Source organism: Coffea arabica, chromosome 2c (assembly GCF_036785885.1).
Source record: "Coffea arabica cultivar ET-39 chromosome 2c, Coffea Arabica ET-39 HiFi, whole genome shotgun sequence".
Lineage (NCBI taxonomy): Eukaryota > Viridiplantae > Streptophyta > Magnoliopsida > Gentianales > Rubiaceae > Coffea > Coffea arabica.
This window is the reverse complement of record NC_092312.1, coordinates 30019919-30080866: the sequence shown is the minus strand read 5'-3', so window position 1 is coordinate 30080866 and position 60948 is coordinate 30019919. Positions and strand designations below refer to the sequence as shown.

Below are 60948 nucleotides of genomic sequence, written 5' to 3'. Positions count from 1 at the left end.
CTTTCTTATATTAGAACATTTGTGAAAGTTAATGTCTACTACATGACATTTAATTTTCAAACTTTTGGTGTGTCAAGTCTCCAAGTTTATCCCTTTTCATTTTCCCCCAAAATATGTGTAAAGCCCAAGTGGAATCCACACTTATAATGACCATAGAATATTAAAATAAAAAAGAGGTCAATTTCTATATTAACCTTATATAACTTTCTATTACATAAACGATTTTTGTGATGAGTGTCCAACACATTTAAATCGCACCCAAACTGTCATGTATATATGTACACTAATAATTAATATTCTCTTTTATATTTATATATTTTCTCTAATTAGCTTTATCTTTCCAAATGTCTCACTTCTAAATTAGATCGAGTGTCCAATGAAAACATTTTTCTTTAAGTGATAAATTTTAAATTCAGGATCCTTTATCTAAATCCTTTCTTTCTTACCATCTAACCCAATCCTCCCCTTTCTAATGGGTATCTTGTAAACCCATTAGATAGACCCATACTGAAATAGAATTTCTTACCCAAATTGATTCCTAGTAAAACTACACATCCACAGAGTTTGACCACCTACTTTCGCAAATCAATATAAAATCCATCCATCCATATTTCCATAGTGTAAAAAAAAAGGAAAAAGGAAAAACCAAGTGGGACCCCACATCAAGTCTCCCAACCAAATGCGAAGCTATCCCAATTGTGGCAACCAAATAGATGGATGGTTGACACAGCAGTCATGCACTGCATAGAAGAGTACCAAAACCATGCAACCAAAGAGTTAAAGAGCTTTGCCCCTTTCTATAAATTCGCCATTTGGATGCAGCGTTTGGTCTCACTTTCACAAATACAAATGCAAAAACAGTCCTTCACGCCTCTTTATCTCCCTCTCTTCATCATCTTCTCTCTCTATATTTAGCAAGCCATTAGTTGTTAATACTAATAATCTCTTGTTTATCATTTTTAGCAGTTCCTCTCCTCCTTTTTACTCAGGCAAAAACCCCCCAAAAACCCCCTGGAAAAACCACATGCATGCACATGTATAGGGTCAGGAGAGAGAGTAAACTAGTCAAGAATCAAGATTACTTGCTTTTTATCTGCTTTTTCGTTTTTAGTTTTTCTGTTTTTGATCGATTGGCAGGAGGTATATCTGCAGAATCACCACCAATGGGTCGTGGAAAAATCGAAATCAAGAAAATTGAGAATGCTAACAGCAGGCAAGTCACATTTTCCAAGAGGCGTAATGGGCTATTGAAGAAAGCTTATGAACTGGGCGTTCTTTGCGATGCTGAGGTTGCTGTCATCATTTTTTCAAACACTGGAAAGTTGTTCGAGTTCGCAAGTTCCAGGTATGTCTGTGAATGCTCATGCACACCTTGGATTCCTCCTTTTTCCTTAATATCTGTGTATTCACTGTTTTATGGTTTTTTTTCCTTTTGTTTTTGAGTAGCTGCACGGTTTCTTGATTTTATCGATTTTTTGGTAACTCACCTGTTCTATTTTTTTTTTTTTCACTTTTAGTTCTTCAATTTCTATGGTTATGCTGCATATCTTTCCTTTCATGGCCTGTGGGACTTATGGTTATAACGGTTTATTAGTCTTACAACAATGTTCTGATCGTTTATATGCCTTATTTTCAATTTTTCCCCTTATCTGGAGCCTTGGATGTTTGATTGGAACCAAGAAGTACTTTGTGATGGAGAATTGTGCTAAATTATCAGCTTTTTTTGGTCAAGTTTTAATTTTTATTAGTTTTCACTGTCCAATTGTTTGTTCTCAGCCTCATTTTCTCAAAATCTTTATTCAAAACCGGTGCAAAAATTGGAATTTGAATATAAAAATATCTCCTTTATGTTACAGCTTCAAGGTATTCAATTTCTTTGATTTATATGACTACCACATAGGAATGCAGTTGAATGTTGCCCAAAATTTGTCTTTTGCTTTGCCACATTTTTTTTCTCTATTTTAGTCTAGGATAATTATGCATCTATTATTTGTGGGAAAGTAAAGTGCATTCGAGAAGGGTTGATTTGTCAATGCTGCTTTGATCAAGGACTGAAATGTCATCCTCAATCAGATGGTAGTAATGGTTTTGATAAGTTCAATTGCTAGATTTCAAAATGAAGAAGTAAACTGCATTTATTTAGAATCCAATTAAAGTGTAAAACAACAAATGGAGGAGATGATGTTAGATAAACGCGTAATGCCAATTGACTCTTTTGTCATAGCATAAAGCGGAAGGCAGTTCAACTGTTTTCTACTTTCACCTCAATTAGTCTACATACAGTAAACTTTTTCATTTAGATGAGATTTCATATTGTCGATTTTGTTTTCATAATTCTCATTTGGGTAACAATGAATGGTTAACGCTGAGCTCATATGTATTATCCATTCTATTCATCAGTGTTCAAAGTAAAACAGTCTTCCTCTTAGTGCAGTCAATTGATTCCTGGTCTACATGTGAGAGTTTGTGGCTATTACCGGATTCAATGACATCAATACCAACAAATCTTTATTTGTCAGCACTACACGTGTTGCTTCTCTGTTTCCGTAACGTTTTCTTGTGAGCCATACCTAAAGGGTCCACCAACTTTGCTGTCGCGCATTAATACTGATGAACTAATCCTTCTTCGCGCTTTTGTCTTTACTTAATTATGTTATTTCCTATTGCCTTGAGAAGAAACGGTTGATTATTCAATTTGCATAAAGCCAATGTGATTGTCCAAATCTAAGTGACAAGTTCTAGTGAAGTGTACTTACATGGCTTGCTGTTTTTCTGCTATACTCGTGTTGAGATGGAAAAGTTCAGCTCATGGGTAAATTTCTTCTAATAGAACCACAAAATGAGACAGATGTATTAACTGCTAGTAACCATCATGAACAGAAATCATAATTTTGCCATAGTAAGCATGGTGATAATTTATGTGTACTCATACGGCTTAATCCATTGGAGAAAAGGTTGAATTTGGCGAAGTTTAGCCCTTCACTTATGTCCAACTGTCAAAGTCAGTGTTATATTTTGTTCTCTACCTAAGGAAAGATATCTGACATATCTTTTAGCAAAGAGAAATTTTAATTGAATACTTTATTGTTTCTTAAATCTCTTGATTTAATTAACATTAGATAAGCGATTTCTCATCTTAATGTGGGGCCTTGTTAGAGAAACAAAAGTTAATCTTCAAAGAAAATATTAGTGGTTAAGTTTCAAATAGGAAGTTCTGAAATTTATCAACATTAATGCCCTTCAACTAGTTCTTGGTCTTTGAATGTTTACTCATGAAGGCATCTACTCACAAAAAGTGCTACATGAGTCAATAATCTTTTTATGTTTTTATGTATCCATTCCAACAATGTGAGTTACAGGGCAATCTCCTTAACCTGATGACAGAGTTTTGCCTAATGTCTGCAGGGGCTATGTTTTGAAAATATTTGATTTAAACAAATTCACTCAAGTGTGCAGCATAATGTGTTATTGCAGAATTGTTTTGAAGGAAGCCTTCTCAGCTTTCTTCTCTCAGGAATACACTGAGATGACTATGATCTAGCTTTGTTCAGTTTGTGTTGAATTGGTTGTTTGATGTTGGTCTTGATTTTGTTTCTGATGCTCATATAATTTATCTGGCAAACTAAAATTGCATGACTCCATTTGCGAATAATGTGATGTTATACCTTGCATAAATATGTTGGTTGGTTGCTTAACAGTTATTTAGCTTGGATGTATGCTTGTGTAGAGATATGGTAGAGATGAAGGGGAAAGTAACTCTTCTTTTCCATGGTCATACATCAACATTAAAGTACCAGAATGGTCATGATACTGTTTGGCGGTTCAAATGACCTGCATTTATACTATTTTATTCAGCATCTTTGTATGTCTGAGGCAGAAAAGGGTGAAAGAATTTCATTTATTTTCGCTAAACAATGAAAATCAGGAAACAACAATAATAATTTACTGGTCACATTAGGGTCCTGCATTTTTCCTGCATTTTTCATGATAGCTGCAACAAAATTGATGACTTAGACAATTCAGAGACTGGGAATATAGCTATGCGGCAGTTAAACTACTACATAAGTGCACATGAATGCTGCATTATGTAGAACCTATTTTATGCAGTATAGTTAGTTATGAGATCATTCTGCAGTACACTTATGTGATCTTCATTTTAGGTATCAGTATTGTCTAATTCATGTAGAACCTATTTTATGCAGCATGCCGCAGATAATTGCAAGATACAATAAATGCTTTGAACCATCCGAGTGTGCAACAGTTGAACATCAGCGTGAGGTACAATACTCACATATCACCTCAATTCTATTTTTCTTTTCATCTGTTTGAACTTTTGCCTTCTTCAAATTTTGAACTTGTCTTCCCTCCCACAGCGATTTTGACAAACAAAGAGTAGATAGGAAAATTAGGATGTATTTTCAATTTCTGGCCCACAAATAATCCTTAGCCATTCTTATTTTTCTTGGTTGCTCCCTTGAATGACCAAGAAAATCATGATTGACAGTCATCCTCCTTTTATGGGTTTTGTTGCACCATACTTGGATCTGCCCCTTCCTCAACCTGGAATTCTCAAAGACTCCATGACTTCTCAAATACAATGGGATTTCATCCCTGGTGAATCTTTGATGCTACTTCCTTGTATAATGTTATTACAAACTACAATTTTTGCCCAGAATGCAACAGATTAAGTATCATGATGGCGTCGTAACCATACTTTGTCTATACTACACATCTTTAAATTTCAAGAACAAATCTTAGTTTGCAAAAGAGAAATATCTCCTTGTTCCTCTTTTCAATAATCTAGCAGTCTTTCTATTGCGGACAAGAGGTAACATATTTGAAATCCTACATAGTGCCAAAGGTCATGGAATCTCAGACAATGACAGTGATGCATTTTGTATAGTCTCCATGGTTGTGCTTATAACTGTTAATTCGACAATAAACATTAACATCCCAGGTAATCTATTGCATCAATGATGAAATTAAACCTTTACATCCATAGATTGACATGGCATTGGTTAGCAGCCCAGTAATTGAAAATTGTGAATCTTATGTAATTACAAAAAGAAAAAGAAAAAAAAAAAAGCTTTCTGTAATTACAAATATTTTTGCTGATGTACTGTTAGACAATTCTTGTTTCATGTCATGAGATGGGGTTAGCCTTAAGTTGAAGATGGCTCCATAAGAAACCACTGGATCAATAGCTTAATATGTTCTGAGAATGGCTCTTGGATATCACTACATGTATTTGTGAGGACACATAGAAGGTCTCCACCAGGGCATACATGACACAATAGTGAATTACAGAACATGTAATGTTGCTCAAATTACATGAATCTTGTCCTGTCAGCTATTAAGGATGGATGGCTTAAAGGTTAGTATTTTAGATCTGGCAGAATTATGTGGAGTTGTGATTTAGATGAAAGAGGAATGCCAACTAGCAAACTTGTAATAGGAGTCATTGCAGATTGTTTATGTTGAGCATCTGTAGTCTTTGTTTCTGCGTACAACGAAAGATGCCGCGTACAACGAAAGATGCCGATAATTTTCTTTGGTTCCCTTAAGTTGCCTTCTAATGTGTCCAATCTTCAGCAGCAATTTAGAATTTAGGTATTATCAGAGAAAATGTTAGGACAATACACTATTAGTCAGAAATTAAACGTGTATTATGTTTATACATGCGTGGACTCAGTTCATCTGGTGCCACACCATACCTATTTGCTTATGAGAAATTTTCAGCTGTGCACAAAGCATAGAGATGATACATATTTGTATTAAGAAACAGGGAAACTAGGCCACATATAACTTTAGGTCTTGGTTGAATACTTTCTCATAAATTGCTGATTGGTGTCCAATGGGAAAACTGAACCTACAGAAGTAGAAAATCAGAACATCAATACTCAAGTTACATGCAAATGATCTTTTCTATGGTGTTAAATTATAGATCCAGAAGACAATGATGAGATCTGTCATGTAAGAAATAGCTGTATTATGGTTTTGAAATTGATGATTAGTTTTTCAGGACAGGTATGGGTTCTATGTACACTCAGAGGTACACTTTTTCATTTCTTATGTCATTTATTGGATACTTCGTCAATTGTGACCTTTTGAGCTTTTATCGTATAACATTGGAAACCTTTAAGAAAATTAAATGAGATTTTAGTTTTTCTTTTTCCACCATTAAATTTGAAGTTATGCTAGAAACTTTAAGGTTCTTGATGTCTCTCTTATTTGCAGCCTCTTCAAGGACCTAAGGAAGAAGACATTCTCAAGGAGGAAATTGAGAAGCTTAAGCTGAAACATTCGTAAGTTTTTGTCGATACCTTCTATCTGACTCATTGCCTTATAGTTTACTGAATCTAGGATTGTCACTATATGCTTTTTTTATTTTTTTATATATTTTTATAACTTATAGGCAGATGTTGGGAAAGGATCTTGATGGTTTAGGTCTGAAAGAACTACAGGAGGTTGAACAGCAACTGAATGAGGGCCTATCTTCAATAAAGGCGAGAAAGGTTGGCAGTTCTCATTTGTCTGCAATTTGATATGAAACTAAATGCTGTGGTAGAAAGTGAAGTTTCAGGTTCAGCATATTGTCAACAGTTATCTTCAGTAGAACCTTTCTGAACTTTTCTTCATGTAACACTTCATTTTCAGGAGCGAATGCTCATGGATCAACTTGAGCAAGCAATGATGCAGGTATACCAAAGTATTTCAATTTTTGCCTTGTGTGGATTGCTTATTGTACAAGTGAAGAGTCTTGCATGTACCTTCTGTTATTTGAGAGGAATAAACATTTAAATGTCATTAATAGAATGTAAAACCAGAATTTGGAAGATTGTTTTCTGTTCTTGTACTCCAGAATTTCATTTTTCATTTTCTTTGCTTATCACGGAATTATATTGAAAGATTTTCTAGAAGGAAAGTCAGACACTTTTTCTTGTTAATTGAGTTTGTGCTGTTTTCCTGTTTAGGAGCAAAGGACTTTGCAGGAGAACCAGACTCTGCGCACAAAGGCAAAGAGCTTTCTTTGATTCATTAGATGGTTGTTTGAACTTAATGGTAAATGATTTACTGTTGACAACTTTAATCTGGTGTGATACAAAATGCAGATTGCGGAGCTTGAACATTTACTTCCATCAAGTGGGCATTCAGCTCCAAATTACATTGACTACTATCCAGTGGAGAAAGCAAACATGCCTGCTAAGGGCCTTACTGCACATCCTGATAAAGCCTTAACTTCAGTTGAGAATGAAGATTCTGATACCAACTTGCGTTTGGGGTACATTGCTTTTGTCTTTCGCATTTCCATTTATGTAGCTACTTTGCCTTCCTTTTGGATTAACAGAGTTTTTAGCACCTTGTACTAGAATTTGTAGCTGAAACATGTCTTGTGTATCTCACTCAGGCTCTCTTCTGGAACTTTTGAGAAGAGGAAGGCACCTGAGGCAGCAGACTCCGGTGTTGTCGGTGCACAGAAACGGAAAAGGAGAACCCGTAGCAGTACATATGGGAGACAGATCAATTGATTATTTAACCTTTTGCTACCTCCCTTTGTGATAGGAAGAAACAAAATAGACATAATGCAGAAACAACTTGAGCTATATATGTAACTTTTGGATAGGCGCATGTAGTTTGGCCAAGAGTTGCATGATCCTTGGAAAGCTTAAAACATTATCAAAGTAATGAAACAAGTTTTCGTATTAGTTGTCTTTTTCTGCTCTGTTTCCAGTCTTTCTTATGGGATGAAGTAGCTTTGTAGCCAGTAAAATCTGGATTTCCGCTCCTTTTCACTGTCCTGATGTTCTTAATTTGGTTTGAAATCCCCATTCAGGCAAATTACATGCTGGTTTGCGCCGGATTCGAGTGCTAGTTTTCTGTCAGTTTGTTGATTTCTCTGTTTGGGCTGTTGGGTTGATGATGTTTAAGATTAATCTGTGTCTCCAACTCGTTACTTCTCCCCTCAATATGCTCATTTGCAGTGAGACAACCATAGTTTATTCTGCCACGCTAATTTCACAAACGGACTAGCGTGATGAAATTGAAAATTGAATATTATGAGCAAACCTGATTTACTTGTAGGGGCGTAGTGTGTGTGGGTGTCCTGTGTTTTACAATTTGTGAACAATACATATACATACAGGTATGAAAACTTAAAAATGATTTGTACAAATAGCCTAACATCTATCATTTCTTGAGTCGAATAGTGTCGAGCAATTTATTCCTTGCCACTAGAACTTCAGAGAACAGGCAATCCGTCTGCTTCCCAATTTTCTGAAGCATCTTCTCAAGAACCTCCAATCTTCTACCTAATATTTCTGCAGCTGCATCTCCTTTTCTATGTTCTATCTTTGTAGCTAGCTCAGCTGCTGCCTCGTTAACCTCTTTAATTTCTTTCAACATACTCTTCTGTCTGATCTCTTCACTAAGCAAGGAGTCCAGGCTTTCCAATGATGGATCATGCAAGTTATGAGCTGATTTTCTCATGAGAAAATACGGCTTAACATCACTGCACAGGCCTGATATCATAATTCCAAACAGCCACAATCCAGAGCTTATCATGATCATCATAGCTTCATGAATTATCGATTCCTTGCGAGAACTGAACTGTTCTTCATTCCTTTTGGTACCCTCCACTTTGAAATCATTTCCCAGGTCATTAGGCTGGATTTTCTGAAGATGCTTCAAAGCCAAAGAAGGCGAACTTTCGATCAGGCTTAAACCATGGGCCAACGCTAGCCTAGCCTGGCTTAAATGTGAAAGTGAGGAGCTTATTTTATTGAGCAACTCCAGCACATTCAAGCTGTGCTTAAGATATGCTTCAGATGCAGCAGCTTCCCACTTGCCGATGGGGTAATCTACATCCACCACTAGCTTAGCAAAAGCCTTGTCGATCATCGGTAACGCCTCGAGGCACCTATGAACCCAGGCCAAAGACAAGAACTCTGATCCAGGCTTGGCTTCTACCATAATTTGGCTTAATAACTTCGATACCTCGGATCGAAAAGCCTGAAAAGAAGCCAATAAGGCTTCTTCAGCATCATGGTTGGGGTGATTGTTATGATCCAGTCTGTGATGAAACTTGAGGGAACGACCTAGCTTTTCTACCAAGATTACCATTTGGCCAAAAGAAACAAATAGGAGTATAGGACCAAGAAAGCTTTGAATGAGGTTTTGAGGATAAGGAGTATGAGGGCTGGTTTATTATTATCGAAAAGACTAAAGGCAATCAAGCAAGTTGCAAAAGTGGTTTTTTTATTGGCTACTTTAGCTGTAAGCTTAGCCAACAAGGGATTTGGGATGGACAAAACCAGCAGCAATTGACAAATGTGATATACATTCAATGCAAGGACTAGATGTTGGTGGTCAAATGTGCTCATCCGTGTGCAACTGCGCAAGCTTTATTGCTTTTTAATGTGCATTGTCGTGTGCATTTCTTCTTTCAAGTTGCCATCGGACACGGATTTGGCGACCATTGGGTCCATTTTCTGCTTCTGTATCACGCAATTTTGGGTCCGGAATTTTGTATCATATCATAAACGAGTAGGAGGTAATTGATTAAGGCAGCCGTCAGGAAGGTCAATTAGTTATTAAAGGAACAATCGTGTGAATGACCACGAACGGATCTTGAATACAGATAATACCAAATAATAATCAAGTAGCGGGATTTAAAAAAAAAAACGAAAAACAATAGAGGAAGGGGTGAGGTTTACTGGGTGAGGTCGAATCGAAAACTTATATTTGAGAAATTTTACACGTTTGGAAAGTAAATATGTGTACATGTGGTTGGTAACTTTTGTCGTATCGAAATAATTAGTGCTGCAAATTTTACTAGTGAAGTAAATAATTTTCATCTAAAGTGATGACTAATTTGGGATTAAAAGTTCTGGATATCTTATTTCTTTCCACTAAACTTATTGTAATTGTATACGTTTTTAAGTAAAAACATAATGACCATATTTGGATAGGTGATTATTTAAAATATTATAAAAAAAATTTATGCAGCAACTTTTATAATGTGATATATGTACGATAAAACAGTAATTACAAAAATATAAAATCAATTAAAAAAGACGTATTTACAATGCAAGTGATATATTATTTAAGAAAATTTTCCAATCCAAAATAATGCTCTCATTCTCTCCCTCAACACATGCGTGGATTAGTTAACTCTGAAATACAATTCTTGGTCAGCGCTTACTTATGGGCTTATAAAATTGTTGTCCAAACGCACGTAAAAATATTGGATAAGATAAAGTTGACGGTCTATACCAGGCGAAGCCGAAGTGGACCGATGAACTTAGGTTTTTGTGGTTGAGAAATTTTGAGATTTCAACATTCATCACATTATTGTATTGTTTGTTAAAGAAGACATTTGGCTCTATTTTGATCATTCAGTTTTAAAGAGTACTCTAAAAGATACCTTAAAAAGTAGTCTAATTTTTTTAATATTTAAAAAATATTTCAAAATATATTTTAAAAACTCTACTACTCTTAAATATTTCAAAATATTTTCTAAAAACTCTGTTACAGTAAAATTTTTAAAAATACCCCAAAAAACAGCTAATTTAAACGGAGCCATTGTTGTATCTCCAGTTTTGTTTGTATAAACTAACTCAATGAAACTATACTAAATCTTGTTATAAATGTATTAAAATTTGTAAGAATTACATAAATAAAACACAAAGTAAATTAAAACTCAATTGGACCTACCTCGTTCATGAAAATATCGATGTTGAATTCTTTAACATTGGGCTCCGCACATCGCGTTAGGCCTACTGTCATGACCAAAAGTCATAAAATGGTAATTCTTCCAAAAAATAAATTAATAAAATTTTATGACTTCAAAATTACTCGGCAAATTGTAGAGAAAAAGATTTAAAATTAAAGATCATTAAAATAGCATGAATTGCTATACTATCAAGTAAAAGGGTTATTTGACTTTGATTATTCAAAAATGTTAGAGCAATAAATACAAACCCAATGCTCAAACTAAAGAAAATTGATTAGCATGGCCTAAAATGTAGTACTCCCTCTATTTCACTTTGAGAGGCTTGTTTTCCTTCTTGATTCGTTATAACTTATAGTCCACTTTTCAATTAAAAATATATAATGAACTTATGACTTCTCTAAAATGCCTTTATTTAATGTAGGTTGTTATTGAATGTAACCTAACTTATTTAATATAAAACCAATTAGTCATACTTCATTTAAGATAAGGGTATTTTAGAAAGATAGTAAATTAGATTTATTCTTCCAACAAAGTAAACTAACTTTACTTAAACCATGTGAAAAAAAAAAAATCAAACCTATCAAAATGGGACGGAAGGAATAATTCATGAGTTATAAGTGAAGCTTTCATAGTTTTGTGATTCAATTGGAGGATTAAGGCCTTCACTACTTAATTAATTCATATCTAAAATGTTCTAGGGTATGATAATCCTCAAATAGCCATATGTGTATGTGATTAACGCGTCTTAATTTAAACCTTCTATTTAAATGCACCTGATTTTTATAGGCTTTATAGCGTGTCTTAATCCATACCTCTTATTTGAGTCCACTGACTAGTCAACCAAGACGCACCAACAACTGTTTCCACCATCCCCCGACGCCCTATAAGGCTTCAATAAACCGCGTCTGTGGTCCGACACCAGAATGTTCAATGCCCCCATTTCGAAGCCCATTGTAATGTAACAAAGCCTCTTTATTAAAGAAAGAAAAAGCCCAAGTCCAAGTAGTCAGAGTATGGATGTGCAGCTTAATATTAGCGCAACTTTCCCATTATACTTGTCTTAGCCGAAAGGCTTCTCTATATATTGTGCAGTGTCGTAAAAAGAAATTATATATCTTGTGTGAAAAGTGAGGGGAAGGGGCGGGAACAGTTTTCAACCATTCTCGGATAGTATATAATTGGCCTGTTTGGAACCTGAGTTTTTTGGGAGTTTGTCTAAAACTTTACTGTAGTGCACTGTAAAAGTTTTTGAAAAAATTTTGTAGAAGTTTTTGTAAGGTGAAATACTTTTTTTTTCTTTTCTATTTTTTTCTATTTTTTTTCTCTACCCTTTCCCTTTCTTTTTCTTTTTCTTTTTCTTTCTTTCCTCTTTCTTTTCTTTCTTCTCTTTTTCTTTTTCTTTCTTTCCTCTTTCTTTTCTTTCTTCTCTTTTTCTTCTTCTTCTTCTTCTTCCCCGTTACCTCCGCCACCCCCAGTAGCCTGCCAGCAACCGCCACCCCTCTCCTCCCTTTCCCCTTCTCCTCCCCTCCCCCCGCCGCCCCCTCTGCCCCGCCTTCCCCCTCCCCCCGCAGCCCCTCTCTGCCCCTTCCCTCTCCCCCCGCCTTCCGCCTTCCCCCTGCCCCTGCCCCTCCCTGCCCTGGCCCTCTCCCCTCGCCGCCCTTCCCACTCCCCCCGCCGCCCCCCCGTCCCTTCCCACTCCCCCCGCCTTCCCCCTCCCCCCGCCTTCCGCCTTCCCCCTGCCCCTGCCCCCCTCTGCCCCTTCCCACTCCCCCCGCCTTCCCCCTCCCCCCGCCGCCCCCCTCTGCCCCTTCCCCCTCCCCCCGCCTTCCCTGTCCCCTTCCCACTTCTCACCCTCTTTCTTTTCTTTCTTTTTTTTTTCCCACAGAGAGGTGGGAATGGTGCCGGACGTAGAGAGAAAAAAAAAAAAAAGACAAGAGAGGATGATGGCAGGGGAGGAAGAGGGAAAAAAGAGGGAAAAAAAGAAGACCGGCACCGGGAATTGACGCGGGAATTGGCGACGGAGCCGGCAATGGAGGTGGTGGTGGGAGAGGAAAAAGAAGAAAAGGGGATGAGAATTTTTTTTTTTTGTGTTTTGGATATTTTAAGTGTGTAGGTTAAAAACTTTGGTGAGTTTTTGGGGGTTCCTGTAGCACAAGTTGTTAAAAAACTAGTTTTATACAAACTTGGTAAAAAACCAAGCTTCCAAACAGGGCCATTAATATTAGTTGAATAAGTTATAAGATAAGATTGACTACTTGTATAATTTCGTAGCAATTCCTATATATAATAATTGTTTCTTTAGTATGAAATTTTACAAATAATTAACCATGTCTTACGGCCTGTTGCTGAGATGTTATAGCATTCAGGAATGATTTTATTGACAAACATTTCTACCTCTTATTAGAAAAGTTGCTGTGCCAAATAAATTTTTGTCGTTGAATAATCGGGATAGTATAATCTGGATTCATCACATTTGTACTTTATCTCGTATAATGTTCAAATCATGATTGCAATAATTGTTAGAGATTTTAAAGAAGAGACTAAAAGACTATAAAAGAACCCGTCTTTTGTGTAGGGGTAAGATGTAACACAAATTTGATTCCAAAAACTAGGCTTTATCATTTACACAACTCAAAGCCAACTTTATTTGGTCTTACAATTTGAAGGTGAACCCTTTCGTCCTATGAGCTGCTAAAAGTCGTGTATACTATCGTTTACCAGCAAGCTAGTGAAGTGAAGGGAATAGGATCGACTTCTTTCAGCACAAATGATTTTTAGTCTACCATTGCTTTCCAGATACACGAGCTAATAATGCAAAAATGAATAATTATATAACTTTCTTTTTTTGTTTTTCCTAACGGTGACCTATAGACATAGAACATTCAATTTACCAGCACACAATCAAAGCTGTTCTCTAAATTCATTTTCGATTTAACTTCACTCTTCTACTATATTAAAACTCGCACGGGCCATTGTGAATGGGTGCCCATTTGACACTCTATCTCTTCTCCAATAGATTCGTTCTCCATTTTCTACGATGCACATTTAGATGCATGATATGTGTTTTCATTTTTTAGAAAAGGACATAATCATTTTAAATTTGATTAATCCGAAATTTTTGCCTCAGTGGTTTTCTCGCTCATTTAATAAAAGTTTTGAATCTTGGATTACTAATTGGTGGAATGGTGGGCAATCCGAAATGTTTTCGAATGATATTCAAGAAAAGAATATTCTAGAAAAATTCATAGAATTAGAGGAACTTCTCATCTTAGACAAACTGATCGAGGACTACCTTTCCTTGAATCTTTAGTACTCTCACAATTTATCCTAAAAGTTAGAAAACAAATTATTAAAATGATATCTTAACATAATTCATCCCTAACATATAGTTACTCTCATGAAATCTTGTAATTGAGAGCAAAAAACTACATAAAAACAAGATATTATACTTTAAAGTTAATTTTGATTCCTAATTAAATTTTGCGATTGAGAGCAAAAGACTGCATAAATACTTTGAAGTTGATGTTGATTCCTAATTAAATTTAGCTTGTCCAATGTCTTTTTTCATTGTGAAGCATAAATTTTATGTTTATGTTTGAAACAAGTTCAATGCAATTGATAAATCTAACTTTGTATCTTTAAAATGCAAGATTTCACTGGATTGGTTCTATATTTTCAAGAACCTGAATTTCTATGATTTAGTTATATTATATATTATATTTTATAACTCAACAGTTTAACCATTGAACTGCGATTGGACTACTAACCCACTAAACTATTTCCCTTATCAGGTTGACGACCAGGTTGGTTTTAATAACTATGCCTCCAGGTCCATTTGTCACACCAATTCCAAGGCACACCTTCAAAACCCATATCTAGCAATTCATTAGTGTTTATGAAGTTTCTGAAATCTTTAAAGCTATTTTTGCATCCTTTCCTTCCTCTCCAATTTTCCCATCTTTTTTGTTAAAAATAATATCATTCATGTCTCCCCCTAGTCCCCACCACCCCTCCCCACCCCAAACTTGCTTTTGGTTAGCACTTACCATTCTTTTCTCAAAAAAAAGATCATTAGCACTTGTATGCACACATATGCACCACCAATCCAAATTGACATCCTTATCAGCAATTTGAAGTCAATAGTGAAACTTGTGAAAAGGAATTTTTTGGAGCACCAGCCAAGCACACGTGGGTTCACAACAAATAGATTGTCAAAATTAACCCATTGTTTCAACTTTATTCATAAAACATTTTTTTTATTTTTGATTTCAAACAAGAAAAATTAAAGAAGAGGAGTGGAGTTTAACAACGTCTTTGAGTTGAAAAATTGTCAAGGGCCCTCAGCACCTCGACAATTCTACACCGGAGTCTCATTGGGAATTGGAAGCCCTATTAAGAGAGGGCTTCACACCTCAGACACGTCTATAAAACTCTTTCAGTGATCCTACTTTTCTTCTTTAATTCCATCTCCCTATTACTCAAACCATTTTCTTCAATTATGATAATATTCCTTCTTTTTTTTTTAGATCCTCTCTTAGTTCTGCATTAGCACTATTAGTTAATGGTTTTTTTCTCTACTTCTTGAAAATGTATTTTCCAGCTTCTTCCCTCTTTTTATTTTCCTTTATAATTTCCTTTGTTATGGTTTTCACTCTCACTAATCATCACATTTGCTTTGAGTTCTTTAGTTTTTGTTTTACTGTTGAAATCCTTATGCCCTTTGCCCTTCCCTTTAGTTTCTGTATCTCTATCAAGCCACATATGATCATCGGTGGTTTCTTTAGGTTCATTCAATTTGATCTCTTTCTCTTAAAAGGTATTGGAGGAAGAGATTGTAAATGAGAGGCTTTGGGTTCAAATCTTCCCACTCAAACCATAAAAAAGTATTAAAACATTTAGAAAAAAAGGCATTAAGGATTTTGTTATGTTATCAATTTCCTTACCTTTAGCCATCTCACCCCCGTTCTTATCAATTTGCTTTCTATTCCCTTTCTCTATACTCCACTTTTTTCAAAATGGTTTTCACTATATTTCTCATTAGTCACCAAAAATTTTTTCTGTTCATGTTCATTAGGTTTATAAACTTCTTGTTAGGATCCAAACGGGAAACAAACAACTATTAAGATATCAAGTACAGAACAATTTTATAACAAACAAACCACAAGTATAAAAGATAAACGAGACATAAGATTTAACATGGTTCAACTCCATCATTGAGTCTACGTCCATCGAGAGAAAATTCGTTCTTTATTATGAGAGAAAAAACCTATATAAAGATACAACTTGAACCCAAATCTAATTCTTATATACCATCTCTTATCTCCCAAGAACTATATTTCACTCCACATATAAGGTTATATGTTGCCCTTGTGTGTCCATTGTATGCCTCTTGTATAGTATGCCAACCCATCTATTTATAGAGAATATTATTTGGTCAAAAATTAAATAACTACAGGAAATCAATACCAATTTGTAGGCTGGTTCAGAATAGAAAATAACTCCTATTCCAAAACTCATACAAATAGAAAATTCCTTGGTTACTGTTTCAAGTAACTAAAACCAATTAAAAAAATTAGTTATTTCCATACAAAATAAGAAAACCTGCCTAAAAGAAACTAATCTAATTTCCCAATAAACCTCCACCCTGGCGAATATTTCTTTTAGCAACCATTTGCCTTCAACTATTAAATTATATGGTACCAAACTACACATTCGAATCAATGCAATCTTGACATCCAATTTTGATTCAATCAACAAATGAACATGTGTAGTTACCCGGAATCTAATCACCTGTTAACTCGTGAGAAAATGTTTCAATTTACCATTTCCGTTCGTAGGATTTCTTCTTGCCATCACTTGCAACTCGAGATTCACTTTTTGTGAGCTCTAACTATTGAGATAGCCAAGTAGTAAAATCACCATATTTCTTCCTATTCTTAGGACTATTTTGTCATGTGTGGTTTCCAAAACTCCACCTGCAACATAAAATTCGTAGCTATTAGAGTCTTATAGCATTTGAAAATTAGACTCCTTAGTTTCCACCACCTAACGAACATAATCCAAATCTAACAACCATCTGAGATGAAATATCAATTGTTGGAATTGTGAGAAAATCTCCACCGATTCACGTCCAAAATCAACATTAGATTTCACCTTTTTCTCGACTCTTGAATCACCTATCTAGATTTATCATTAAGTGTTTTATGCCTTTTCGGCTTCCCATTCTTCACCATCAATGCTTCTTGCTAAGCTATTGAAACAAGGATATCAACCATTAAATTGTTCAATTAGCAATAGCCATCAAATTACTTGATCTCAATAGTCAACCACGATTCAACCATAAGCCCCGCATTGATACTATTTGTTGGGATCCAATTGCCTGTAAGCAGCCTAGTTTTGCAATCAAAATCTGATACCATTTGTTGGGATCCAAACACAAAATAAACAACTATTAAGATACCTAATATACAATAATTTAATAATAAATAAGCCACAAGCATGAAAGATAAATGACACACAAGATTTAATATGGTTTGACTCTATTATTGAACCTGTGCCCATGGGGAGAAAACAAATTCTTTATTATGAGAGAAAAAATCTATACAAGAATACAACTTAAATCCATACCCAATTCTTGTATATCATCTTTCATCTCCCAAAAATCTTCTCCTACCCCATATATAAGGCTACGTATTATTTTTGTGTACTATTGTATGCTCCTTGTGTGCCTCTTATATAGTATGTCAATTCACCTATTTATAGAGAATATTATTTGGTCGAGAACCAAATAACAATAGGAAACCAATACTAATTTTTAGACTAGTCCACAATAGGGAATAATTCACATTCCTAAATTCATAAAAATAGAAAATTCTTTGGCTACTATTTCAAATAATTAAAACCAATTAGGAAACTAGTTACTTTCATACAAAATAAGAAAATCTGTCTAAAAGAAATTAAACCAATTTCCTAATACTTGCCGCGCTTTACTAGTTTTAATGGCATTGTGAAAATCTTTTGTGTAAGTTAGCATTAGATTTTTCTAAGTGTTATTTTGTTCGCTAGACAACATATTCTTATCGTTTTCATTATTTCTAGTTCTATTATCATTCCATTAGGTTGTTTCCTATTATGGCTTCATGGAAGCTAGCCCTAATCCAATTCCCATAGTGAGCCTCTTTCTGAAAAGTTAGTCCCATTCTGATTATAGGTCCTTTCATTGTGTCCAGCAATACCACAACAATAACAAAAATCAGGACACTTCTCATACTTAAATTTGACCCAGTGTATAGAATTATTAAGCGTAATCATGGTTCCTTTAGTTAGGGGCAAAGAAAGATCTATCAACTAAGATTTTGAGATGTTTGCCCTCTTTACTCCCTCCAGGTGGAATTATAACGTCGCTAATAGCTGAGAAGATGCTTTATATTTTCTAGCCAGCCTCCCTTTAAGCTAATGCAATGGTAGGTTCCAAACCTAAAGCCATGTCAGTGTTTTGTTGAAGTTGCCTCATTATCTTCCAATCCTATTCTCCACTTTAGCAGAAATTGCAACTACCCACGTTATATCCACAGTCTCTTGTTTAGTGTTCTTTCCATCTAGGTTTGTTGCTAAAAACAAACTTGAACATGTTGGCTCTAATCTCTATTACCTTGAGATTTTTCAAATGCATCCACATATTGTTCGCGATGCTTCTAATGCCTATAACATTAGCAATCTTCTTACCCTAGATCTTTCTTATTAGACTTAGGTTACAGTCTTCAACTCCGTTTGTTACTTCATCTCCCTCAAGGTAGATTTCACGTTGTTTTGTATTGGACAGTGTGAATCTCCTCGTTACCTCTTCCAACCTCCCCATATTCTACCATAAATCCTGTTAGTACAAAAAATCATGTAGTGGAAGTAACTATATCATGTTAAAATATTAGATGATGAATAATTGATAAACCAAGAAATAAACTCACAATATCAATCGAGTTGTGGACTTTGATTAGTCACAAAAACATGAAACAAAAGAATAAGAGTGCCACACATCTTCCCTGACAACGGTGCGAAAAGCTTGACGAGCACGAGGTATGCATTCAAAATTAAGTTGAATCTATAGTCAAATTTTATATTTATAAATTTCTAAATGCACTACATATGATTTTTCGCAAGTATACGAGTCAAGATTGAATATAGGGTATTAAGGGTCAAATCCATAAGGAAAAATAGATAACTACTGACACTACTAAAACTTCTATATTATTTAAACTATCAACAAATTGAAGAAAATAAAACTAAGATAAAATATGCAAGAAAATAGCAAATGAAAGCTTCTTAGGTTATGGTATCCTTAACTAATTATGGAGTACAATTTGTTTTTATTATTAAGTACTACTATTTTGGTTAACTATGGCGTAGTTTCCGTATGCATACGAAACTTACCTCATAGTGAATCAACTATACCTATAACTAATCCATACCTAGTCTTATGGTTATGAAATTAGTTTCAAGTTCATTATCTCTATTAAATTTCATGTAACAAGCCACTAAATCTACAAAGGTGCACCTCTACTCTCGTGAATGTACTTCATAGCTTTAGTACTTCTTTAAACTAGTGTTTAATCCCAACTTTTATTGCACATTTAACACCTTAAGATTATAATAATTAATGGCTAGTTAATCATTATTAGATAAGCAAGAGTACTAAATAACTTGCTCAAAATAATAGCATTAGATAGTCTAGAAATCAACACAGTACAATTATAGAAAATTCAACCAAAATCCAAGGCATAAATTTTAGAAACATATAATGAGACACAAATTCAAACTTGTATTATAACTAAACATGAAATCCAATACAAGAGAGAAAGTAGTAAAAGAGATATCACCCTTAACACATGAGATCAAACTCTCTATCTTGCTCCTTAATCTTCATCCAAATTTAACTAGATATAAGAAATGGTTGAAAGTAACTAATCTAAACTATCCTACACTACTCTAATCTAAAGAACTAAGAAATTGGTTGAGAACTACGTTTTTGTGGTGTTTTTGGACGAGCGCGGGAAATGCATATAAACATTAGCTCAATCCATAGTCAAGTTTTATATTTATAAATTTCTAAATACCTTACACGTGATTTTTTACAAGTATACAAGTCGAAATTGAGTATGGAGTATTAAGGTTTGAACCTACAGGAAAGAATGGACGACTACCCGCACTACTAAGCCTCTTCTATTATTTAAACAATCAACAAAGTGAAAAAAATGAGATTAAGCTAAAATGTGCATGAAAATAGCAAATAAAAGCTCTTTAGACCATGGTATTCCTAATTATTCATGCAAATGCAATTTTTGGATCATTAAGCACTACTATATTGGTTAGTTATGGTATAATTTTCTTATGCATGTGACACCTACTCTTGTAGTGAATTAACTATACTTATAACTAATCCATACCTATTTTTGCGGTTATAAAATTAATTACAAGTTCATTACCTCTATAAAATTACATGAAATAAATCACTAAAGCTACAAAAGTGCACCTCTACTCTTGTGAGTGTACTCCTTAGATTTAAAAACTTCTTGAACTAGTCTTAAATTTTAATTTTTATTGCAAACTTAATATCTTAAGATTATCATAATTAATGACCAGTTAATCATGATTAGGGGAGTAAAAGTGCTAAATAACTTGTTCAGAATAATAGTATCAAATAATCAAGAAATCAATATAATACAATCATAGAAAGTTCAACAAAAATCCAATGCACAAACCTTAGAAACACATAATAAACATAAGATCCAAACTTGTATATTAACTAAACTTATAATCAATTATAAAAGATAAAGAGTTGGGAAGATAGGGTAACCCTTGTCACATGAATTATCTCTTTGCCTTCTTCATCCTTCAATGTCATCTTCATCTAACTAACACACAAGAAAGGATAAACCAAATTCCTTGCCCCTCTCCAAGCTCTCCTTTCATTCTTGAAGCAAATGTGTTTATATGGAAAAGAAATGGTGCAAAAGATAGTTCTATATCCACGTGCAAAAGATAGTTCTATATTCACTCCTTTATAGTTAAAAAGTCTGCAAATTTTTCCCTCAAACGAAGTGAAATAATGAAATTGAAATCAAGTTGCGCAAGCGGAAGTCGCAAAGTTTGACTAAAATCTCTCCAAGCAATCCCCTCCAAAAATTGGCCAAATTTCTTAGTTGGACTCCTCCCATATTTTTCTTAAAATTTTGTTACTTCAATCCAAATCACTACCTCAAATCTCTCCAAGCAATTCCTACAAAAAATAGTTGGGCTATTTGGAGAGATTTGAGTCGACTTTCATTTTTAGCTAGTTTCTTCATTTTCTTCTTCTAGTGACTTGAACCACATTTGAAACTCATCATCCTTGCAAATTTTAGGATTTCAATCATCATAATGCAAGCTTATTTTTTATTCAAAATGAAGTCCATTTCCAACTCCTACAAAAATAATAAAAAATATGCAAGTAAAAGGGACAAAATTCTTTTTTAAACTCTAAGTAGTATTTAGAATTAATTCTAGCAAATATGACCTATTTTCTTCTTACAATATTGAAAAAGTGACTAAAAGTAATACAAAATTTCATCTAAATATAGCACAAAATACTCACTTATCAATTCCCCTACACTTAAATCATTGCTTGTTCTCAAACAATCTACACATAATCAACAACAATGATTCAAGAGGTGAAACACTATATGCACTTTTCAAATTCAATTGCTTATAACTCGGCAAACGATCATTATACAATCATTTATTTTACACTAAATACTCATAATATCAAGTGAAGAAAAGATAATTATACCCTAATTTCAACAAGTCAAACTTAATCTCTCACCGTATCCTAATTTCACAAGTAAGCAAATCACATATTCAATTCGTAGCTACCCTTCTCTTATCATTATCTTTTCTCAAATTTCATAACTAAGAGGGACTTTATTCATAAAAATCTTACTCAAATAGCGAAAATGTCTTTTGACGAGAAAATCAATACTTTTAGGTAAATACTCCCTGTTACTCAACATTTCACTCATTCAAATTGCTATACATACTCTTAATTCAAGTACTTTTTTATGTGAATATTGACATTTTTAGATGCTACCTCCCGGTTAGTTGGTACAAAAATCATCGGAATAGAAGAAAAACTCCTATTTTCTTTTTTATTTCTTTTTTCTTTCCTTTTTTTCTCTCTTCTTTTTTCAGAAGACAATAAATAGACATTCCTCTTAACAATTATGTAAGAATGATCAAAGAAAGAATATAATTTTTTATTGACTATATCAATCACTTACATGTAAAATTAAGTAAAGAGGAGAAACCTCAATAAACATACAAAATTTTAAGCATAATTCTGTCCACTTTACAAGAAACACTTTCTAAAATATAAAAATGCTAACTACATAATAACTAATTACAACTTGAATGAGAACTATATTTTTCAAAATATATATAAAGTTTCAACAAGTGGAAGAATTAGAACACTCAAGGTTGGATCAAATTGGCCTTATTAAAATAAAATTGCAAAAATTTTTCGGCTATAGTGAAATTTTGAAAAAATTTGGACAGAATTTTTCCCTATAACTGAATGAGACTCCTTACCAGCAAGCCCAATTTCAAAAAATTTTTCACATGGCAATTTTTTTCAAACATAATTTCAACATTTCTAAGGCATTTAAATTTAAAAAATATCATCACATGACACAAAATAGCAAGCCAATTATTCCTATCCCCCACACTTAAATTTCACATTGTTCTCAATATAAGAGAAGAAAAATAGGGAGTAAGAGCTAATACTCCTCTCAGAAACATGCGCTGTCCAAATCCATGGTCATGTGATGAATTTTTAACCTTACTTGAGAAAGAAAGGAGAGTTCATTAATTCACTACTTTAAAAGATAAAGTCAAAATAAAACAATTTCTTAAGAGCAAAAACTTGCAACCATAAAGAAGTAAACATACAAATCAAGGAAAAATAGGAAAGGAATCAAGTATGTCAAACTAACACAATGTTCAAAGATAATAAAAACATGAAATTAACTAACTTCACGAAATAAGTATATGTATTAATATTTAAAGAAAAGTTAAACTAATTTCACAAAATATGCCTATAATCATGTACAAAATAAGTTCCATTTAGATTTTTTTGTTATCAATGATCAATTTCCCCAAAGTTTCAACAAATGCAAAATTTTTTCAAAATAGAGGCAACATAACAAATCAAAATAGAAATGACCTTTCTGACTATTTATAAAATGTTAATAAGCTTTGAACCACAAATATCATAAGTGTATTCAAGAATTCCTCCATTAAAGGTCATTTTACAATTCGCCACACTTTATAGAATTATCTAAATATTCAAGAAATCATTCAATCAAGCACATTTTCATACATTACGTAATCAAGACTACTCAAATGAATATTATAATCTCCCACAAATCTATTTAAAATGCTACATTGGCCATTTAATATGCAACTTTTTCACCAAGCTAAATTAGCATCAAAATTTGATCGGATTCTTGATTTGAAGAAAGCATTTAAACTCGTGACTTGGACTCACGGAAAATAGTAGAGGTATTTGTGCGCTTGGGATTTGAGTACAAGACCACTTGTAAAGTTAGGTGATATTTCGTGTTGACTTTCTCTTTTAAAGAGTCATCGTCTTATCATCTATTTGTTTACCTCCAATATAATTATAAGAGCGAGTAATACTAATGGGGCACGCTCAAGTGATACCTATTTTTTAGGCAAGATGGAGCATGAATTAGGCAACCTCCAATGTATTCCATTAGGAAACATTCTCACAATCACAAGTAGGCAGTGGTTCGTAGTAATGCTATCAAACATGCTTTTTCATTTTTACATTGGTATTTCAAAGGGTTGGCGTGGGTTTCATTAATACTACCCTTACACATCTTAAGAAGATAGATATCTTCACACTGGATTTTTGCAAATTTTTTTTTTAAACGACCAAAAATATTGGTGGTCCTTTGACTCAATGACATGCTTGAGGTGACTGTCAGCAAGAGGAAGAAGCAAAAATTGCATGTCTAAAAGAAGCTCAAGGTGTTGAGACGACTTCCCAACCGGTTTCAACCAATTCTTCCTTCTCACGTCCTCTATCATCATCTCAAGACACTCGATTCTTTTTCCAAAAGAAAATGAATAAATTGCTCTGTATTGAAGTCAAAGTGAAGAGAAGTCAAAAGAAATTGTAATCGAAGCAGCTGTAGTGCATTTCTATTTGCGTTGAAATTTATTATTTTGGCTCTTGAAGGTCTTGCGGCCTTCGCTGAATTAAATGAGAGAACACTGAAGCAGAGAGAAGAGATTGTCCAACCCCAACTCCAGCACCAAATCCAAGCCTATTTCATAGGCTGAAGGCTATGAAATTTTCTCTTTTCATCAATGTCTTAGCAGCTGCTTTGCCTGTTCATCATCTACAAATACATGGAGAGGGGTAAACAAGAGGGAGGTCATCAGAAATACTATCTTTGCATGTGTTGGGGTAGTCCTACTACCCAAAGATACTTCAGGTTGTATGGATCGGATCTGCAATTGCTGGGTTTATTGTTTGTTGCAACACATTTGGGCCTGTCCATTTGGAATACAGCTATCGTGTTTGGGGTCAAGATACCCAGATTGGGGGGATTTAGTGTGTTTTCAGTTCTGTTTGCGGGATTTGAGGCTTGTGCCCGGTTAGTTTCGCTCATCAGCGACTGGTGATCTCCCTATGTTTGCTATGTTTATTGCCCACTTAAGAACCCCCTCCTCCTCAGCCACAAGGAGAGGAACAAGAACCACAACAGCAAGCTCAGCCTCAGCAGCATGCTCGGTCTCAAGGAGAGGAACTAGAACCACAACAGCAGCAACAGGCGCAGCAGCAACCTCAGCCTCAAAGAGAGCAGGCGGGAGATTTAATAGAAACAAGGAGATACATCTACGAGGGAACTGTGTGGTGTTGGTATGCTCATGACCAAGGAGTAAGCCAAGGCCAACCACAAGGAGGAGTTAACTGCCATAACAATTGCATCCTTATTGACTGTTTGATTTCAACAGCTGCTCATCATGACCCGGCAGCAGCCCCGAATGATGGTCGCTGCTGTAACCTTCGCTGCTCTAGCGCATTACTATTTGCGTTGGGATTTATTGTTTTTGCTCCTGAAGGTCTTGTGACTTTTGCTAAATTCCATGAGAAAACACTGGAGCAGAGAGAAAGAAAATGTCCAACCCCAAAATTCTTTTTTAAACTCTAAGTAGTATTTATAATTAATTCTAACAAATATGACCTATTTTCTTCTTACAATATTGAAAAAGTGACCAAAAGTAATGCAAAATTTCATCTAAATATAGCACAAAATACTAATGTATCAATCCCCCCACACTTAAATCATTACTGGTTCTCAAACAATTTACACATAATCAACAACAATGATTCAAGAGGTGAAACACTACATGCACTTTTTCAAATTCAATTGCTTATAATTCGACAAACGATCATTATACAATCATTTAGTTTACACTAAATACTCATAATATCAAGTGAAGGAAAGATAATTATACCCTAATTTCAACAAGTCAAACTTAATCTCTCACCCTATCCTAATTTCACAAGTAAGAAAATTACACATTCAATTCGTAGCTACCCTTCGCTTATCATCATCTTTTCTCAAATTTCATAACTAAGAGGGACTTTATTCATAAAAATCTTACTCAAATAGCGAAAATGTCTTTTGACGAGAAAATCGACATTTTTAGATAAATACTCTCGGTTACACAACATTTCCCTCATTCAAATTGCTATACATATTCTTTATTCAAGTACCTTTTTATGTGAATATTGACATTTGTAGATGCTAGCACCAAGTTAGTTGGTACAAAAATCATCGGAGAAGGAGAAAAACACCTATTTTCTTTTTTTTTCTTTTTTCTTTCCTTTTTTACTCACTTCTTTTTCTGAAGACAATAAATAGACATTTCCTATTAACAAATATGTAAGAATGATCAAAGAAAGAAAATAACTTTTTATTGATTATATCAATAACTTACATGTAAAATTAAATAAAGAGGAGAAATCTCAATAAACATGCAAAATTTTAGGCATAATTCTCTCCACTTTACAAGATACACTTTCTAAAATATAAAAATTCTAACTACATAATAACTAATTACAAATTGAATGAGAACTATATTTTTCAAAAAATATATAAAGTTTCAACAAGTGGAAGAATTAGAACACTCAACGATGGATCAAACTAGCCTTATTAAAATAAAATTGCAAAAATTTTTAGGCTATAGTGAAATTTTGAAAAAATTTGGATAGAATTTTTCCCTATAACTGAATGAGACTCCTTACCAGCAAGCCCAATTTCAAAAAATTTTTCACATGGCAATTTTTTCAAACATAATTTCAACATTTCTAAGGCATTCAAATCTATAAAATATCATCACATGACACGAAATAGCAAGCCAATTATTCCCGTCCCCCACACTTAAATTTCAAATTGTTCTCAATATAAGAGAAGAAAAATAAATAATAAGAGATAATACTCCTCTCAGAAACTTGCGCTGTCCATATCCATGGTCATGTGATGAATTTCTAACCTTACTTGAGAAAGAAAGGAGAGTTCATTATTCCACTACTTCAAAAGATAAAGTCAAATTAAAACAATTTCTTAAGACCAAAAACTTGCAACCATTAAGAAGTAAACATGCAAATCAAGGAAAAATAGGAAAGGAATCAAGTATGTGAAACTAACACAATGTTCAAAGGTAATAAAAACATGAAATTAACTAACTTCACGAAATAAGTATATGCATTAATATTTAAAGCAAAGTTAAACTAATTTCACAGAATATTCCCATAATCATGTACAAAAATAATTTCCATTTATACATTTTGTTATCAATGATCAATTTCCTCAAAGTTTCAACAAATGCAAAATTTTTTCAAAATAGAGGCAACATAACAAATCAAAATAAAAATGACCTTTTTAACCATTTATGAAATGTTAATAACCATTGAATCACAAATATCATAAGTGCATTCATGAATTCCTCCATTAAAGGTCATTTTTCAATTCACCATACTTTCTAGAATTATCTAAGCATTCAAGAAATCATTCAATCAAGTACATTTTCATAAATTACGTAATTTGGACTACTCAAATGAATATTATAATCTCCCACAAACCTAATTAAAATGCTGCATTGATAATTTAATATGCAACTTTTTTACCAAGCTAAATTAGCATCAAAATCTGGTCGGATTCTTGATTTGAGGAAAGCATTTAAAGCTCGTGACTTGGACTCACGAAAAACAATAGAGGTATTTGTGCGCTTGGGATTTGAGTACAAAGCCACTTGTAAAGTTAGGTGATATTTCGTGTTGACTTTCTCTTTTAAAGAGTCATCGTCTTATCATCTATTTGTTTACCTTCAATATAATTATAAGAGCGAGTAATACTAATGGGGCACGCACAGGTGTTACCTATTTTTTAGACAAGATGGAGCATGAATTAGGCAACCTCCAATGTATTCCATTAGGAAACATTCTCACAATCGCATGTAGGCAGTGGTTCGTAGTAATGCTATCAAACATGCTTTTTCATTTTTACATTGGTATTTCAAAGGGTTGGCGTGGGTTTCATTAATGCTACCCTTACACATCTTAAGAAGATAGATATCTTCACACTGGATTTTTGCAAATTTTTTTTAAACGACCAAAAATATTGGTGGTCCTTTGACTCAATGACATGCTTGAGGTGACTGTCAGCAAGAGGAAGAAGCAAAAATTGCATGTCTAAAAGAAGCTCAAGGTGTTGAGACGACTTCCCAACCGGTTTCAACCAATTCTTCCTTCTCACGTCCTCCATCATCATCTCAAGACACTCGATTCTTTTTCCAAAAGAAAATGAATAAATTGCTCTGTATTAAGGTCAAAGTGAAGAGAAGTCAAATGAAATTGTCATCGAAGCAGCTGTAGTGCATTTCTATTTGCGTTGAAATTTATTATTTTGGCTCTTGAAGGTCTTGCGGCCTTCGCTGAATTAAATGAGAGAACACTGGAGCAGAGAGAAGAGATTGTCCAACCCCAACTCCAGCACCTAATCCAAGCCTATTTCATAGGCTGAAGGCTATGAAATTTTCTCTTTTCATCAATGTCTTAGCAGCTGCTTTGCCTGTTCATCATCTACAAATACATGGAGAGGGGTAAACAAGAGGGAGGTCATCAGAAATACTATCTTTGCATGTGTTGGGGTAGTCCTACTACCCAAAGATACTTCAGGTTGTATGGATCGGATCTGCAATTGCTGGGTTTATTGTTTGTTGCAACACATTTGGGCCTGTCCATTTGGAATACGGCTATCGTGTTTGGAGTCAAGATACCCAGATTGGGGGGGGGATTTAGTGTGTTTTCACTTCTGTTTGCGGGATTTGAAGCTTGTGCCCGGTTAGTTTCGTTCATCAGCGACTGGTGATCTCCCTATGTTTGCTATGTTTATTGCCCACTTAAGAACCCTCCTCATCCTCAGCCTCAAGGAGAGGAACTGGAACCACAACAACAAGCTCAGCCTCAGCAGCATGCTCAGTCTCAAAGAGAGGAACTAGAACCACAGCAGCAGCAACAGGCGCAGTAGCAACCTCAGCCTCGAAGAGAGCAGTAACAACAGGCGGGAGATTTAATAGAAACAAGGAGATACGTCTACGAGGGAACTGTGTGGTGTTGGTATGCTCATGACCAAGGAGTAAGCCAAGGCCAACCACAAGGAGGAGTTAACTGCCATAACAATTGCATCCCTATTGGCTGTTTGATTTCAACAGCTGCTCATCATGACCCGGCAGCAGCCCCTAATGATGGTCGCTGCTGTAACCTTCGCTGCTCTAGCGCATTACTATTTGCGTTGGGATTTATTGTTTTTGCTCCTGAAGGTCTTGTGACTTTTGCTAAATTCCATGAGAAAACACTGGAGCAGAGAGAAAGAAAATGTCCAACCCCAAAATTCTTTTTTAAACTCTAAGTAGTATTTATAATTAATTCTAACAAATAAGACCTATTTTCTTCTTACAATATTGAAAAAGTGACCAAAAGTAATGCAAAATTTCATCTAAATATAGCACAAAATACTCATGTATCAATTTCCCCACACTTAAATCATTACTTGTTCTCAAACAATTTACACATAATCAACAACAACGATTCAAGAGGTGAAACACTACATGCACTTTTTTAAATTCAATTGCTTATAATTCGACAAACGATCATTATACAATCATTTAGTTTACACTAAATACTTATAATATCAAGTGAAGGAAAGATAATTATACCTAATTTCAACAAGTCAAACTTAATCTCTCACCCTATCCTAATTTCACAAGTAAGCAAATTACATATTCAATTCGTAGCTACCCTTCGCTTATCATCATCTTTTCTCAAATTTTATAACTAAGAGGGACTTTATTCATAAAAATCTTACTTAAATAGCGAAAATGTCTTTTGACGAGAAAATCGACACTTTTAGATAAATACTCCCGGTTACACAACATTTCACTCATTCAAATTGCTATACATATTCTTAATTCAAGTACCTTTTTATGTGAATATTGACATTTGTAGATGCTAGCACCCAGTTAGTTGGTACAAAAATCATCGGAGAAGGAGAAAAACTCCTATTTTCTTTTTTTTTCTTTTTTCTTTCCTTTTTTACTCAATTCTTTTTTCTGAAGACAATAAATAGACATTTCCTATTAACAAATATGTAAGAATGATCAAAGAAAGAAAATAACTTTTTATTGATTATATCAATAACTTACATGTAAAATTAAATAAAGAGGAGAAATCTCAATAAACATGCAAAATTTTAGGCATAATTCTCTCCACTTTACAAGATACACTTTCTAAAATATAAAAATTCTAACTACATAATAACTAATTACAAGTTGAATGAGAACTATATTTTTCAAAAAATATATAAAGTTTCAACAAGTGGAAAAATTAGAACACTCAACGTTGGATCAAACTGGCCTTATTAAAATAAAATTGCAAAAATTTTTAGGCTATAGTGAAATTTTGAAAAAATTTGGACAGAATTTTTCCCTATAACTGAATGAGACTCCTTACCAGCAAGCCCAATTTCAAAAAATTTTCCACATGGCAATTTTTTCAAACATAATTTCAACATTTCTAAGGCATTCAAATCTATAAAATATCATCACATGACACGAAATAGCAAGCCAATTATTCCCGTCCCCCACACTTAAATTTCACATTATTCTCAATATAAGAGAAGAAAAATAAATAATAAGAGATAATACACCTCTCAGAAACTTGCGCTGTCCATATCCATGGTCATGTGATGAATTTCTAACCTTACTTGAGAAAGAAAGGAGAGTTCATTATTCCACTACTTCAAAAGATAAAGTCAAAATAAAACAATTTCTTAAGACCAAAAACTTGCAACCATTAAGAAGTAAACATGCAAATCAAGGAAAAATAGGAAAGGAATCAAGTATGTGAAACTAACACAATGTTCAAAGGTAATAAAAACATGAAATTAACTAACTTCACGAAATAAGTATATGCATTAATATTTAAAGCAAAGTTAAACTAATTTCACAGAATATTCCCATAATCATGTACAAAAATAAGTTCCATTTATACATTTTGTTATCAATGATCAATTTCCTCAAAGTTTCAACAAATGCAAAATTTTTTCAAAATAGAGGCAACATAACAAATCAAAATAAAAATGACCTTTTTAACCATTTATGAAATGTTAATAACCATTGAATCACAAATATCATAAGTGCATTCATGAATTCCTCCATTAAAGGTCATTTTTCAATTCACCATACTTTCTAGAATTATCTAAGCATTCAAGAAATCATTCAATCAAGTACATTTTCATAAATTACGTAATTTGGACTACTCAAATGAATATTATAATCTCCCACAAACCTAATTAAAATGCTGCATTGATAATTTAATATGCAACTTTTTTACCAAGCTAAATTAGCATCAAAATCTGGTCGGATTCTTGATTTGAGGAAAGCATTTAAACCTCGTGACTTGGACTCACGAAAAACAATAGAGGTAATTGTGCGCTTGGGATTTGAGTACAAGGCCACTTGTAAAGTTAGGTGATATTTCGTGTTGACTTTCTCTTTTAAAGAGTCATCGTCTTATCATCTATTTGTTTACCTCCAATATAATTATAAGAGCGAGTAATACTAATGGGGCACGCACAGGTGATACCTATTTTTTAGACAAGATGGAGCATGAATTAGGCAACCTCCAATGTATTCCATTAGGAAACATTCTCACAATCGCATGTAGGCAGTGGTTCGTAGTAATGCTATCAAACATGCTTTTTCATTTTTACATTGGTATTTCAAAGGGTTGGCGTGGGTTTCATTAATGCTACCCTTACACATCTTAAGAAGATAGATATCTTCACACTGGATTTTTGCAAATTTTTTTTAAACGACCAAAAATATTGGTGGTCCTTTAACTCAATGACATGCTTGAGGTGACTGTCAGCAAGAGGAAGAAGCAAAAATTGCATGTCTAAAAGAAGCTCAAGGTGTTGAGACGACTTCCCAACCGGTTTCAACCAATTCTTCCTTCTCACGTCCTCCATCATCATCTCAAGACACTCGATTCTTTTTCCAAAAGAAAATGAATAAATTGCTCTGTATTAAGGTCAAAGTGAAGAGAAGTCAAATGAAATTGTCATCGAAGCAGCTGTAGTGCATTTCTATTTGCGTTGAAATTTATTATTTTGGCTCTTGAAGGTCTTGCGGCCTTCGCTGAATTAAATGAGAGAACACTGGAGCAGAGAGAAGAGATTGTCCAACCCCAACTCCAGCACCTAATCCAAGCCTATTTCATAGGCTGAAAGCTATGAAATTTTCTCTTTTCATCAATGTCTTACCAGCTGCTTTGCCTGTTCATCAACTACAAATACATGGAGAGGGGTAAAGAAGAGGGAGGTCATCAGAAATACTATCTTTGCATGTATTGGGGTAATCCTACTACCCAAAGATACTTCAGGTTGTATGGATCGGATCTGCAATTGCTGGATTTATTGTTTGTTGCAACACATTTGGGCCTGTCCATTTGGAATACGGCTATCGTGTTTGGGGTCAAGATACCCAGATTGGGGGGGGGATTTAGTGTGTTTTCACTTCTGTTTGCGGGATTTGAAACTTGTTCCCGGTTAGTTTCGTTCATCAGCGACTGGTGATCTCCCTATGTTTGCTATGTTTATTGCCCACTTAAGAACCCCCCTCATCCTCAGCCTCAAGGAGAGGAACTGGAACCACAACAGCAAGCTCAGCCTCAGCAGCATGCTCAGTCTCAAAGAGAGGAACTAGAACCACAGCAGCAGCAACAGGCGCAGCAGCAACCTCAGCCTCGAAGAGAGCAGTAACAACAGGCGGGAGATTTAATAGAAACAAGGAGATACGTCTACGAGGGAACTGTGTGGTGTTGGTATGCTCATGACCAAGGAGTAAGCCAAGGCCAACCACAAGGAGGAGTTAACTGCCATAACAATTGCATCCCTATTGGCTGTTTGATTTCAACAGCTGCTCATCATGACCCGGCAGCAGCCCCGAATGATGGTCGCTGCTGTAACCTTCGCTGCTCTAGCGCATTACTATTTGCGTTGGGATTTATTGTTTTTGCTCCTGAAGGTCTTGTGACTTTTGCTAAATTCCATGAGAAAACACTGGAGTTGAGAGAAAGAAAATGTCCAACCCCAAAATTCTTTTTTAAACTCTAAGTAGTATTTATAATTAATTCTAACAAATATGACCTATTTTCTTCTTACAATATTGAAAAAGTGACCAAAAGTAATGCAAAATTTCATCTAAATATAGCACAAAATACTCATGTATCAATTCCCCCACACTTAAATCATTACTTGTTCTCAAACAATTTACACATAATCAAGAACAATGATTCAAGAGGTGAAACACAACATGCACTTTTTCAAATTCAATTGCTTATAATTCGACAAACGATCATTATACAATCATTTAGTTTACACTAAATACTTATAATATCAAGTGAAGGAAAGATAATTATACCCTAATTTCAACAAGTCAAACTTAATCTCTCACCCTATCCTAATTTCACAAGTAAGCAAATTACATATTCAATTCGTAGCTACCCTTCGCTTATCATCATCTTTTCTCAAATTTTATAACTAAGAGGGACTTTATTCATAAAAATCTTACTTAAATAGCGAAAATGTCTTTTGACGAGAAAATCGACACTTTTAGATAAATACTCCCGGTTACACAACATTTCACTCATTCAAATTGCTATACATATTCTTAATTCAAGTACCTTTTTATGTGAATATTGACATTTGTAGATGCTAGCACCCAGTTAGTTGGTACAAAAATCATCGGAGAAGGAGAAAAACTCCTATTTTCTTTTTTTTTTCTTTTTTCTTTCCTTTTTTACTCAATTCTTTTTTCTGAAGACAATAAATAGACATTTCCTATTAACAAATATGTAAGAATGATCAAAGAAAGAAAATAACTTTTTATTGATTATATCAATAACTTACATGTAAAATTAAATAAAGAGGAGAAATCTCAATAAACATGCAAAATTTTAGGCATAATTCTCTCCACTTTACAAGATACACTTTCTAAAATATAAAAATTCTAACTACATAATAACTAATTACAAGTTGAATGAGAACTATATTTTTCAAAAAATATATAAAGTTTCAACAAGTGGAAAAATTAGAACACTCAACGTTGGATCAAACTGGCCTTATTAAAATAAAATTGCAAAAATTTTTAGGCTATAGTGAAATTTTGAAAAAATTTGGACAGAATTTTTCCCTATAACTGAATGAGACTCCTTACCAGCAAGCCCAATTTCAAAAAATTTTCCACATGGCAATTTTTTCAAACATAATTTCAACATTTCTAAGGCATTCAAATCTATAAAATATCATCACATGACACGAAATAGCAAGCCAATTATTCCCGTCCCCCACACTTAAATTTCACATTATTCTCAATATAAGAGAAGAAAAATAAATAATAAGAGATAATACACCTCTCAGAAACTTGCGCTGTCCATATCCATGGTCATGTGATGAATTTCTAACCTTACTTGAGAAAGAAAGGAGAGTTCATTATTCCACTACTTCAAAAGATAAAGTCAAAATAAAACAATTTCTTAAGACCAAAAACTTGCAACCATTAAGAAGTAAACATGCAAATCAAGGAAAAATAGGAAAGGAATCAAGTATGTGAAACTAACACAATGTTCAAAGGTAATAAAAACATGAAATTAACTAACTTCACGAAATAAGTATATGCATTAATATTTAAAGCAAAGTTAAACTAATTTCACAGAATATTCCCATAATCATGTACAAAAATAAGTTCCATTTATACATTTTGTTATCAATGATCAATTTCCTCAAAGTTTCAACAAATGCAAAATTTTTTCAAAATAGAGGCAACATAACAAATCAAAATAAAAATGACCTTTTTAACCATTTATGAAATGTTAATAACCATTGAATCACAAATATCATAAGTGCATTCATGAATTCCTCCATTAAAGGTCATTTTTCAATTCACCATACTTTCTAGAATTATCTAAGCATTCAAGAAATCATTCAATCAAGTACATTTTCATAAATTACGTAATTTGGACTACTCAAATGAATATTATAATCTCCCACAAACCTAATTAAAATGCTGCATTGATAATTTAATATGCAACTTTTTTACCAAGCTAAATTAGCATCAAAATCTGGTCGGATTCTTGATTTGAGGAAAGCATTTAAACCTCGTGACTTGGACTCACGAAAAACAATAGAGGTAATTGTGCGCTTGGGATTTGAGTACAAGGCCACTTGTAAAGTTAGGTGATATTTCGTGTTGACTTTCTCTTTTAAAGAGTCATCGTCTTATCATCTATTTGTTTACCTCCAATATAATTATAAGAGCGAGTAATACTAATGGGGCACGCACAGGTGATACCTATTTTTTAGACAAGATGGAGCATGAATTAGGCAACCTCCAATGTATTCCATTAGGAAACATTCTCACAATCGCATGTAGGCAGTGGTTCGTAGTAATGCTATCAAACATGCTTTTTCATTTTTACATTGGTATTTCAAAGGGTTGGCGTGGGTTTCATTAATGCTACCCTTACACATCTTAAGAAGATAGATATCTTCACACTGGATTTTTGCAAATTTTTTTTAAACGACCAAAAATATTGGTGGTCCTTTAACTCAATGACATGCTTGAGGTGACTGTCAGCAAGAGGAAGAAGCAAAAATTGCATGTCTAAAAGAAGCTCAAGGTGTTGAGACGACTTCCCAACCGGTTTCAACCAATTCTTCCTTCTCACGTCCTCCATCATCATCTCAAGACACTCGATTCTTTTTCCAAAAGAAAATGAATAAATTGCTCTGTATTAAGGTCAAAGTGAAGAGAAGTCAAATGAAATTGTCATCGAAGCAGCTGTAGTGCATTTCTATTTGCGTTGAAATTTATTATTTTGGCTCTTGAAGGTCTTGCGGCCTTCGCTGAATTAAATGAGAGAACACTGGAGCAGAGAGAAGAGATTGTCCAACCCCAACTCCAGCACCTAATCCAAGCCTATTTCATAGGCTGAAAGCTATGAAATTTTCTCTTTTCATCAATGTCTTACCAGCTGCTTTGCCTGTTCATCAACTACAAATACATGGAGAGGGGTAAAGAAGAGGGAGGTCATCAGAAATACTATCTTTGCATGTATTGGGGTAATCCTACTACCCAAAGATACTTCAGGTTGTATGGATCGGATCTGCAATTGCTGGATTTATTGTTTGTTGCAACACATTTGGGCCTGTCCATTTGGAATACGGCTATCGTGTTTGGGGTCAAGATACCCAGATTGGGGGGGGGATTTAGTGTGTTTTCACTTCTGTTTGCGGGATTTGAAACTTGTTCCCGGTTAGTTTCGTTCATCAGCGACTGGTGATCTCCCTATGTTTGCTATGTTTATTGCCCACTTAAGAACCCCCCTCATCCTCAGCCTCAAGGAGAGGAACTGGAACCACAACAGCAAGCTCAGCCTCAGCAGCATGCTCAGTCTCAAAGAGAGGAACTAGAACCACAGCAGCAGCAACAGGCGCAGCAGCAACCTCAGCCTCGAAGAGAGCAGTAACAACAGGCGGGAGATTTAATAGAAACAAGGAGATACGTCTACGAGGGAACTGTGTGGTGTTGGTATGCTCATGACCAAGGAGTAAGCCAAGGCCAACCACAAGGAGGAGTTAACTGCCATAACAATTGCATCCCTATTGGCTGTTTGATTTCAACAGCTGCTCATCATGACCCGGCAGCAGCCCCGAATGATGGTCGCTGCTGTAACCTTCGCTGCTCTAGCGCATTACTATTTGCGTTGGGATTTATTGTTTTTGCTCCTGAAGGTCTTGTGACTTTTGCTAAATTCCATGAGAAAACACTGGAGTTGAGAGAAAGAAAATGTCCAACCCCAAAATTCTTTTTTAAACTCTAAGTAGTATTTATAATTAATTCTAACAAATATGACCTATTTTCTTCTTACAATATTGAAAAAGTGACCAAAAGTAATGCAAAATTTCATCTAAATATAGCACAAAATACTCATGTATCAATTCCCCCACACTTAAATCATTACTTGTTCTCAAACAATTTACACATAATCAAGAACAATGATTCAAGAGGTGAAACACAACATGCACTTTTTCAAATTCAATTGCTTATAATTCGACAAACGATCATTATACAATCATTTAGTTTACACTAAATACTTATAATATCAAGTGAAGGAAAGATAATTATACCCTAATTTCAACAAGTCAAACTTAATCTCTCACCCTATCCTAATTTCACAAGTAAGCAAATTACATATTCAATTCGTAGCTACCCTTCGCTTATCATCATCTTTTCTCAAATTTTATAACTAAGAGGGACTTTATTCATAAAAATCTTACTTAAATAGCGAAAATGTCTTTTGACGAGAAAATCGACACTTTTAGATAAATACTCCCGGTTACACAACATTTCACTCATTCAAATTGCTATACATATTCTTAATTCAAGTACCTTTTTATGTGAATATTGACATTTGTAGATGCTAGCACCCAGTTAGTTGGTACAAAAATCATCGGAGAAGGAGAAAAACTCCTATTTTCTTTTTTTTTTTCTTTTTTCTTTCCTTTTTTACTCAATTCTTTTTTCTGAAGACAATAAATAGACATTTCCTATTAACAAATATGTAAGAATGATCAAAGAAAGAAAATAACTTTTTATTGATTATATCAATAACTTACATGTAAAATTAAATAAAGAGGAGAAATCTCAATAAACATGCAAAATTTTAGGCATAATTCTCTCCACTTTACAAGATACACTTTCTAAAATATAAAAATTCTAACTACATAATAACTAATTACAAGTTGAATGAGAACTATATTTTTCAAAAAATATATAAAGTTTCAACAAGTGGAAAAATTAGAACACTCAACGTTGGATCAAACTGGCCTTATTAAAATAAAATTGCAAAAATTTTTAGGCTATAGTGAAATTTTGAAAAAATTTGGACAGAATTTTTCCCTATAACTGAATGAGACTCCTTACCAGCAAGCCCAATTTCAAAAAATTTTCCACATGGCAATTTTTTCAAACATAATTTCAACATTTCTAAGGCATTCAAATCTATAAAATATCATCACATGACACGAAATAGCAAGCCAATTATTCCCGTCCCCCACACTTAAATTTCACATTATTCTCAATATAAGAGAAGAAAAATAAATAATAAGAGATAATACACCTCTCAGAAACTTGCGCTGTCCATATCCATGGTCATGTGATGAATTTCTAACCTTACTTGAGAAAGAAAGGAGAGTTCATTATTCCACTACTTCAAAAGATAAAGTCAAAATAAAACAATTTCTTAAGACCAAAAACTTGCAACCATTAAGAAGTAAACATGCAAATCAAGGAAAAATAGGAAAGGAATCAAGTATGTGAAACTAACACAATGTTCAAAGGTAATAAAAACATGAAATTAACTAACTTCACGAAATAAGTATATGCATTAATATTTAAAGCAAAGTTAAACTAATTTCACAGAATATTCCCATAATCATGTACAAAAATAAGTTCCATTTATACATTTTGTTATCAATGATCAATTTCCTCAAAGTTTCAACAAATGCAAAATTTTTTCAAAATAGAGGCAACATAACAAATCAAAATAAAAATGACCTTTTTAACCATTTATGAAATGTTAATAACCATTGAATCACAAATATCATAAGTGCATTCATGAATTCCTCCATTAAAGGTCATTTTTCAATTCACCATACTTTCTAGAATTATCTAAGCATTCAAGAAATCATTCAATCAAGTACATTTTCATAAATTACGTAATTTGGACTACTCAAATGAATATTATAATCTCCCACAAACCTAATTAAAATGCTGCATTGATAATTTAATATGCAACTTTTTTACCAAGCTAAATTAGCATCAAAATCTGGTCGGATTCTTGATTTGAGGAAAGCATTTAAACCTCGTGACTTGGACTCACGAAAAACAATAGAGGTAATTGTGCGCTTGGGATTTGAGTACAAGGCCACTTGTAAAGTTAGGTGATATTTCGTGTTGACTTTCTCTTTTAAAGAGTCATCGTCTTATCATCTATTTGTTTACCTCCAATATAATTATAAGAGCGAGTAATACTAATGGGGCACGCACAGGTGATACCTATTTTTTAGACAAGATGGAGCATGAATTAGGCAACCTCCAATGTATTCCATTAGGAAACATTCTCACAATCGCATGTAGGCAGTGGTTCGTAGTAATGCTATCAAACATGCTTTTTCATTTTTACATTGGTATTTCAAAGGGTTGGCGTGGGTTTCATTAATGCTACCCTTACACATCTTAAGAAGATAGATATCTTCACACTGGATTTTTGCAAATTTTTTTTAAACGACCAAAAATATTGGTGGTCCTTTAACTCAATGACATGCTTGAGGTGACTGTCAGCAAGAGGAAGAAGCAAAAATTGCATGTCTAAAAGAAGCTCAAGGTGTTGAGACGACTTCCCAACCGGTTTCAACCAATTCTTCCTTCTCACGTCCTCCATCATCATCTCAAGACACTCGATTCTTTTTCCAAAAGAAAATGAATAAATTGCTCTGTATTAAGGTCAAAGTGAAGAGAAGTCAAATGAAATTGTCATCGAAGCAGCTGTAGTGCATTTCTATTTGCGTTGAAATTTATTATTTTGGCTCTTGAAGGTCTTGCGGCCTTCGCTGAATTAAATGAGAGAACACTGGAGCAGAGAGAAGAGATTGTCCAACCCCAACTCCAGCACCTAATCCAAGCCTATTTCATAGGCTGAAAGCTATGAAATTTTCTCTTTTCATCAATGTCTTACCAGCTGCTTTGCCTGTTCATCAACTACAAATACATGGAGAGGGGTAAAGAAGAGGGAGGTCATCAGAAATACTATCTTTGCATGTATTGGGGTAATCCTACTACCCAAAGATACTTCAGGTTGTATGGATCGGATCTGCAATTGCTGGATTTATTGTTTGTTGCAACACATTTGGGCCTGTCCATTTGGAATACGGCTATCGTGTTTGGGGTCAAGATACCCAGATTGGGGGGGGGATTTAGTGTGTTTTCACTTCTGTTTGCGGGATTTGAAACTTGTTCCCGGTTAGTTTCGTTCATCAGCGACTGGTGATCTCCCTATGTTTGCTATGTTTATTGCCCACTTAAGAACCCCCCTCATCCTCAGCCTCAAGGAGAGGAACTGGAACCACAACAGCAAGCTCAGCCTCAGCAGCATGCTCAGTCTCAAAGAGAGGAACTAGAACCACAGCAGCAGCAACAGGCGCAGCAGCAACCTCAGCCTCGAAGAGAGCAGTAACAACAGGCGGGAGATTTAATAGAAACAAGGAGATACGTCTACGAGGGAACTGTGTGGTGTTGGTATGCTCATGACCAAGGAGTAAGCCAAGGCCAACCACAAGGAGGAGTTAACTGCCATAACAATTGCATCCCTATTGGCTGTTTGATTTCAACAGCTGCTCATCATGACCCGGCAGCAGCCCCGAATGATGGTCGCTGCTGTAACCTTCGCTGCTCTAGCGCATTACTATTTGCGTTGGGATTTATTGTTTTTGCTCCTGAAGGTCTTGTGACTTTTGCTAAATTCCATGAGAAAACACTGGAGTTGAGAGAAAGAAAATGTCCAACCCCAAAATTCTTTTTTAAACTCTAAGTAGTATTTATAATTAATTCTAACAAATATGACCTATTTTCTTCTTACAATATTGAAAAAGTGACCAAAAGTAATGCAAAATTTCATCTAAATATAGCACAAAATACTCATGTATCAATTCCCCCACACTTAAATCATTACTTGTTCTCAAACAATTTACACATAATCAAGAACAATGATTCAAGAGGTGAAACACAACATGCACTTTTTCAAATTCAATTGCTTATAATTCGACAAACGATCATTATACAATCATTTAGTTTACACTAAATACTTATAATATCAAGTGAAGGAAAGATAATTATACCCTAATTTCAACAAGTCAAACTTAATCTCTCACCCTATCCTAATTTCACAAGTAAGCAAATTACATATTCAATTCGTAGCTACCCTTCGCTTATCATCATCTTTTCTCAAATTTTATAACTAAGAGGGACTTTATTCATAAAAATCTTACTTAAATAGCGAAAATGTCTTTTGACGAGAAAATCGACACTTTTAGATAAATACTCCCGGTTACACAACATTTCACTCATTCAAATTGCTATACATATTCTTAATTCAAGTACCTTTTTATGTGAATATTGACATTTGTAGATGCTAGCACCCAGTTAGTTGGTACAAAAATCATCGGAGAAGGAGAAAAACTCCTATTTTTTTTTTTTTTTTCTTTTTTCTTTCCTTTTTTACTCAATTCTTTTTTCTGAAGACAATAAATAGACATTTCCTATTAACAAATATGTAAGAATGATCAAAGAAAGAAAATAACTTTTTATTGATTATATCAATAACTTACATGTAAAATTAAATAAAGAGGAGAAATCTCAATAAACATGCAAAATTTTAGGCATAATTCTCTCCACTTTACAAGATACACTTTCTAAAATATAAAAATTCTAACTACATAATAACTAATTACAAGTTGAATGAGAACTATATTTTTCAAAAAATATATAAAGTTTCAACAAGTGGAAAAATTAGAACACTCAACGTTGGATCAAACTGGCCTTATTAAAATAAAATTGCAAAAATTTTTAGGCTATAGTGAAATTTTGAAAAAATTTGGACAGAATTTTTCCCTATAACTGAATGAGACTCCTTACCAGCAAGCCCAATTTCAAAAAATTTTCCACATGGCAATTTTTTCAAACATAATTTCAACATTTCTAAGGCATTCAAATCTATAAAATATCATCACATGACACGAAATAGCAAGCCAATTATTCCCGTCCCCCACACTTAAATTTCACATTATTCTCAATATAAGAGAAGAAAAATAAATAATAAGAGATAATACACCTCTCAGAAACTTGCGCTGTCCATATCCATGGTCATGTGATGAATTTCTAACCTTACTTGAGAAAGAAAGAAGAGTTCATTATTCCACTACTTCAAAAGATAAAGTCAAAATAAAACAATTTCTTAAGACCAAAAACTTGCAACCATTAAGAAGTAAACATGCAAATCAAGGAAAAATAGGAAAGGAATCAAGTATGTGAAACTAACACAATGTTCAAAGGTAATAAAAACATGAAATTAACTAACTTCACGAAATAAGTATATGCATTAATATTTAAAGCAAAGTTAAACTAATTTCACAGAATATTCCTATAATCATGTACAAAAATAAGTTCCATTTATACATTTTGTTATCAATGATCAATTTCCTCAAAGTTTCAACAAATGTAAAATTTTTTCAAAATAGAGGCAACATACCAAATCGAAATAAAAATGACCTTTTTAACCATTTATGAAATGTTAATAACCATTGAATCACAAATATCATAAGTGCATTCATGAATTCCTCCATTAAAGGTAATTTTTCAATTCACCATACTTTCAAGAATTATCTAAGCATTCAAGAAATCATTCAATCAAGTACATTTTCATAAATTACGTAATTTGGACTACTCAAATGAATATTATAATCTCCCACAAACCTAATTAAAATGCTGCATTGATAATTTAATATGCAACTTTTTTACCAAGCTAAATTAGCATCAAAATCTGGTCGGATTCTTGATTTGAAGAAAGCATTTAAACCTCGTGACTTGGACTCACGAAAAACAATAGAGGTATTTGTGCTCTTGGGATTTGAGTACAAGGCCACTTGTAAAGTTAGGTGATATTTCGTGTTGACTTTCTCTTTTAAAGAGTCATCGTCTTATCAACTATTTGTTTACCTCTAATATAATTATAAGAGCGAGTAATACTAATGGGGCACGCATAGGTGATACCTATTTTTTAGACAAGATGGAGCATAAATTAGGCAACCTCCAATGTATTCCATTAGGAAACATTCTCACAATCACATGTAGGCAGTGGTTCGTAGTAATGCTATCAAACACGCCTTTTCATTTTTACATTGGTATTTCAAAGGGTTGGCGTGGGTTTCATTAATGCTACCCTTACACATCTTAAGAAGATAGATATCTTCACACTGGATTTTGCAAATTTTTTTTAAACTACCAAAATTATTGGTGGTCCTTTGACTCAATGACATGCTTGAGGTGACTGTCAGCAAGAGGAAAAAGCAAAAATTGCATGTCTAAAAGAAGCTCAAGGTGTTGAGACGACTTTCCAACCGGTTTCAACCAATTCTTCCTTCTCACGTCCTCCATCATCATCTCAAGACACTCGATTCTTTTTCCAAAAGAAAATGAATAAATTGCTCTGTATTGAGGTCAAAGTGAAGAGAAGTCAAACGAAATTGTAATCGAAGCAGCTGTAGTGCATTTCTATTTGCGTTGAAATTTATTATTTTGGCTCTTGAAGGTCTTGCGGCCTTCGCTGAATTAAATGAGAGAACACTGGAGCAGAGAGAAGAGATTGTCCAACCCCAACTCCAGCACCTAATCCATGCCTATTTCATCGGGTGAAGGCTATGAAATTTTCTCTTTTCATCAATGCCTTAGCAGCTGCTTTGCCTGGGCTCATCATCTACAAATACATGGAGAGGGGTAAAGAAGAGAGAGGTCATCAGAAATACTATCTTTGCACGTACTGGAGTAATCCTACTACCCAAAGATACTTCAGGCTGTACGGATCGAATCTGCAATTGCTGGGTTTATTGTTTACTGCAACACATTTTGTCCTATCCATTTGGAAATTGGCTACCATGTTTGGGGTCAAGATACCGTGTTTGGGGTCAAGATACCCCACTTCTGTTTGCGGGATTTGAGGCTTGTGCCCAGTTAGTTTCACTCATCAACGACTGGTGATCTCCCTACATTTGCTATGTTTATTGCCCACTTAAGAACCACCCTCCTCCTCAGCCTCAAGGAGAGGAACTGGAACCGCAACAGCAAGCTCAGCCTCAGCAGCATGCTCAGTCTCAAGGAAAGGAATTAGAACCACAGCAGCAACAACAGGCGCAGCAGCAACCTCAGCCTCAGCCTCAAAGAGAGCAGTAACAACAGGCAGAAGCTTTAATAGAAACAAGGAGATACGTCTACGAGGGAACTGTGTGGTGTTGGTATGCTCATGACCAAGGAGTTGGCCAAGGCCAACTACAAGGAGGAGTTAACTACCATAACAATTGCATTCCTATTGGCTGTTTGATTTCAACAGCTGCTCATTATGACCCGGTAGCAGCCCCTAATGCTGGTCGCTGTTGTAACCTTCGCTGCTGTAACGTATTACTATTTGTGTTGGGATTTATTGTTTTTGCTCCAGAAAGTCTTGTGACTTTTGCTAAATTCCATGAGAGAACACTGGAGCAGAGAGAAAGAAAATATCCAACCCCAAAATTCTTTTTTAAACTCTAAGTAGTATTTAGAATTAATTCTAACAAATATGACCTATTTTTTTCTTACAATATTTAAAAAGTGACTAAAAGTAATACAAAATTTCATCTAATTATAGCATAAAATATTCACTTATCAATTCCCCCACACTTAAATCATTGCTTGTTCTCAAACAATCTACACATAATCAAGAACAATGATTCAAGAGGTGAAACACTACATGCATTTTTTCAAATTCAATTGCTTATAATTCGACAAACGATCATTATACAATCATTTAGTTTACACTAAATATTCATAATATCAAGTGAAAGAAAGATAATTATACCCTAATTTTAACAAGTCAAATTTAATCTCTCACCCTATTCTAATTTCACAAGTAAACAAATCACATATTCAATTCATAGCTACCCTTCTCTTATCATCATCTTTTCTCAAATTTTATAACTAAGAGAGACTTTATTCATAAAAATCTTACTCAAATAGCGAAAATGTCTTTTGACGAGAAAATCGACACTTTTAGGTAAATTCTTCCGGTTACTCAACATTTCACTCATTCAAATTGCTATGCATACTCTTAATTCATGTACTTTTTTATGTGAATATTGACATTGTAGATGCTAGCTCCCAGTTAGTTGGTACAAAAATTATCGGAGTAGAAGAAAAACTCCTATTTTCTTTTTTTTTTCTTTTTTCTTTCCTTTTTTCTCTCTTCTTTTTTCAAAAGACAATAAATAGACATTCTCTTTTAACAAATATGTAAGAATGATCAAAGAAAGAATTTAACTTTTTTATTGACTATATCAATCACTTGTAAAATTAAGTAAAAAGGGGAAATCTCAATTAAGATTGCAAAATTTTAGACATAATTCTCTCCACTTTACAAGATACACTTTCTGAAATATAAAAATTCTAACTACATAATAACTAATTACAAGTTGAATGAGAACTAAATTTTTCAAAATATATATAAAGTTTCAACAAGTGGAAGAATTCGAACACTCAAGGTTGGATCAAATTGGTCTTATTAAAATAAAATTGCAAAAATTTTAGGCAATAGTGAAATTTTGATAAAATTTGGACAGAATTTTTCCCTATAACTGAATGAGACTCCTTACCAGCAAGCCTAATTTCAAAAAAATTTTCACATGGCAATTTTTTCAAACATAATTTCAACATTTCTAAGGCATTTAAATCTAAAAAATATTATCACATGACACAAAATAGCAAGCCAATTATTCCTGTCCCCCACACTTAAATTTCACATTGTTCTCAATATAAGAGAAGAAAAATAAAAAGTAAGAGATAATACTCCCCTCCGAAACTTGCGCTGTCCAAATCCATGGTCATATGATGAATTTCTAACCTTACTTGAGAAAGAAAGGAGAGTTCATTAATTCACTACTTCAAAAGATAAAGTCAAAATAAAACAATTTCTTAAGAGCAAAAACTTGCAACCATTAAGAAGTAAACATTCAAATCAAGGAAAAATAGGAAAGGAATCAAGTATGTGAAACTAACACAATGTTCAAAGATAATAAAAACATGAAATTAACTAATTTCATGAAATAAGTATATGCATTAATATTTAAAGCAAAGTTAAACTAATTTCACAAAATATGCCTATAATCATGTACAAAATAAGTTCCATTTATACTTTTTGTCATCAATGATCAATTTCCCCAAAGTTTCAACAAATGCAATTTTTTTTCAAAATAGAGGCAACATACCAAATCAAAATAGAAATGACCTTTTTAACTATTTATGAAATGTTTATTACCGTTGAACCACAAATGTCATAAGTGTATTCATGAATTCCTCCATTAAAGATAAGGTCATTTTACAATTCACCACACTTTATAGAATTATCTAAGCATTCAAGAAATCATTCAATCAAGCACATTTTCATACATTACGTAATCAAGACTATTCAAATGAATATTATAATCTCCCACAAAACTAATTAAAATGCTACATTGGCCATTTAATATGCAACTTTTTCACCAAGCTAAATTAGCATCAAAATCTAATCGGATTCCTGATTTGATGAAAGCATTTAAACCCGTGACTTGGACTCACGGAAAATAGTAGAGGTATTTGTGCGCTTGGGATTTGAGTACAAGGCCACTTGTAAAGTTGGGTGATATTCCGTATTGACTTTCTCTGTTAAAGAGTCATCGTCTTGTCATCTATTTCTTACCTCCAATATAATTCCAAGGGCAAGTAGTACTAATGGGGCACGCACAAGTGATACCTATTTTTTAGACAAGATGGAGTATGAATTAGGCAATCTCCAAGGTATTCCTTAGGAAGCATTCTGACAATCACATGTAGGTAGTGGTTCGTAGTAATGAATATGCTTTTTCATTTTTACATTGGTATTTCAAAGAGTTGGCGTGGATTTCATTAATGCTACTCTTACAGTCCTTAAGAAGAAGGATATCTTTACATTGGATTTTTGCAAATTTTCTTTTAAAAGACCTAAAATATTGGTGGTCTTTTGACTCAATGACATGCTTGAGGTGACTCTCAGCAAGAGGACGCAGCAAAAAATTGCATGTCTAAAAGAAACTCAAGGTGTTGAGACGACTTCCCGACCGGTTTCAACCAATCCTTCCTTTTCACGTCCTCCATCATTATCTCAAGACACTCGATTCTTTTTCCAAAAGAAAATGGATAAATTGCTTTGTATTGAGGTCAAAGTGAAGAGTAGTCAAAAGAAACTGTGACCGGCGCTGCTGTAGTGCATTTCTATTTGCGTTGAAATTTATTATTTTGGCTCTTGAATGTCTTGCGGCTTTCGCTGAATTAAATGAGTGAATACTAGAGCAGAGAGAAGAGATTGTCCAACCCCAACTCCAGCACCAAATCCACCTAATCCCAAGCCTATTTCATAGGCTGAAGGCTATGAAATTTTCTGTTTTCATCAATGTCTTAGCAGCTGCTTTGCTTGGGCTCATCATCTACAAATACATAGAGAGGGGTAAAGAAGAGGGAGGTCATCAGAAATACTATCTTTGCTTGTACTGGAGTAATCCTACTACCCAAAGATGCTTCAGGCTGCAATTGCTGGGTTTATTGTTTGCTGCAACACATTTGGGCCTATCTATTTGGAATATGGCTACTGTGTTTGGGGATACCCAGATTGGGGGGATTTAGTGTGTTTTTACTTCTGTTTGTGGGATTTGAGGCTTGTGCCCTGTTAGTTTCACTCATCAACGACTGGTGATCTCCCTACATTTGCTATGTTTATTGCCCACTTAAGAACCACCCTCCTCCTCAGCCTCAAGGAGAGGAACTGGAACCACAACAGCAAGCTCAGCCTCAGCAGCATGCTCAGTCTCAAGGAGAGGAATTAGAACCACAGCAGCAACAACAGGCGCAGCAGCAACCTCAGCCTCAGCCTCAAAGAGAGCAGTAACAACAGGCAGAAGCTTTAATAGAAACAAGGAGATACGTCTACGAGGGAACTGTGTGGTGTTGGTATGCTCATGACCAAGGAGTAGGCCAAGGCCAACTACAGGGAGGAGTTAACTACCATAACAATTGCATTCCTATTGGCTGTTTGATTTCAACAGCTGCTCATTATGACCCGGTAGCAGCCCCTTATGCTGGTCGCTGTTGTAACCTTTGCTGCTGTAGCGCATTACTATTTGTGTTGGGATTTATTGTTTTTGCTCCAGAAGGTCTTGTGACTTTTGCTAAATTCCATGAGAGAACACTGGAACAGAGAGAAAGAAAATATCCAACCCCAAAATTCTTTTTTAAACTCTAAGTAGTATTTAGAATTAATTCTAACAAATATGACCTATTTTCTTCTTACAATATTGAAAAAGTGACTAAAAGTAATACCAAATTTCATCTAAATATAGCACAAAATACTCACTTATCAATTCCCCCACACTTAAATCATTATTTGTTCTCAAACAATTTACACATAATCAACAACAATGATTCAAGAGGTGAAACACTACATGTACTTTTTCAAATTCAATTCCTTATAATTCGACAAACGATCATTATACAATCATTTACTTTACATTAAATACTCATAATATCAAGTGAAGGAAAGATTATTATACCCTAATTTTAACAAGTCAAACTTAATCTCTCACCCTATGCTAATTTCACAAGTAAGCAAATCACATATTCAATTCGTAGCTACCCTTCTCTTATCATCATCTTTTCTTAAATTTCATAACTAAGAGGGACTTTATTCACAAAAATCTTACTCAAATAGCGAAAATGTCTTTTTACGAGAAAATCGACACTTTTAGGTAAATTCTCCCAGTTATTCAACATTTCACTCATTCAAATTGCTATACATACTCTTAATTCACGTACTTTTTTATGTGAATATTGACATTTGTAGATGCTAGCTCCCAGTTAGTTGGTACAAAAATTATCGGAGTAGTAGATAAACTCCTATTTTCTTTTTTCTTTGCTTTTTTCTCTCTTCTTTTGTCAAAAGACAATAAGTAGACATTCTCTCTTAACAAATATGTAAGAATGATCAAAGAAAGAATATAACTTTTTATTGACTATATCAATCACTTACATGTAAAATTAAGTAAAGAGGAGAAATCTCAATAAACGTGCAAAATTTTAGGCATAATTCTCTCCACTTTACAAGATACACTTTCTAAAGTATAAAAATTATAACTACATAATAACTATTTACAAGTTGAATGAGAACTAAATTTTTTAAAATATATATAAAGTTTCAACAAGTGGAAGAATTAGAACACTCAAGGTTGGATCAAATTGGCCTTATTAAAATAAAATTGCAAAAATTTTTAGGCTATAGTGAAATTTTCAAAAAATTTGGACAGAATTTTTCCCTATAACTGAACGAGACTCCTTACCTGCAAGCCCAATGACATGACACAAAATAGCAAGCCAATTATTCATGTCCCCCACACTTAAATTTCACATTGTTCTCAATATAAGAGAAGAAAAATAAAGAGTAAGAGATAATACTCCTCTCAGAAACTTGCACTGTCCAAATCCATAGTCATGTGATGAATTTCTAACCTTACTTGAGAAAGAAAGGAGAGGTCATTAATTCACTACTTCAAAAGGTAAAGTCAAAATGAAATAATTTCTTAAGAGCAAAAACTTGCAACCATTAAAAAGTAAACATGCAAATCAAGGAAAAATATGAAAGGAATCAAGTATGTGAAACTAACACAATGTTCAAAGATAATAAAAATATGAAATTAACTAAATTCACGAAATAAGTATATGCATTAATATTTAAAGCAAAGTTAAACTAATTTCACAAAATATGCCTATAATCGTGTATAAAAAAAGTTCCATTTATATATTTTGTCATCAATGATCAATTTCCCCAAAATTTCAAAAAATGCAAAATTTTTTCAAAATAGAGGCAACATATCAAATCAAAATAAAAATGACCTTTTTAACTATTTATGAAATGTTAATAACCATTGAACCAAAATATCATAAGTGCATTCATGAATTCCTCCATTAAAGGTCATTTTTCAATTCACCACACTTTCTAGAATTATCTAAACATTAAAGAAATCATTCAATCAAGCACATTTTCATACATTACGTAATCTAAACTACTCAAATGAATATTATAATCTCCCACAAAGCTGATTAAAATGTTGCATTGGTCATTTAATATGCAGCTTTTTCACCAAGCTAAATTAGCATCAAAATCTGGTCTGATTCTTGATTTGAAGAAAGCATTTAAACCTTGTGACTTGGACTCACGGAAAATAGTAGAGGTATTTGTGCACTTGGGATTTGAGTACAAGGCCACTTGTAAAGTTGGGTGATATTCCATGTTAACTTTCTCTTTTAAAGAGTCATCGTCTTATCATCTATTTGTTTGCCTCCAATATAATTTCAAGAGCGAGTAGTACTAATGGGGCACGCACAAGTGATACCTATTTTTTAGACAAGATGGAGCATGAATTAGGCAACTTCCAAGGTATTCCATTAGGAAGCGTTATCACAATCACATGTGGGTTGTGGTTCGTAGTAATGCTATCAAACATGCTTTTTCATTTTTACATTGGTATTTCATAGGGTTGGTGTGGATTTCATTAATGCTACCCCTACAGACCTTAAGAAGAACGATGTCTTTACACTGGATTTTTGCAAAATTTCTTTTAAAAGACCAAAAATATTGGTGGTCCTTTGACTCAATCACATGCTTGAGGTGATTCTCAGTAAGAGAAAGAAGCAAAAATTGCATCATCATCATCTCAAGACACTCGATTCTTTTTCCAAAAGAAAATGGATAAATTGCTTTGTATTGAGGTCAAAGTGAAGAGGAGTAGAAAATAGCATAAAAGGACCTCCGAGCTTTTTCGACGCATTGAGGCTATACTTGGCATTGAGGCACCACTGACTCCATCCTATTCGCCTGACCAAGTGCCTACTTGAGAGAGTGCTCATCACAATCACCCTTATCCTTTTTCTCAATTTGCTTGATTTCCTTTTCATTGCATTTCAGTTTCCTTTTTGTTTTTAGTGTTATGTTAGTCCTTTTTGTAAGAACTCATCCAAGTGTTTTTCATTTATGTCTCAGTGCTACGACTTGTTGGGATTGGAACAACGTCAAGAGACATTGCATTTAGAAAGCACAAGTCATAAGGAGAGTATTATTCTTATCTCTTCTTTTTATGTTCATCTTTCCTCACATTGAGAACAATGTGTAGTTTAAGTGTGAGGGGGAGGACTTAGTTGAACTTGCAATTTTATGCCTTGTGATGGAATTTTATGATTATTAATGCTTGTGAAATGTTGAAATGATATTTGGATATTATGCCATGTCAAATTTTTTTGTCAATTTGGGTTTGTCAGTAGGGAGTTTTGTCCATTTTCAAGGAGGAACTCTATCAAAATTTTTTCAAAATCTTTTTTCAAATTTCACATTGGCTTAAAACTTTTTGTCTTTTTGCTATCTTATGGCAATAGGGTCAAAATTTCCACCCATTATAACTTTAATTCTCCTACATGTTGAAACTATTATGTACACTTTGAAAAATTCAATCCTCATTTCAATCGGAATTAATTATTATGCAATTAGTATTTTTGTTTATTGGAAAATATATCTTGTAAAGTGGAAAAAAGTATGCTTATAGTTTACATGATGAATGAGGTTTCTCCCTTTTATTTAATTTTACAAGTGGGTAATTGATATAGTTAACAAAAACCACTCTCTTCCCTTGTTTGTATTTTGTTTCGCTAAGAGGAAAGGTTCAGTTATTGTAGCTTGTTCATCTAAAAAAAAGGAAAAAAAAGAGACTAAGAAAAGAGAAGTGAGAATAAGAGTTCTACTCCAATAGTTCTTGTACCAAGTAATTGAGGGTTGGCGTCTACAAATGTCAATACTCACATAAAAAGGTGCTTGAATAAAGAGTATGCATAGCAATTTGAATAAGTGAAATATTGAGTAACTGGTGATTTTCATTTAAAAGCATCGATTTTCATGTCAAAAGACATTTTTAATATTTGAATAAAAATTAGTATGATTAAGTCCCTCTTAGTTGTGAAATTTGATGAAGAGATGATTGTAGGAGGAAGAAAGCTATCAGTTAACTATATGAGTTGTTTATTTGTAAAATTAAGTTAGGGTGAGAGATTGAGTTTAACTTATTGACATTAGCATATAATTATCTTCCCTTTACTTGATATCATGTATACTTGAAGCAATTGAATAATTGTATAATGATTAATTGTCAAGTTAAAGAGGTTGAGAATTTAAACGGATACATATAATGCTTCAACTCTTATGTTATTGTTATTGATTTTGTATGGATTGCTTGAGGACAAGCAATAACTCAAGTGTGGGAGAACTTATAAGTGACAAATTTGTGCAATCTTTTGATGAGAAATCATGTAATTGTTAGTCACTTTTGGATGTTTAAGGTGAAACAAGTCATCTTTTTAATTAAAATGTGGATAATAAGTTTATTAGAATCTTAAAGTGGTTTATGTCCCTTTTATTTGCACCGTTTTTATGATTTTTGTAGGAATTGGCATTGGACTTCAATTTGGATCAAAAGGTTTATATTAAATTGACTAAAATGATAAAGTTTGTGAGGATAGCAAGCTTCAAGGTTGATTTGGGTCGCAAAAAAAAAGAAAATGAAGAAACTTGTCGAAAAAAGAAACCAACTTGAATCCCTCCAAGAAATCCGACCCATTTTTGGAGGGACTGCTTGGAGGGATTCATGGCAGAGAGTTAAATTGAAGAATCAAAATTCAAAGAAAAATAGGGAAGGAATCCAACTGAATTCCGTAGGGATTGCCTAGAGGGATTTTGGTCAACTTTTGTGGCTACAACTTGTCCAACATGATTTTTTCTATATAATTTCACTACTTATGAGGTACCTCATTTGCAGCTAGAATAATGATAATTTGAGCCACATTTCTTGACTTGCAATATCTATGTATTCATGTCTTAATGAAGAAAGAGGAGCTTTTTTTGGTTCTAGTACTTAGACTATTTATTTTTTTCTCATTAGGAGAGAAAACCTTGTAACAAGAATTTGCAGAAACTCTTCATTGTACAACTCATTTTGATGAAGAAATAGGAGATCTTGGGAGCTTGTTCATCTATTTGGCTAAGGCTTTCTCACTTATCTTTACTTGTGATTAAATATGAGCTTTTTACTGTCTTATTTCTTATGATGAGCTAAACTTTTAGATTTAGGAGGTTGATGAAACTTTTGGGACCATAATATGAGTTGAATATGATTTATACTTGTTATTTCTCGAAGTAACTTATCAATTTACGCAAGCTTATTATTTATTATTGTTTGATCACCAATAGCAAGTTTCTAGTTGAACCATTATTTGTCCTCAAGCAATTTAAAAATAAAACCCAACAATGATTCTAAATATTTGAAGATAAATATGTGTACTCAAGTCAACTTCATTTCCTTAAAATAAAGTAAATAACCATCATGTGATTTTTCTTTAATCCTCAAGTACTCATAATAAGAAGTAAAGGAGAGCCAAATATACCATAATTATACTAATTCAACTCAATTTCTCCTTCTAACCCAATTTCACAAGCAAGCAACTCATATAATCATTAAAGATGCTAACTAATCTCATGATCAACTTCTTATTTTTCTTAAAGAGGGATTTATTCTTTTCACATAGCTAACTATTACTTAAGACGTGAGAATGTCTTTCGACGCGAGAATCAACATTTTTAGATGAAGATCACTGGTTACTCAACACTTCACATACTCAAGTTGCTTTGCATACTCTAAATTCGAGTACTGTTAGATGAAAACTCCCGGTTATTAAGTACAAGAATCATTGGAATAGAACAAATCTTATTTTTCTTCTTTTTTTTTCTTAGCAAAGATAATAATAATTTCCTCAAAAGAATAATCATGAGAAGAGTATTGCACTTATTGACCATATTTATCACTTAACTTATAAAATCCAATAAAGAGAAGAAATTTTATTAAATATGCAAAAAAAACAGGCATAATTTTCTCCACTTTACAAGAATACTTTCCTACAAATGCACAAATTATAATTACATAATAGTTATTTTCAAATTAAATGAGAAAAGAAGTTTCCAAATCACATATATTTATTTCAAATGTAGAAGGAATTTGAACTACTAAGGGTATGGAACTTGTTACCCCTTTGGATAAAATCGAAAAAATTTAAAAATTTTTGGGGCAAGTTTGCAATTTTGGACAAGATTTAAGAAAAATTTTGAATTTTAACACAAGTCTAATATTTGCAACCAACAAGTCAATAACATACAATGTATATAATCTTAATTCTTCCCCCCACATTTAACATACGCATTGTCCTTATTGTGTAAAAAAGGAAAATTAAGATAAAGAAAGTAATACTCCCCTATTGTTGCGATTGAAGTGTCAAAGCATGAAGTTCACTAGCAATTGTCCACTTATCTCCACAACTTTAGGAGTTCCATTGGAATCCATTAGCAATACCATCTTTGTTTTGGTGATGTACTCAAATCGAGGGGCTGAGTTCCTTGATCGAATTTCGTCTTTTTCACTTTATTTGGTCACTTTTGCTTCCATTTCCAATACCTACAAATGAAACATAACAAAACAACTCAAACATATAATTTAAATATAAAATCACACCAAAATAACATAAATAACCAAAACATTGGATTGCCTCCCAACAAGCACTTTTGTTTATAGTTGTTGGCTCGACTATTTTGCCTCATTTCTCAAAGAGGTTTTGTCAATGAATAATACACCAATTTAGAGCGTGGTGGATCATTAAAAGATGACTTTATAGAAAAAATCACATGTTTTAATGATGTGAGAGATGGAAGTGACTTATCTATTTCAAGTGTTTCATAGATATTATCTTGAATATGCACCACTTGAGATCTTACCAAAGGAGATGACATGAGAATATCTTAAGCAACTATACTCTTAGAACCTATACTTTCAATGCACTCCTCAAGAGGGGTGAAAAATGAATCATTAAAACTCACCTCTTGAGATTCAAGGTTAGTTCCAAAGACATTATTATGTGAAATGGACATTTGCTCATTGAAATACAATTGAGATTCATCATTTTCATCAAAATGCAATCCATTTTCATATACAACATTCCCACCATTCATGCTAGGATCATTTTGCAAATGATTAGAAGAAATAACTTCACACAATACATTTAATTGCTCATTTATTCTACCAAACTGAGAAGCTAATTTATCTATTTTTTCCTCAATTCTATCAAAACGGTCAGAAGTCATATTAGCTAATTTTTCTATAGCTAACTCCCAAGATGGTTTTGATTCATATTGGACACTTTCAGGTTGGTAATCATAAAAATATGAAGAGTCACTACAAGTACCTTGGTTATCCCAGCCATAAGCATAAGAATTGCTCCAATTACTACCATATTGATCAAAACAAAGATTATAATGATCTAATTCATTATAGTAATCTATATTTTGTGCTTGTCTACATGTATTAGTAGCATGATAATCTCCACACAAGTCACAAATCATATTATAAGAATTAAAATCATTAACATTCTTCCCTTGCTCAATTTCATGCATAATTGTGTCCATCTGAACTTGTAACATAATTACTTTAAATTTTGCCTTTAAGTACCTTAAACCATTTTCAAAAGACATACTTTCGATAATTTCTTGGCTACCTCTATTGAAGGAGTTTTGCACTTGGTAACTATCCCTTGTCAATCTTCTACTTCTCAACCATTGTTCTCCAAATTGACCTACCGTTCTCATCATCTAAAATTGCTTTTAAACAATTTTAAAAGCAAAATTAGTAAAAAGAATAGGTAATAAAGAACATACACATATAAAACACAAAAATAAAATAAAATGACATCTCCCGGCAACGGTGCCAAAAACTTGACGAAATTTTTATATAAGTACAAGTTTATTTCCGAAATATACCCGTTTTGACTGCAAGTATACAAATCAAATTAATAGTTTAGGGCAAATATCGGGTCGATTCCATGAGGAAGATTGGACAATTACCGGCACTACTTAAACTTCTCTATTATTTAAACGATCAATGAATTAAAAGAGATAAAACTATGCTAAACTTATGTAAGATAATAACAAATAAAAACTCCTTAGGTTATGGTATTCCTAACTACTCATGCAATTGTTATTTTTGGATCATTGAGTACTACTCTTTTAGTTAGTTATGACGTAATTTCCTTATGCATGTGAAACCTACTTTCGTAGTGAATCAACTATACTTATAACTTATCCATACATATTCTCATGGTTATGAAATTAGTTACAAGTTTATTTCTTCTGAGAAATTACATGCAATGAATCACTTAAACCACATAGGTGCACCTCTACTCTCGTGAATGTATTTCCTATATTTAGCACTTCTTAAACCAGTGTTTAAATCTCAATTTTTATTGTAGAAACAACACCTTAGATAATCACAATCAATGGTACCAGATTAATCATGAATTAAAGAGTTAAAATGCTAAATAACTTGCTCAAATAATAGCAATCAAATAGCCAAATAATAAACACTAACAACCATAGGAAGTTCAATCAAACCCAAGGCATAAACTTTAGAGATACATAAATAACATAAAATCCAGACTTATATATTAACAAAACAATAGAATCAAGTGCAAAAAATAAAGAGTTTGAAAGGAATGTAACCCTTGTCGCATGAGTTCATCTCCTTGTCTTCTTCATCCTCTATCTTCCTTTTCATGTTGCAAACATACAAGAAAGGATAAACTGTCCAAAATTAAACTATCCTACACTACTCTACACTAAAGAATCAATAAACTACATTTTTGTGGTGTTTCTTGCACTCTTCAAGCTCTGCCTCCTCCTTTTTTTCTTCACTGTTTTCTCTCTGCATATATACTGATATGAGGCTTCTTTCCACTGTTATATCTTCCACTCTAATGATTTTGAAATCTCAATTTGTTAAGAAAGTCAAAAACAATGGTTTTTGACTTGACAATAGGCCATATTTTCCTCCTTTATGTATCAGAAGCATGAGCAGCCGAATTCTCTTATCAAATATAGCTGGGAAGTAGTGTGAACGTAAGAGAAATGGCTGAGCAAATTGCAGATTTTCGGCTACAAAACACGTATTCACTTTTGACCTCTCTTCAACTAACATTTTCTCTATGATAGCCGTCGAACTAGTTGTTGTGCAAAACATGAAAATTGTAGCGCTTTGACTTAGAGTTCAAATGGTTCAAAAATCATCTAATTTGGAGCTCGGTGGATGGAGATGTGATCGAAATACCATAGACTGGTCAATTCTGTGTTTCAGCTCTCGACCATACAGATAAGCTTTTGTGTTTCGACCTTTTGACTAGGAAAACTGCTGAATTGGATTTTGATAGCTTCATACCAAATATAGGGCTATCTCTTAGATTTAAAATGGTATAAAGATCACCTCAATCCGATATGTGTAGCTCCAGATATAGCCGAAATATTGAAAAGTGTTAAAACTATCTTGAACTGCATTTCTTCAATTAAATGTTTTTCACTTCATTTCTTCTTTACACACTTCAATTCATCACCAATCATCAGATTTTCTTCTCAATTCATACCCTTTGATGATTGAATCATTAATCCTGCAAGAAAATGAAGTTTTTACCATTAAAATCAATAGAAATGCAATGCTAGCCACTTTAACATAAAATGTAGATTTTTACCAAAATCTAGTTATTTTAGTTATAAAACTAAATAATCAAATCAAAATTAACTAATAAAATGCACTTAAAAATATGTAAAATAAACCCTTATCACTAGTTATTGATACTAAATGAAAATTAGTAGTGATAATGGAACAAGATAAATGAAACTTAAGAAGTAGGCTCACGAGAGTAATACACTTAAGTGGATTTTCTTACCATTTCATGAAACTAAATGACTAGATTTAGTTCTTTACCACGAGAGTAGGGAAGACTAAACTAGTTTATGTCACTACATCATGAGAATGAGTTTTGGTAATATTGAAAATAAATCCCTAATTAAACAAGAGTGGTAACAATAGGCAACATTCATTCATTTATATTTTTGGACCATAAGTGCATTCTGCATCTTAGAACTTAAATATTTAGTAAATTTTCTTCAAATATTTCTCTCTTTAAGTTTGTTAGTTAAAAAGGTAGTAAGTGATTTAGTTGCTTTTTCTTGCTCTTTATTTGATATTATTCTAACTAATAAGGTAAGTTAAGGACTCAGTACTTGTATATTAGTTTCTTGTAGAATCAACCCGTGTATACCCTAAACTATAAATTTGACATATAAACTTGCAGTAAAATGAGTGTATTTGGAATAAACCTTGCACACATATCAAAAACCCATCAAGTAAAGCCCAATTTCAAGAAATTCAACACATGGCATTTTTCCAAACATAATTTCAATATTTCTAATGCATTAATTCACAAAATATCATCACATAACGCAAAATAGCAAACCAATTATTCCCTTCCCTCACAATTAAACTTCACATTGTCCTCAATGTGAGAAAAAGAAAATAAATAATGAGTAAGGGACAATACTCCCCTCATTAACTTGTGCTATCCAAATCCATGGCCATGTGATAAATTTTCAACCTTATTTGACAAAGAAAGGAGAGTTCAGTTAATGCACCACTTCAAAAGGCAAAGTCAAAATAAAACTACTTCTTAAGAGTAACAACTTGTAACCATCAAGAAGTACACATGCAAATCAAGGAATAAAATTGAAAGGGATCAAGTATGTGGAACTAACACAATGTTCAAAGATAATAAAAACATGATTAGCTAACTTAACAAAACAAGTATATGCATTAATATCCAAAACAAAGTTAAGCTAATTTCACAATATATGTCCATAATCATGAACAAAGTAATTTTCATTTATATATTTTGTCATCAATATCAATTTTCCCAAAGTTTCAACAAGTGCAAAATTTTTTCAAAATGGAGGCAATATACCAAATCAAAATAGGAATGACCTTTTTGAGTATTCATGAAATGCTAATAACCATTGAATCATAAATATCATAAGTGCATTCATGAATTCGTCCATCAAATGTCATTTTTCAATTCACTACACTTTCTGGAATTACCTAAGAATTCAAGAAATCATTCAACCAAACACATTTCATAAATTAGGAAATCCAGACTATTCAAATGAATATTATAATCTCCCACAAAACTAATTAAAAGGCTACCTTGACCATTTTATATGCAACTTTTTCACCAAGCCAAATTAAGCGTCAAATTAGCAAAAATTCACCAAATAAATACAACCTCAAACCCAAAGATTTATTCATCACTAACAATCACCAATAATATCAATAAACTTAAATAACTACATCAAACTTCACATATTAATGAAATTTGAAATTGCCTAAAAATAAAAAATTCAACCATGGCAAAATTCAAATGTTGAAATTAGGTGAAAATTTGTTAGCGCACACTTGTTGGGTGATGATTAGAGATGAAAATGATGTGAAAACCCCCAAGAAACTCATGCCAATTTGGCCTCGATTAAAAGGTGCAAGGAGATGAAACCTTAGCTCTTGTGAAGCTTGAATCCAAATTTAAACTTGTTTTTGAAATATTTGAAACCATGAAATCCACTCTAGAGGATGTAGAGAGTGATGTGGTGAAGTTTGTTTGAAAATTTGATGCTAAAAAGTGTGATTTTGTAAGTAGTCTATGTTTTAGGTATGAGTGTGTGAGGGTGAGAAAGAAGAAGAAGGAAAAATTGTGGAATTCATGAACGAATTTCCTTTAAAATTGAAGTCCCAGCAGAATCCGGCCAAGAATTGGAGGGATTGTGGCAAGGATTCTGGCCAAAAGATAGAAAATTTTTTTCTTGCCCCGCCTATCTGGCCTTGAATGCGTCCAGAATTTGGTCGGATTCTTGGCTAGATTTACTGCAGAAAACTGCATTTTCTACAGTTTTTCTTCCAATTTGCTTGGCCAAAATTTCAGCACTTCACTCCGTTTCCAACTATTTTCATGTTCCTTAAACAAAATCCAATTTTAACATTGAAAATGCATCTTTCTAAACCAAATACACTTGAAAACACATGATCATATATTACTATAACTTAACATGAAACATTATAAATGCATGAAGTGCATTAAATGAATATGAGAACTCCCTTTTTACCTCAATATAGACACATTTGCACTTTGAAATGATTTGCATGAACCCTTGTTGTCGAAACCTACAAAACACACAAAAACACTATTAAACAACTAAAACCTATGGGTTGCCCTCCTAACAAGCGCTTCTTTATTGTCACTAGCTAGACTATTTAATCTCATTTTTCAAGGAAGTTTTGTTAATGAGTAATTCACCATTTTAGGACGTGGTGGATAAAAAAATGTTGATTTGATAACAAAAGGCATATGTTCCAATGATAAGAGACATGGAAGTATTTTACCTATCTCAAGTGATTTATTGATATTACCTTGAATGTGTGTAACTTAAATTCTCACAAAAGGAATGTTTGCATGATTTTCTTGGGAGATAACATCTTTAGAGCCTATACGTTCAAAGGACTTCTCAAGAGGGGTTAAGTAAGAATAATTGATATTCATCTCTTAGGTTCATCATTAGTTCCAAGAATATTATCTTGTGAAATGGAAACTTTCTCATTGAAACAATACTTAAAATCATCATTATCATAAAAAAAAAATCCATTTTCACATGCATTATTTCCACCATTTATGTTAGGGTCAATTTGCATATCATTAGAAGAAATAAATTTACACAAATCATGCAATTGGTCTTGAATTCTACCAAAGTGAAATGCAAATTCATCTAACATATTCCAAACCCTAGCAAAACAATCAGAAATTGCATTAGTTAGTTTTTCTATTGCTAATTTTCAAGATGGTTTAGATTCATATTGGACAAATTCATGTTGGTAATCATAAAAATATGAAGAATCACTATAATTACATTGATTATCCTAGCAATAAGTATAGGAATTACCCTAACTAGAGTTGCCACATTGATCAAAATAAGGATTGCAATGCCTAAATTCATCAAATAATCTATATTTTGTGCTTGCCTATAAGTATGAGTAGTATGATAATTTCCATACAAGTCACAAATAACATAATTAGAATTAAAAGTATTAACATTGTGTGACGCCCCCACTTCTCCCTAAGGCGAACCAAAGGTATCCGCGGGACGCCTGCCTAACTTTCGCCAGGACTCAAGCAATTCCATTTAAACTTATTGCCGGATTACATCATACGAGTCAATAACTTAGATACAATAAATGCGGAAGCGTTCAAGTTTAATAAAAGCCATCCGATATCCAACCCGCACATCGGGTGTTCAACAACCATCATACTCCAAAAGTTACATTCGGATTCCAAAATACAACCCAAAAGCCAAGACAAAGTCAAAAGTAATAGAAACCCTAAACAAAAACGTAGCAGGAAGGTTTCTTCGATACCTCGCCAAGTTCAATCCTGTTAAGGAAAACAAATCTACAGGGTGAGAAAAACGCTCGTGAGGCCAAGAACACACATACAAGCACATTGCTCAAATAACAATCTCAATTTACAAGTTAAGCAATCATATTTTAGTAATTAACAATTTACTGGAAATATAACCAGAAACAATTCAAGGATACTGGAGCCCTCAG

At 33.6% G+C, this 60948-nt stretch overlaps 2 protein-coding genes across 2 annotated transcripts; one reads left to right on the top strand and one right to left on the bottom strand.

The window, feature by feature from the left end:
- The first annotated feature begins 832 nt into the window (after positions 1–832).
- Positions 833–7706, top strand: LOC113732378 (agamous-like MADS-box protein AGL15). The gene is made up of 8 exons (XM_027258095.2): positions 833–1345; positions 4203–4278; positions 6238–6305; positions 6416–6515; positions 6658–6699; positions 6975–7016; positions 7113–7282; positions 7409–7706. The coding sequence occupies exons 1-8, from the start codon at positions 1029–1031 to the stop codon at positions 7527–7529; spliced, it is 936 nt and encodes a 311-aa protein (XP_027113896.2). The 5' UTR covers positions 833–1028; the 3' UTR covers positions 7530–7706.
- Positions 7707–8187: 481 nt separating this feature from the next.
- LOC113728947 (protein BPS1, chloroplastic-like) lies at positions 8188–9120 on the bottom strand. Its single transcript, XM_027253294.2, has one exon. The coding sequence runs from the start codon at positions 9118–9120 to the stop codon at positions 8188–8190; it is 933 nt and encodes a 310-aa protein (XP_027109095.2).
- Positions 9121–60948: the final 51828 nt, after the last annotated feature.

Bases quoted from the DNA above. Each gene is read 5' to 3' on its own strand.
- LOC113732378 (XM_027258095.2), top strand. From the start codon at position 1,029: ATGCACATGTATAGGGTCAGGAGAGAGAGTAAACTAGTCAAGAATCAA. The intron at 4,279-6,237 runs GTACAATACTCA...TCTTATTTGCAG, and splicing joins CAGTTGAACATCAGCGTGAG to CCTCTTCAAGGACCTAAGGA. The intron at 6,700-6,974 runs GTATACCAAAGT...TTTCCTGTTTAG, and splicing joins TTGAGCAAGCAATGATGCAG to GAGCAAAGGACTTTGCAGGA.
- LOC113728947 (XM_027253294.2), bottom strand. From the start codon at position 9,120: ATGGTAATCTTGGTAGAAAAGCTAGGTCGTTCCCTCAAGTTTCATCAC.